This window comes from Gasterosteus aculeatus, chromosome 11 (genome assembly GCF_964276395.1).
Source record: "Gasterosteus aculeatus chromosome 11, fGasAcu3.hap1.1, whole genome shotgun sequence".
NCBI classification, from domain to species: Eukaryota; Metazoa; Chordata; class Actinopteri; order Perciformes; family Gasterosteidae; genus Gasterosteus; species Gasterosteus aculeatus.
This window is the reverse complement of record NC_135699.1, coordinates 15536157-15608245: the sequence shown is the minus strand read 5'-3', so window position 1 is coordinate 15608245 and position 72089 is coordinate 15536157. Positions and strand designations below refer to the sequence as shown.

Below are 72089 nucleotides of genomic sequence, written 5' to 3'. Positions count from 1 at the left end.
TTCTGGTATATTATTCCTCACAAGCCTTCTCCACACAGCGTGGTGACAAGAGGGGTGAAATGAATGAGCTGCACAGGATCAACTACACCAACATGCACTCCCATCATTAATACAGCAGGGACCTAACCGGGGCTCTGGGCCACTGCTGAGTGACCGCTCGCGCACACACACACACACGCACACACACACACACGCTCTAAACCACAGCAATCTAATCCTGAAAGCACACCAGGGCTTATCCAATATTGCTATGTGATAAAATCTCTGAAATCTTTCGCTCTCACGCTGAGAATAAACAATTCCAGTCCATTATTGCGGGTACAGGTGGCACTTCATTCTTGGATATATTTTTTTTTTTTCCTTCATTTTGATGCAGGAAAGCGCCAACAGCTGGAAAATGCAATATTTCCGTAAGTGATACTTCACGCTAGATGGTGAACACGATGCTCGCTGACTGGTAATGTTTCAGGGGGTTGAAAGCGGGCCAACTTAAAGGGATTTGGGAGGATGTCGGCGAGTGATGCGACAGTGAATCACTCTGTCGGGATCACTGCACAAGAGGAGCTGCAGCTTCGCCCTACGAGTGCAAGCGGAGCAGGGAAAAGCTGCGTCCGCGTGGACGAGGCGAGAAGACGTCGATCCGTCCCCGGGTCATCCCCGCGGAGCGTTTGTTTCCCGGAAGAAGGCCGAGTGTGGCGACGTCAAGGTCCTGCAGTGCAGACGAAGAACGCCCTTCTGCTTCACAATGCTGGACTTGAAAGGGAAATACGTAAACAAGCCGCGCACGGAGAGAGCGGGAACCTGATTAACGCTGGTCATTTGTTTCCATTTCCCAGGAAGTGGAGAATTGCATTGGCACAAAATAGGCCCCATTTTATGTAACGTCAAAGAACCGAAGCATGACCACGCATGCTGATTTCACTCTTCACACCACGCAGAATTTATCACAAGCAACTGAGCAAAACAAATGATTCCGTCTCACACCGTCGGCAAATTATGGACTGATCCCCGCACGGCACGTTGCGCCGTTTAAAAACAATTCCAAGGTATGGCAGCTGCGTAATAAGGCTCCCGAGGATGTTGTGGAGCACGGGCATTTATTTTCGTCTGACTTTTTGGGGAGTGGATTTCACTTCTTCTCCACCAGCTGACCCCCCGATCACCTCCCGCTTTGGTTTCCCGCCCTGAAACCTGGATCAATTAGTTTTGATTGGCCGTCCCTGAACCCCGTCGTCCACATGCAGCGGACGCAAAACATTTTGAGTTAATATTCACTCTGCTAAATGCTCCACTATGTCAACCAGCGATCGGTTCCCTTTTTTTTTTGCACGTAGTCACAAACCCAATCCAGGTATCACAATTTCAATTATTTTTGGGGGATCCCACAGTAGCTGTTAGGTGACAAGCTGAGGTTGTGCGTGCAAAGCAGAGAAGAAGAGGGGCACGAAGTTATGAGGGATTCGATGCTGATGAGAGCAGCGAGGCTCCACCAAACCGCAATAACGAGCTGGAACACCGTGAAATGCTCCAGACAGCGGAGGGTAATTGTTGACACAAAAATATTCTTGAGAGCCGCTGTAATAATAATTCATTCATCGTTGAAGTGGGTTCACTCTTTACCCTTTTTAAATAGCAAATAAATTGGAGGATCTTTTCATTTAGAATCAATCCGAGGTTCTTGTGCGGTGTGTTAAATGCATCATTCTCACAGGGAAACTCACTGGGCCTCTTTTGTTTAGTATCTGGTTTCAAAAAGGTCAAGAGCATGAACCTCTTTCGCGACCTCAAACTTCAATGTTGCAGCAGTGAGAGAAACAAATACACCACAATTCCCCTTTTTAAAGGCGCTTAGCACAGACGTAACCGCTCCGTGGTACACGGTGTTATTTGCCTACAAAAACAATCTGAAGATTCCTTTTTTTTTCTTCCTCACACAATGACCAATTCTCTGCTTGTGTTTTGTTTCTATGCCGGAATAACATTCCAACTGGATCGTGCTGCAGGCGGCGCGGCGCTGTCCGAGGAGCCCTCGCACGTCCGTCCTTCCTACAGACTGAAGTCCCACCGGGGGGGTTTGAATCCCTCTTCTTGCGCCTCGGCCAAGCAGACTTTCTGCAATACAGCAACATTTATATTTCAACGGCTGAATATGAATTATGCACAATAAGCAGTGAGAAGGAATTTAATGATGCCTCGGTGCCGCGGCCGGCCTGCACAAACGAAGAGTGATTCCCCCTGTCTGAGCTGCTGGGATGGAGGTGCTGATTTGAACAAATCTTTGACCTCATCCTTCTTGTTGCTTACGGTTTGCAGTCAACGCACAAGGTTGGGTGAGCGAGAGCGATGGCAGCCCGGGTAGCTCATCTTGTCACAATATTGATCCTCCCTGACAGCCGATGTAATGATTCTTTGTCAGCAGTGAAATGACCGGATAGGCCGAGTTTGGGTCGTATCGCCAGCGACTTTTAATGAAGACTCCTCGGGCCGCCTCCCGCCGACCTCGTCAGCCAAAAGCGCGAGCGGCCGATGGGAGTCGATGTTCCGACAGCCGGAGAGAGCGAAACGCCTCTCGCACAGGAATCGGATGCGTAATCCTCCGTCGCTCAGGATGACCTTTATTTGTCAGGCAGATAAAAAGAATAAATCAAATATTGTTCTGCAGCAGCAACAGAATAAACACACTCTTGTGTGCGGAGAACGATCCTTGTGCGTCTTCAAGAGACCAACCGCACGTCGCGTCTCTGAGCCTCGCAGACACCAGATGGACTGTTTGGGTCGCCTTCGTCAAACATCGGGTTTGGACCCCGGGACAAATTACTGGGACGAGAATGATTTACTCAAACAGAGAGGAATTATATCAGAGATGCATCTCTTTAGCAAATACATTATGGGCTTTTACCCCTTAGCCTATTTGTAGAGCGAGTATTTTTCTATTTGAGTGAACGATCATTTAAAAATCTAAGGCCCGTTTTATCAGAGAATTAATTCAGCATTTCAACAACCATTTGTACAATTTATATAGACCATTACCATTCAGAACTTATTTTGCACATTTGTATATTTATGTATTAACATATTGATCCCTTAAGTAGCAATGTGAGGCAAGAGTTTTACTAAACATGAACAATAACTATAATAGAACATGAATGTATTCTATGAATGGTTGACGCTAATTCATTTCTGGCCGAGGGCAAATAAGGTCTATAGTTTAATTCCCAAAACATCCTCCTTCAACAGGCGCTTGGATCTGTATTTTACCGCCCAAATCCTTCTCTTTTCAACCGTAATGAGAAGTACTATGTTCCCCGCTGTGATGAAGGGATGCAGATGAAATAATTGGTGCCCTCCCTGTTCGGTTAGAATGTCACGTCAACAGTTTACGCACGCTAAGAGGTCAACGTGAGATCGTTTCTGCAGTTGTTAACGTCTCATATTAACGCTGACGACTTGGACTGAGCAGCAGGAAACCAGTTTGGACGCTGCTGCCTCACTGGTTTACCCGTGGAGCCAGTTATTAATTAGGCCCTGCAGGCTGGATACATGTATAGCTGTGCATAAATGCGTCTGTTATTGATTTCATAGTGCACGTACACATGAAGGGACACACCATCGTCTTGGTGGCAGCCATTAAGTTTTGCTCTTAAACAATAAAACCAATTTGAAGGCGCCTTGTTGAAAATGTCCTTTATTTTTCAGATGCCGAAATGGTTCTGAAAGTAGTTTAGTTTTTCTCTGCGTGGCCTCGGGCTTCCGCCTGATTCAAGTCACAACAACGCGGACGCCTTTGGACACTCGCTCACGCCGCCCAGCGATAGTCGGTCCTCTTTCTCTGATTTTGCATTTCACTGAAACCACGAGGAGGAGTTACGCTCATAATCTGCAGCCTGCTGGTCTCCTCGAAGAATATTGCCTCTTCCTTCCAGATGAGTAACTCCGACTGATAGCCATCCATCTAAATTATAACTGGGAGGTGCACATTCTGCTCTCTGGTGCTACTGTGAAAACATTCTGGCGACTTTTCTGTAAATAAAATGGAAATCTACCAGCTATGGATCATAAAAACTACATTCCTCCACAGTGAAATCCCACCAGCTGTGTCTCAAGCCTTCATGGGATTCAGTTATTTCATCTTACTATCTGCTGTCAGTTTTCTATTCAATTAAATGATAAGCCCCTTTTTCCCCTATTCAAATGAAGGTAAGGAGTCCAAACAATTTTCATGAACGGGGGTTATTCTCCTACAATTTAAGGTCTTTTGTTCAAAAGTTTCTTAGTTGCTCTTCCTGTGTACGACTTATTGCCATTTCTGTTCTAAAAAAACTGTATTTTAGCAGAATCTATTACTCTGAATGTGACTCAGCATGTTTGCTGGTTCCATGAGCAGCTAACGATGTTTCCATGCGCTAACTATAGTTCTCACTGTATTATTGGTCCACACAGCTTTCCTAAGGAGTTGGACAGCTTGAGGCGAAAACCTGCCATGATTTTGAGTCCTGCATCATTTATGCATTGTCAGCATGCGTCCAGTGAAGAAACATACTGACATGTTGCAACCAGCACTGTGTCCTTCCTGTGAAAACAATTATTTTCTTTATTAAAAAGGTGCATTTCACTATTATTAGGTCTGTCCTCATCAGCTGTGTGTGAAGGCAAATTCATTCGGTAATGGGGCAAACTAATGTTGGCCTGATACAAAACCAGGTAAATGATAGAAACATGAGTGCAGATCTCGAGGGACCACATTTTAGTCTGGCCGAGGAGGAGACGCCCTTCCTGTCTCCGCTGCGACCGTCTGACCTCTTGATGAGGACTTCTGACAATGAAGCTGAGCCAAATGTTGGAACCGTTACATCAAATTGCAACTCATTGTGCTCTCTGCTTGAAGAAAATCCAAATCTTGTCAAGGATAAAAAAAGAAACATCCTGTCAGCTTGCACGACCCTCAAAGCATGTATTATTAATAATGATTATACGGTTGAAGACGCTAGTCAGGATCAAAAGGACTGCATTTTGTAATTAGAAAAAAAAATTAAATTGAAAAATAATCGCGCACACACTTTTGACACTTTTCCCCACACAAAATGTTCTCATTAGTGGCAGACAGCGGGCCCCTGACTCCCTGAAGTGTGGACGTTAGTGCCTCCGTCTTAATTCCTCCTCCTACCTGCACAAAGCACTGAACTCTCCCTCCACCCAAACATTGTGCTCTAATTCCTTTTGCAGGAAGTAGTTTCAGCGCCTTCGGCCACTCGCTCCAAACAAATAGGCTTCAGCATTTCACCTCTACGAGTGGATCGATATAATCTAACTTCAGCTACGTGGAACCTTCTGCTTCTTTACAGCGAGGCAGGAAGATGCTGCAGCTAAAAAAAGGTGAGACCCAAGGGGGGTAAAAAGCTGGTGTATTTGGTCTCCTGATTAAATACGGGTGCGTGTTCGGGGCTTGACATGAACGTATCCAACCACAGTGCCTCATCTCCGTGCCCTTTTGAAAGCTACGTGACGATGCAATTTCAAGGTGAGTGGTTTTCTGCAGAGAAAATGCTTTTTGAAAGGCTAAACACCAACAAAGACGGATTGACGCACTTTCTTTGGAAGTGGACGCGTTGTGAATGTTGGACGCGATGCGCTCCCTTGATGATCATGTGACTTTTATTTGATGGGAATGTTTGGATCAGACGAGCTGATGGACTTCTTCAAATAGTGTAATTAATGTTGGCGTAACTTTATCTGCAACTGTGCAGAAATACCAGGTTTTAAATTAAAACGCCGATCAAAAGCATGAGTTTGGTTGTGAATGTCAGCGTTATCAACGAAGCTTCTCAGACCTGTTTTCTCGCATACTGACGAGTGTCGTTGTTCTCTTTGAAGAAGGGTTCTGAATCAAGGGCTGCTGTTGGGTAATGCGCTGAGACACCGGCCTCAGAATGCAGCCCGCATTATTCGGACCTTATCGCAGACTTTTTTTTGGGGGGAGGGGAAATGAATAGAAACATTCCCAACAGAAAGCAGGAACCCGGCCTGTGTCGTCGCTTCTGATTAATGCGGCCTTTGAGAAGCCGGAAGACGTTCGGCCATCGACATGAGCTGCAGGATAAGCCCCAAATTCTGTTTTCATCTCGTCCCCAACTTTGCACAGCTTGACGCGTTCGATCAAGCGGCATGAATCCTACTTCTTTTTTGCGTCCTCTTTATTAATCATTTGCAATGGAGAAGGTCTTTCCCCTTTAATAAAACCAGCGGGGAGCTTTCAGTCAACCCTTCGTTGACTCCACGCCACCACGTCGGGCCTCGACCGTTCCAAGCACACGCGCCCTGTGCATTGTTTTTCCAGTCGTCTAGTTCCCGTAAATCTCCCTGCCCGGCGGAGGATTTACTCCTGCAGGAGGCGTCCGTGGAAAGGGACGGCCGCGGTGCAAAATCAACCCCCAGCGAGGCTCCGGTGAGAAGCACTTCAAGCTCAAACATGCCGGTTTTGGTTACGAGAACGTGTGCTTGTGTACGGACATTCGAGTTCTTTTTTTTTTTTTTTTTTAGAGGGAATTCAGTTGTCATGGAAACAATCTGGTGACTGGAAACTTAACCTCCTCCCTGGCCGTGCCATGCAGTGTGCGCGTGCGGTTGTGGTGAAAAGGACGGTGGTTCTGCACGACTCAAAAGCACCTCGAGGACGCAGAAATCCTCTGTTGGGTCACTGCAGAAACGGTGCAGAGGAAGTCGGCGGGAACAAACTTTGTTGTTGCCATGTATTTTTTTAGGGGAACGGTTTGGCCTCTCTCGCCTTTTTAAATCAGCTTTCATTATAGTTTTAATAAAGACAACAAAGCTGGGATTTTTGTATATAACAGTATGATGGATTATTCCTCACAAGTCTAAAGAGAAATACAGCTTTAATTTAATGATCACCATTTACGTGTTATTCTTCTCTTTATTCTTTATGTGGCCTCAGGCTGCAGATTTGTTAGGAAGACCTCGGCCACTCTTTCATGCATGAACCAAAATGCAGAGGAATACGACGGCCACTCAAAAGCTTCAAACTTTTAAATGATAAATTCCTGTGCGTCTAGTCGGGGGCCAGGTGCTCTACGCTACTCCCCGACTGCCTGCTGAACAGGTTGAGGATTCAGAGCATGATAATTGTCCTCAAAACACATGCATGAAGACACAGAAGCACACAAATAATCCCCCTGGTCTTCTGGGGCGAAACACACAGCGTGGGGCGAGAGATGAGGGGGTCAATAAATCGATTCATTTGAGCGTAAGAAGTCCGCCGGACGTCATGAACGACCTCCAACGTCGGCAGCCTGTTAATTGTTTTGTTTGTGTGGCTCCAATCACAGCGAGCCACACCTCTCCCAACGAGAATGAATGATTACTGGCAAAAGGTTAATATCTGCTGAAAATGAATCGACGGTGAATTAATGAGATCATTACCTGCATGGATTGGTAACGAAATGACTCTTCTTTTAAAACGGGCCTTTCTGGTGTCGCCGACAGACGCGCTGATTCAAACATGATGTCGTTTACTGGGATTAATACCGAATGGGTTATTTTTTTTTTGTACTTGAGGGTAATTAACTGTCCTCAGCAGTTCGCAATGTATTCTGTCTCGTCCCGGTCTAAGTCTCACTACTTGGAAAGGTCCGTCTCGTCCTCCGGTGTTGGTCCTGCAGAAGGAATCGGGGTTTTCTAGCAGCGACGTGTTCCTGCGGTCTTGAGCAGCTCAACTGTTAGCGGGTCCCCACAGTCATTTCAGGAGTGATTCATACACATGAAATATGCCTCCGCTGAAAGCGGCGCAGGGTTATTATTTGGCAGGGAGTCAGACAGTGCTTAGGGAAGACTCCAGAGACGCACTGATTCATCTTTCAATTCTTCATTTGAGCAGCACTTCAAAGTTAACCAGTCAAACTGAGTCTGAAAGTCCATATTAGCACCGGGCTGGAGGCAGCTCACAAAACAAGATCACAAACGCAGTAAATAAACTAAATGTTTGCAAAAGAGATGGTTAGGTAACTTCCTTTTTCATGTCAACTAATTGACTAATTAAAAAACTCCGGGAAGTTTAACTAACTGCATCTCATCCTTCAGTTTGCAATTATGTAAAACGATGATCTTAACAAACAGCTTTAAACAAAAGGTTCAAAACCAGACTTTTGTGTCAAAAGTTGGAAAAAGCGTAAAAGGTTAAATATTGATTTTATTTGTCAAGATGTCTGTTTTATGTAAATGACTTAAAGCAGCAAAGAAGACGTAGTTTCTACTGTTGTTTTAGGCGAAACATAATGTCTGGTTCATTATAACTAAATGCAATTTTTTTCTTCAGTAGTTTTGTTATATCGATCGGCTAAGCTTCCTCCAAATAACCAAATAACAAAGCAATTCTGTGATAAATGTGATATAGTCTTTGTCTGTTGAATGCGCCTATTTGTGTGTCTGCAGTTAGCGTATTGGTGCCGTGTTCGTGTGACCTTTTGTTACAGCGTTGTGTGACAATGAGGTGTTCACAGTGAACTAATAATAACCTGCAACTTTGGCGTCATATTGAGGTAATTCATCTGCAGGTAGAAAACGCTGGTTTTCACCCTGCAGTCATTCCAATTATCACCAAGCAGTGATCCGACCTGCTCAGCGTCCATTTCCACTTTTACGAACACGTGCACAAATAACTCGTTTTTTTGGACGTTTTAAAGTTCAATTGAGCAGTTGCTTGGATTCTCACCTCGAACGCGCTGCCGTCGCTCAGCAGAGGCGCAAAAGGTTTGTTAACACAGAGGCCCGGCTCGCTGCTCCAGGACCACAGTGCCTCACTTATGGGATCCAATAAATTACCAGAAGGAGAATAAAAATGGAAAGGTCACTTTTTACAACATATTTATAAGTCATATTTATATCCGTTCATGACGTTGACGGTTCTGCGTAACATACGCTTCTAATTAATAGCACACAATGCAGTCTGTAGTTGCTCATTCGCACGGGACCAATATTATCACACGACCTCTGTGTTCAAATTTGGTAGGTCATTTGCGGCGGAATTATTTCTTGTCATGGAACATGGCAGAATCTCGAGGGATTTGAATCCCAGACAGCCGCACCGATTATTACCCATTACCAGAGGTCCCAAGGTCACGAGTCCTGTGCACAAAACCTCATTAGGGGATGAAATCCCGTCCAGAAAGGGCTCAAGAACACGAAACAAACAGCTCACACTAAACTCCCTTCATGTTCTATTCTCTCCAGACTTTCGTTCTGGAGGGCCTTGAACCCAAGGTGACAGAGGACCCCTTAAGAAGAGCACTCGTGACAAGCCCTGTTTTGGCCCGCAGCCAAATCCCGCCCCCTCCCCGGCGTCTCTCCTGCAGGTTCCCCGGCCTCCTTCTGATCCTCCGTGATGGTTGATGTTCCCCGCTGGCTGCCGAGCACAGGAGACACGGAGCTCCGTCAAGGAGGATGGAACACGCTCCCCTTAAGGACCAGATCAAGGTACCTGGGGGGGGACATGGGTTGTCCTCGCGGAGTCCAGGGGGGAAACAAAAGGGAACGTGTTCTGTCATGTGAAGGAATCGAGTAGCTGAATATTTCCACGGAGGATGAGAAACTGAACCGCGTTCGGATGGTTTCAGGATGAAAACAAGGCTGTTGGTCCACGGAGACGTTGATGAGCGTCACAAAGGATTCACACGTGTCCTCTGCTGGTTATCGCGCTCACGTTTCTACTCACCTCCCACTCTAGTAAATGTTTACACGCTGTCTGAATACATCCTCTGTCTGAATTAAAAAAAAACACTGAATGTAGCGATAACAGATTGATAATAGACATTGTTGTGCAGGAAACTGAATCCATAAAACTATTGGCCCACAGTGAGACGCACTTTTGGAACAGGTCACATGACCCCCGTCGTCACTTGCTTGCCCCATGAGTCGTTCACTCTTTCCATGTGTGTGTGTGTGTGAGAGATGGAGTCGTTGTTTGTTTTTGTGACTGCTAATCAAGGAGGATTGTGGGTTAATAGCATTCAGTTGCAGCTGGATTACTGCACATTATCATAGCAAGCCTTCAGGAGCCAATGTGATTTTCTGCTGATTTCATTAAACACACATTAATTATGTATGGCTCCTTTTATTGGTCTACATTATCCACAGGTCTATCTTTTAGTGATTAGTGTTTTAATTGGTTATCACACGATAACTGTGACGCTGCGCGCTGCGAGTTTTTGTTTTGGAATCCTCGAGCGGACCCTTTGACCCCGAACGCACATCGTCTCATCAACTGTCTCCACTGCACAGGAGCGGAGGAGTCACCGTACAGAAAGAAGAACATCGTTGGTTTGCTTTGTTGTCGTTCTCCATGGATGGGTTTTTTCCATACGGGACGGACGTCGGTGTCCTGGGTGATTCCTCCGGTCTGGGATAAGAGTGGGTGGGTGCGATGGAGGCGGAGGAGAGGAGCGTTCCTGACTCCCGAAGCAGCAGCAGCAGCAACTGTCGACTTGTGGACGCAGAAACCATGTGTGGTCGAGGAGATGCTGGAGCCCTGGCGGCAGCTAAATGAAGTGAGGGGGTACGTCCGCACGGAAATTGCCGTAAGGAGAAGAAAATTCGATTCATTACGGAAGAGAAAGACGAGCGCACACTTGCTTCCCGTTTTCGGCTTATTACATTTGGTAGTAATTTGTTTCGGGTTTGATTCACAGCTGTTGGGAAACCTCGACTGTCTCCTGATGAAGTCACACGTTGCTTGTTTCTTGTTTTCCTCGTTGCTCGAATTTCAAACCTCCGCTGCAACGGCACATTATGCATCCGTCCGTATTTACATTTAAATGAGGGACACGGCGGTGAATTCAGACAGGGTTAGTTAGTGGTGAAGGTTGATTCCACAGATAGTCGGGACTCAATCAAAAAGGAATCACATCGCTCGTGTGTTCGGCTGTTTTTTAAAGTAGAGAAAAGACCGGGTGGGATTCGAATGGGGACTTAAGTTTGTTCCTGGTTTCTACGCTTCATCACCTGGTCCTCCCTGCATGTCCCTCAGTATTTAGACCGGTCCACTTTGTCCTTCTCTGTGTTCCTGCCAAGCAGCCCAGCATCGTCTACAAATAGGGATGTTCCGACAGGCAAACTGTTTTGGTTGAAACTAATTAGCGTATATTTGCTGCACTTTTTTACAGTGCTAAATAATTATAGATCATAAAACAGAAAAGTGAACACTTAAAAGCGTCTCTCACTGACGGATTACAGCGTTTCATCCCAGAATAAACACACTGTTTTGTTGTTGCTACCGTGTGCCAAATCGTCAGTAATTAAATATGATATTTTAATATTGAAATGCCGGCGCTTGAGCAGTGACCTCTTGATAAGCGAGCGATGCTCCACCGACGTTAGTCTTCTTTACTCGATGCTGATGGACCAAATAGCGCAGCGTGACCCCCACGGGGAGGAAAAGGAACACGTCGACATGCGTCGCAGCTCTCGCAGGGTGTATCACGGTGGTTCCGCTTGTACCTGAAGCAGACAAACTGTGTGTGTGTGTGTGTGTGAGCGAGAGTTTCCGTTAAGGAGCAGTTGGATCCCAGTTTTCACGTCGGAGGAGTTTCCTCACGCGTGTGATCCTGAGAATTTGCACATTCATGGACGGGGAAAAGGATTCCTCATCGGTGGAGATTCAAACTACACAGATGGACCGAGAGCGAAAGCCTCTTCTTAAAAGGGGACACGTCGGGTTTCTTTTTCCTCTGAATCGGATTGTCTGCTCGAATGAAGCTGTATTGGTTGGCCTCTGAGAACAATATGGCGGACCCTTTTTTAGTATAGATAATGAAGCCCGGGGTGGAGACGCTTGGGTTGGGGTTGCATTTAATTCACTGCTTCACTGTTTTCACAACCTTTTTACCTTTTTATTGCATGTTGTAATCTGTCGTGCAGAGAAATCACGGCAGCAAACGGCTTCCCGCCGAGGAGGAGGAGGCTGCTGCTGCAAAGAAAAGCCTCCGAGCGGAAGTTGTGAGACTAGGTGGAAGTTGTGTTCTACAAACGGCCGGTGTGGTGCTTACTTACTGATTGAATCAGTGGCTCCGTGTGAGCAGCTGCGGGCCTCCTCAGGGTGACGGACAGGTCTGTGGAGAGTGAATCAACAGAGCGATGCATCATATCTGTAGAGACCAGCGGCGTGCAGCAGACTGCATTTATTGACTTATTGGCTGTATTGATTGTCTCAATTGATGGAAAAAAGACCACAGACAGACCCAGTGCAAGTAATATAAATATTACATATATAGAAATATGGTGGGTGAGTGTTATTTTGTTGCTTGAGGGGGAAAAAGTATTTCACAGCGGAAACCCTGTCGTGTTTTGCGACACCAGAATCTGCCCAATTAGTCCCGGTGTTTGCAAGGTAACCTCTGACGAGCGCACATTTCCGCCACACATCACCTCATCCGGTTAAGCGGCCTGGCGAGCCACCCGGGCATGTATGTTGTTTTTCCTTGACAAGCAGATTCTGTCTGACATTGAATTTGTTCCAGCCGCAGCAGTTTATTTAACACGCCATTGATCTCCCGACGACAGAAGAGGGGCGTCGCAGCAGATGCGTGTTAACAAACCGCCCCCCCCACCCCCCCTTTTCGACACGTGTTACTGCGACAAGGAGGCGACTCGCGGGGCTGAGTGCCGCTGGGGGGTTCGTTGGGAATTCGGGTGCATTTCGCACGACTGGAAAATTTTGTTTTTGTCCAGACGCGGAACAGTTTGATCCGCAGCGAGCTCTTTACGTGCGGTACGTGGATGTAATCTCCCCTGCGTCGCGTCGGAGTGCGCGGCCATCGGTATGCTAATATCCAGCGATGCAGTGGAACAATCCAATTATTGAATGACGGCCGCTGTGCAGCAGCTCCCCTCATTGAATGTGTGCGCAGTTAATGAGTGCAGGGCATGAAGAACACTGACGCTGAGTAAATTAACACTTTGGTAAACTTAGACTGGAACAGGATTGTCTCCACTCAGAGTATCAAACCGAGAAGACGAGCACGTGGGAAGAGTATTCGCGTATCGCCTCGTTTTGTGTCTCTTCTAAAAGCAGCAGGTCTGAGAAGACGTCAAACAGAAAGTTCGTCGACACAGAACATCCGTTTGTAATGCCGGCGAGAGGACGCGAGGAGGCAACGGACGGAGTTCAGCCTTCGGGCTCATGAGGAAAGGACACTTATCGCATGCATTGCCTTCGTCAAACATCATCTCTTTCACATCAGCTCTATGCTTTGACAACAAAAATGAATAAATCGTCTCCTTTTCACAAATATAAATATATTTTATGTTTCAGTATTTACAACAATGATTTGCCATCATCATCAACAACATTAGTATTGAAGGGAGAGAAAAAGCATGTCGGTAAACTTGCTAATGGATACAGACACTGCAAAGACGGCCATGATTGATTGGCGTGCTCGAGCACTCGTGAAGCCGGGCGATGTAGCTTTTAATCTGCGAAGGCTGGTGGAGGTCCGCTAGTCCTGAGGGCCGCGAGATCCACTGTCCTCCTGCAGCTCCCACTCAAAGTTCTGGCCCGTCATTTGGTAGAACATCATGTTAAAGGGTTTGTAGAACTTGTGCAGCCGGCGAATCACGTCCGGGTCGATTTTGGGGTGAGTCCTCCCCTTGGACTTGCCGAGGCAGCGCGGCGTGCTGCTGTCCTCGGGCTTCTTCAGACACGGGAATCCTTTCGTTTTGTTGAAGTAAAAGTGTTTGTCCGTGACGATCCGCTTGAGCCCCAGGAAGTCCTGCACTTTGGCCATTTCGCCGGCGGGATCCACTATGAGCCTCTCGCCGCTCACAAAGTGCATTTGGGAGAGCGGGAAATACTGCATCCAGCTCTCCAGGTGCAGCGCATATATCCCTATACGCAACGCGCTCCACGAGGCGTCTATGAGGCCCAGCGTGCGGTTCTTGAAGGCCAGGACCTCGAAGGTGGAGATCTCCGGTTTCTTGGACAAAGTCTGCGTGTAATCGGAAATGGCCCTGGTGACCGGGTTACGCACCACTATGATGAGCTTGATGTCCCGGGCCATGGAGTGGATGCGCTTGGGGGCGTGGTTGGTCACAAAGTAGCTGGGCGTCTTCTCCATGGTGATCTGGCCTTCCAGCGTTGAAGGCATCAGGTCCCTGCCAACACAAACAGATGAGGGGTCAGTTTACGGTGCAAATGAAACACCCAAGGACAACCGCTCCAGCTAATCTGGTACATTTCTTAAGCAGTACATTATCAGAAATTACAAGTGGAAATAGCTGTTGTTAACAGTGGACACTGTGTTGTGAGGAGCAACACGCGGCTAATTGCATCCACGGAGTAATATGCCAGAGATAAAAGGGAACGAGAAGATGAAACGGCAGGCAGGCAAGTATGCTCATTGCTTAATTGACTCCATCTGTGTTACTCCAGGAGCTGTTTTGGAACTTTAATAATGAGTTCCCTGCATATCATTAATACCCGGCGCCCGGGGTATTGTTTTGTCATACATTGATTATGTATGCAAGGCTCGCGCTCCGAACAGGCGGTTCCTTCCCCCGCGATGGGTGAAGGCTCCGCTTCCCCTCGTCTGAGGTTGGTGGGGGTTTGGGGGGGGGGGGTCTGTTCACTGAAGTTTGCGCGGATTCATTACCACAATCAAGGGGGATAATTTGTGGTACAATAGAAAACGTCCACGGCTTGAGAGATCGCTCTGCGCGTGAGGCCGTTTGCCGCCGTCTGAGGCCGCGCTGCGACAAACGCACAGGAGGGCGTCTGGTTTTGTACACTTTCTATTTTTGTATCAATGAGAAAGCAAAGCATTCGCCTTCAGCGTCTCGCATTGTTTACACCGATGTTCATTCCAATCTGTGCTGCTAAATTAACAACATTAAATCCTTCGTGAGACGCGCTGTATGTTCCACCATTTAACAAATATGAGCTCCACAATATAATGAAGGTGAACTAAATCTAAGCACGAATACAGTTTAAATTAAGTCATCTCGGCTTGGAAATTAATTTGTGAACAGCCATCCCCAAAATACTGTTGGGTCTGGAAAAATTGATCCACAATTCCGGGATGAAACTTGTTTCTTTCTCTCTTGCTCCATAAGACGACTCGGCACCACGGACCTACAGTTGTAACGACATGGTCACATCAATCTTTTGCTGCTTGGACATTTTCTAAATGAACTGTTCTCCAGCAAAGAATCCAATTTACTCTGCAAAACATAAGAGCTGTTATGCAAGTATCGACCACACACACATGCACACACACGTGCACACACACGTGCACACATACTGGACTGAAAGTCTCACAAGTGGTCTGGTAATTGCATCTCAGTAACCGTATTGCCTTCCTGATGGGTAATTTCCCTCTGGATGGTGTTTTGTCTCTTGACAGCAGAGAACTGTGGTTACTTCTGGGCCTGTAATGGGATATTAAACATATCAACTGCACAGTGACCAGAAAGAGTATTAGTTTTCATTATATTCCATCACTTTCCACACGTCTCCCCCCCCCCCCCCCCCCCCCACACACACACTATAATGAACGGCTAAAGACTTTTGTAACCTTTCAAGGACTTCAGCTCTGCACTGAGGTACAGTAGGTGGAAGGAATCGCCTGGAACCTGTTTACTGTACGGACCTGAACTGGTTTAGGGAAGTGTATGTTCAAGGATCGAAGGCGTAAACGAAAACGGGCCGTTGTCCTCGCTAATCGTCACGCATTCCATTTATGCAACCATGGAAACTGGCAAAGACGGTTCACGCGGGTCTCAAAGCGTCACCGCGACGGAAATCAAAAATGCTGATAAACAAACTCATTTCTCTCTCCGGCCTCGCAGCGGAACCGGCGTAAACACGAGCGAACCGTAAACTCTGCTGTCTTGTCTTTGTCTCCGTATCAGCGGCGCGGGTCATTCCGGTGGGTGCAGATGACATCCGGAGCGCTGAAGAGCTGCAAACCACCTGCTGTTCGCCGCTGCAGGCTGAGCGTTTCTACTCATGTGAAACGGTTTTACTTGCATTGAAAACAGAGAGGGGTAAAGCTAAGAGCCTCTCCTGCTTGAATAGCCCCTAAGAAACGTGGAATAGTGTCCACGGTGAGTTGCATGTAACGGAATCACCTTTTTGGTTCTTTGAGAGATGCATTAATAATAAAGTCAACAAATGCACAAAGACTCTTTGATATTTTGACTGGCCTGAACAGAACGCAGTGTCGTCCTTTGGAAAACAGCTGAATGAAGTCGTACACCATTACGCAAAAGTAATTTAAGAATTTCCTTGCAACAGATCCATTAAATGTAAACTAAACAACATCTAAAGTCAAGCAAATGGCCGAATATAGAAAAAAACACCTTTTTCAAACTACATTTCTCCAGTGGTGTCGGGGTTGTATAGTTTGACTTGGGGAAGCAAATCCATTTCACACCCATTATGCATGAAATTCAGATGTGGAGGATACCCAGTTGTCTCCAAGGGCTGATTCATCATCCAGAACGTGCAGCATCCCGAATCACAGCGGATCTTTTGTGCCTTGACGCCCACCGCAACATTCAACTCCATGTTTCATGACGTTCCGGCAGACGCCCGTGCGCCGGGAATATTTTCAGGCGCGATGAGCTGAGGGATCACGCTAACTTACATTCCCGGACAACTAACGTGTCCGAGCTGTTTCTGGAGGAGCCGAGTTTGCTTCTAATAAACTCTGGCAGGGAAATAAGCCTTCCCTGCCCCCCTCCCGCCCCCCCACAGGCTCCTCATTTGGATTGATCAGGGCGCCGCTGAGGAGCATCAATCCGAGCTTCCTCCACGTCGTGTCAAATGCAATCAATTATTCTAAAAGAGTCCACTCATAATAAGCTGCTGGGTCCTCAGAGAGCACATTCTGGAGAGGTGGGAAGATTTCTGTGATCCACTGATTCATTAAAAAAAACCACACACACACATATCGAGGTGTGATTTGTAGAAAAGCGTCTCAGTATTGACAGAAAACAAGTGTTTTCTGTCGCACACCAGCGCCTGAGCTGAGCGGATAACGAAAGGCATTTGTATTCAGGTGTAACTCGAGTCCGACTTGGAACATCAATCCGGGGCGTAAAGCGGCTTTTCATCAACAACAGTCAGCCGGGACATTTGAAGTGAGTCTCACTGGTCAGTTGGCAATGAATAATCCCGTTACTTTACGCTCTGAGTGACATGTTTGTGATTACAACAGTGGAAAAAAAAAAAAAAAGACACGGTTTACTGAGAGGTGCAGGAGGAAAAAAAAAAAAAAAAAAAAAGTATAAAAATGGTCGGTCAAATGAGTCATTCTTCAGCGGCTATCGGCAAGTGGATGCGTACATGTTCGGCGTACATGAAAAGAACAAGCCTAGAGGCCGGAGCACGGAGGGTCTTAGAGGGTCTGTTGTGGAGTGGGAGGCTTTGTTTTGCTACGGTGAAGGTGCAACTTTAAGGAGGCTAAACAAATACAGAGAATGCTGCCGTTCTGGCTGAAGTAACGGTGGAGAGAGTTTGCTTTGTTTTGTTTTCCCTCAACCTGAATGTGACCTTCCGGGCTGAGAGTAGTGGAGGGATCCACTGCATGTGGTTATGCAATGTGCATGGTGCAGGTTCAACTGTGAATCAACATGAAGGTTGTCCCACATGTTGAAATGGGCATCAACCATTGAGTGAATCACAATCAAATCAAATAAATATTAACATTGTCTTGCATCTTAGTCAAGAATATCTGTAATGATGATAAAGGAAATACTACATTCGTTTCACATTCTGTTGTCAGACAGGGGACCAAGTGCTTCTGTAGACCACATGCACCACAACCTCACACCTCCTCAGTAGCCAAATACAACATTATTGAGTCCGGTGGGATTTAAGAAATCTACGTCACGTCTGTTGAGAGGCAGGAGCAAACCGTCGGACAATATCAAACACGTCACAGCCTCCCCGCTCCAAACCGGCCCACGATAGTTCTGTAGGACCCGACAGGATGGCTGAGAACACTAGTGACAGCTGGTCCTGATCAAAACCTCCTCCCTGGAGATCCCCCTAAAGGCCGTCCCGCTTCCATCAGCGGGCGAGCCAGGTCCTCTTCTCCCACATCACCGGCCCGCGTTCATCTTCACTTTGTACATGAAACCTCCTGAAAATAAAGCGCAGGGACGTTCTTTGAGCTGTGAGTGAAGCTTTTACATTACTGGCTGTGCAAAGACACCGACGTCTCCTCATACGACCAGCAGGAAATAAAGTTCTTACGTAATGGATCGTCTGTGCTGGAATTCAACAGCAGTAGTTTTAAATATACATATTTCTATTCTATCGTTCTTTCGCTGTGAATATTTTCCTTTCGGATGAGCTGACGAGAGCTCATTCGGTTTGATCACAATCGTCCTCAATATTCTGCATGTGTTATTGATGCTGCCAGTGCGACCACAAGCGGTCGCGACGCGCCGCTTCCCACAATGCAGCAGCAGCACAAACACACGAAAGAAGAGCCAGTGTCATTTATTGATTTGGTTTGGAAGATGGCCTCATGTGTATAATTGATGATGATTCTGGCTCCTTTTTTTTAAACAGAATGTTAAACTTTACAGAAAAGCACAAACTGGCCAAATGTCACACGTGAATACATCAGAGTCAAAGGCTGAAATGTTGCAGATGTGGCTCAGTTAAGCACAACCAATTAATCTGACAGTCTGAACATGATAGATGTCCACGTCAAAGAAAGATGCAGCGCTTTATGAATACGGAAGTTGACCAAAGAGGAAACTTTTTAACATGAATTTGCATCCGTGCTTATTTAGCGCGTGACATTCATGAGGTTTTAAAGCATATTTGCATCTTCATGTGAGGTGACTGGCAAAACAGCAGGTGTAAAATGAGCATTCATTCCTGGCGCTTCCCACCCTCTGCACCAAGCCTGCAGAAAAGATGACATGATTGAAGGGCATCAATTACCTCGTGGAATAAACAACTGGCTGCAGAAGATAAAAAAAAAAAAAAAAAACGTCTCTCCGTGAGAGCGGCGCCATATGGCTGAAGCCATCATCGCAAACAAATGGAACAAAGGCGGTCGTTTAAAGACGGCAAATGAAAGCGCGACTGCGTCTTGTTTACGTCCGTGGGACAGTGTGCAGAGGACGCACGATTGGACCGCCGGCTCCCAGGGTCCGCGCGTTGCCCTGACGTCATTAAAACGCGCTCCGTCCTTCCCTTCTTTTGGCAGCGCTATCTATTTAACATGAACGCTTGCAGGAAATCACAGTGACTTTTCTTTCCGTTTCATTATGGAGCCGTAGGTCAGGGTGACACCACAAAGACGGGCTGCACAAACCCCTCATCGGTGTGCAGCCACATTGGCACCTTCGCCCGGCAATAAAGACGGATCACGATTCAGAGACTTCTGCGGGGTTTCTCTTCCTTTTTATTGAAACGTAACTCATACAAATATCAGGATGAAAATCACAGCAAGGCCGTCTTGTTACATTTGGTAACGCGTGGGACGTCAACGTCGGCCTTTGTCCGCCCGGTGGACGGTCTTAGCAGCTGGCCTCACATATCTTGTACACCTCCAGCTATTTACACCTTTCTTCCAAGGGAAGAAAACGCTTCTGTTAGTTTGCAAACTACACTTTGATTAGTTTATAACTAAGAGTATCTGGCAAAAAAATATGAACCTTCTTCACTCCTCGGTGTCAAACTAACGGTCTACAGGACACGTCTTTTCAGCGCGTTGCTGGTTGCACATGGTGGTCTGCGGCCGCCCCCCACCCTCAGTCTGCTTGGGATTTTTAAGTCTCCACACTACAGGAGCATTTTCTCAGAGCGCCTAATGACGGACGCCGGAGGGTTTACATTGTAGTCACTTGAAGGCTCTGTAGGCGTCAGTCCCGCCGGGGGACTCAAAGCGTCCGTATTGGTCGCCGTGGGAACCAGGATATGGGCTAAAGCCTCCATGTTCCTCAGCAATGAACCAATTCTCGTAAACTGCACTTTGACCTTAAGAACTGAAACCACGCCGATGATTAAATCAGCTGTGTTTTGTCTTTTTGTCACGTTGTCGTGAGACTTAACCTACAATCTCGCCTTTTTTTTTTTTTTAAACCAAAACATCTTCAACAGAGTCAGTTCAGTTGAGACCCGGATGAAAAGGTTTCGCTGCATTTTGTGCTCCGGCAGAAGAGCTTGCACTCGTCGTTCTTCGCGCGCAGCAGGAACCTCACAGGGATAAATGGTGTGGGAGTCTCCTACTGCGTCTCGCATTAAGATGAGCGAGGAAATGAAGACGACAAAGACACATTTCATCCACGGGCCTGAAAAATATCCTGTAATGATGAGCCAAATAACGGCTGAGCTGACTTCAAGGCTCTTTGAATACATTAAGCGAAGAGTCCTTAAAGTCTCCAGTCTTCTCCGGGTTTTTGTGGATAAGCGTCCGACCTCGACTGCGAGGAGAAGCTCCTGTGGCCCGACGTAAGTCCCGTTACCTTCATCCTCAGCGGGGGGAGTCGAGCTCGTGTTCTGATCCGATTTGGGAGAAGCTGAAGAGGCCTGGGTTACTCCGTAATGGTCGGTTCCCCTGCGATCATCACTGCAGATCCCATAATGCTCCTTTCAAGGCCAGAAGATTTCCACACGTTCTATTATTAGGAAAACACGGCAGGTGGCGTTTGACAAACATTAACTACGCTCCAGATACATGCGTCATTTACAGATGCATATTTGGAACATCTCCCACATCCGTGTGCTTGAGTACGTGCCTTTGGATCTTTTTTTTAAAGATCTCTCGCGTGTGTTTAATCCGCACAAAGTGCATCATCAGCCGGAGCGTCCTGAATTCAGGAAGGATTCAACACATTTTCTTGCGGGTTTGGTGTTGTGATGATGTTTAAACGGTCATCAGCGCTTCGCCCTTGTATCCTCGGTGTAGGTGAGTGCACTGAGGATTACGCACACGCGCCGCCGGGTTCGTGGTAGATGAGGAATCATTCACTTTATCATCAGCGTGTTTCATCTGAACAGCTGGACCGGTCCAGAGGGAGCTCTTATTTAAACCGCGGCCACAGGCCGGGCCGCTGAAAGTAATTTACAAGTGAAAGGTTCGTGAAATACGGCTTCTGGACGGAGATTTGTGGCAATTCAAAAAGCGAAGCGCGAACAAAACGAGTCAGGCGCTAAATGTCAATTAACTAAAAAAGACATTCTTCACATGCCGGTGTGTCCCAGCTGAAAAGTCTGGTGCATCTAAAGAAGGACGAAATGATGCTTTGATTAAGCTAAATTATGTCATAAACTCAATGTGGCAAAAGAGTTTTGGTCAAAATCCTCTCAGAGCTGCGGAGGATCGAACGAGATGTCAGTTAGAAACACCAGAGATATTTTGAAAGTGCATCATTTCACGTCGCTGTGATCTAAATGTGTGTCGGGCTTAAAAGGCATTGCCTCCTGTAACATCTGGATGCATGGCAATCGACTGCTAAGAATGTTATAATCATGCAGACAAGGCCTAAGCTGCTCCATTACGGGCTAAGCTGACCTATCAGTGGGGCTTTTGCTAATCCAAATTGTGCTTTAGCTGGCAGAGATTGCTCAATTCAGGAGGTTCTGCTGGGAGGAAAAAAAGGAAACAAGCTGAAAAATAGCACACCTGCCGTGTGAGCTGCTATCATTCACGAGATATGAATCTCTTATGTGCCCAAAACGCTTGGCAATTTTTTTTTTCATTTAGAAAAGCTTATTTTCATGGTGGATTTTCTATTTGCCGAACATATAAATACCAGCAGTGACCGAAGCGTCCGTTCAGCTGACACGAGATTAACAGCCTCGGCCGTCAAACTCTTACATCACACTCAAATGTGATGAGTGACAGATTTACTTCTGCAGACGGGGGCCGGCTCAGAAACACTTGTTTTATGCACGTCTGGTTTCTCCTGCATAGTTTCACTGTGACTACGTCGTGAGGCCACATCCCCTCGGATACACTGTGGGAGGCTCATCTGCCACATCCGGTAAACGATTTGGGCGATTAAATCTTTGTAAGATTTGATCTCACAACGATTTAAATAACCAAAAACAACTTAATCGCTCCTCCTGGAGTTACCTGCTAAGGATGATTTGAGACACACAAAAAGAACCTTTCAGGAAGAAAACGTGTAAACGGCGACTATAATCCTGCCGGTGTGAAGTTCAGGCATCTGAATCGTTATCGGGAACATCTTTTTTATTATCAGAACCGCTACTTGCAACGACAATATTGGCCGATTACCCACCAAACGTCCCGAGAGCTTCATCCGGACCTCCAGCCACAAACCAACTGACAGAAAACCTTTTCAAGTTGAGCAAATGAAGTGACAAACACATCAGCTCTGTCGCAGCCCACTGAACGTCTCGCATGGTTTTCAGTGGTGAAGATGAGAGGAGGCGTGAGGCTGTAATCCTTGAATGCATCCCGGTGTCGCCCGCAGCCGCTTCTGGAGCAGCTTCTTTGTGCACGTCGACTAAACCCCAGCGCGCACACACCCGTAATCTCCCCGGCAGAGGAAGTTTGACACGAGAAGTGAGTCTGCCATAAATGCACAGCGCACAAATGCAGGATAATGTTTTGGAGATCCACAGATTAACTGGTGTAATCCGGGCTGCCGCGGGGAAAGTTTAAAGATAAATGTGGCAGATGTTAAACCTCAGGTTTTAATCCATTGTTGTGCCTACATGCTCCTTATCGGGGGGGAAAATTAAAGAACTGTCTCATGCTGCGACTTTTAACTGCAGAACATTATCATTTTCTTGCAAATTCCTGTTTACATTAGCACAAAATACCAAATGCTCCTTTTGGAAAATGTCAAAGATAAAAGAAAAGCCAGAAACCGAACCAAAATTCTGTGAATTAACTTAAGTCTCCCAAATGTTTTTTCCAACTAATTTCCTGCACTGACTGACTGCTTCAGTGTCAAACTGCAATTTGCAGTTTAATTTAAAAGATGAGAGTGTTGAACACAAAAAGATGTCTGCCGGCCTGAACTCGTAGACGGAAGTTATTCTGGTGGGAAATGTGCCGCCACTTCAGCGCCGTGTCAACCGGACAAGTGCAAAGTGAAACAAATTGTAGTGTAGATGAAGCGCGGAGTAACATTAATAAATAGTGACACGCCGTTGGTCTCATCAACTATGCTGTATTTGTTTTACAAGGGGCTGGGGGGGTGATGCGCACAATGACATGGTTTTGTCATTCGCCGCACACGCCGTCCAGGATCGGCCACATTTCTGAAATATATCCAGTGATTAACTCCTCAGCTCAAGAGGTCACACTCGAGCGCCCCGACAAACTGCTCCGGGGCGCCGTGAGGTCACAACAAGTCCGAAATATACAACAAAAAAAACCCCACTGATGGTTCGTCTAAAGCAGCGGTTGCCAAACTCAAGAATGCCGCGGCCCAATTTGAAATCTGAAAATCATTTGCGGCCCACCCAAACCTTTAATCACAACTCTGATCAAAGCATAAACTAGTGATGATTAAATGACCTTAAGAATTCAACCGATTCAAAATGTACTAACCGACAATGTATGTTTTGTATACCATTTTCTCCGGATCTCATATATATTTACTTTAATACTACAAGAGCTCGCCCCATTTGACATTTTCATATTCATTTCAAACTTTTCAAAATTGAAAATTAAAAAGATTTTATTGATTTATTGCAAAATGACCTCTCGCGGCCCACACTTTGGGAATCGCTGGTCTAAAGGCTCCAGCGATGGATGAGACACTCGACAACGGATCGTTTTAACACATGTTGGCTGTTTAAAAGCCCCGAGTAAGCCGCCCCGGGGCCACAGCACCCCGTTTGTTCACATACTAGTTCCTCCATGGAACGCATTGCTGCGTGATTGCCGCCTGTAGCCAGAGGAGGAATGGCTCTGATTTAATTTTCTGCATGGAGTAAATCTCAGACGTACCTAGTTTGAAACCTGCTAAGTTATAGCGGCGGCTGTGCTTCATTACTGCAGTAGCTCTGTGTGCGTCGGCAGCTGCGCATTTATTTTCTGCAAACCTATTGCTGACCATGAAAATCCCTTATCAATAACCAACACTTACCGCCGGTGCGCCGCCACCACAGAGATGCATAAGTTAAAGTGAATTATCCATATTCGCTGGGTAGCGTGTTTTAATTACTTTAGAACCTGCTCTGCTATCTCGAGCTGTCTGCATTTCACATCAGTATTTAATTAAGCACAGTGATCAAATGATTTGGGAGAGAGAAAAAAAAACTGCATTGCGGCTTTTTTAGTGCTTCTCCCACCGTTACTGCAAAAGAAGCTTTTGGCATTTGTTTATTTTGTCAATAAAAACCACTGTGAACCCCAATGTATCGCACATAGAATGTATTCTTCTGAAAGTCTCAGGCTCAGAGCCCTTTGTAGCTTCCACTCGCGCAGACGTGTCTTTTAATCTTGTAATACGTTCAGATATCACTCACAACAACTGTATTCTTTCATGAGTTCAGTAAAAAAAAGTTAAATGTTTTATTGTCATTATTTTAGGTGTGCTGGTTTATACATGTGGGATACAAGTGAATGACGTGACGGGACAATGGGGCCTTTCAGTTGGAAATCTATGTCAGATTTGCCCATAAAAACAGCGCAAGGTTAGTTCCTTCTGTTCAGTAAATAACACACTTTCCATCCAATGCGTTTGACCTAAATAAACATAAAAGGCAACTCAAACCGGCTCGTGTGGTTTTAAGCCGTGGAGGTGAGGCGGAAGAAGTGTGGGAAAAAAGAATATCGCTCCACCGATAAGCAGAAAGGTGTCTCAGGATTGTTTGAGAGGGCTTTCAGCAGAGCGCACGTGACGCCAGCGCCGCTGATTGCCTCAGGTGCATCCACTCTGCTGATGACCCCCCCCCCCCGCCCCGTATGCCCCGCCCACCTGCAGTACCCGCAGGGAAGGCAGCCGCCCCGACACGGTTTTCACGGACCGCCGCTCTTTTTCAATTTGGGGGAAGGAAGATGCTCTCCGTGCATGTCTACGTTCACCCGTTCACACCGATTTCTAAATGCTCACACACACACACACACACACACACACACTCTAATGGCAGAGGCTTTGGGAGCAATTTGGGGTCAGTGTCTGGCCCAAGGAGCCACGGATTAGCTGGGGATCAAGTTGACAATCTGGCTCAATCCAACACACCACGAGCAGCGGCAGTGAGTCGGACCTTCATCGGCCGATCGGTGGTGGACCTCGCTGAGGCTGATGATGCTGATTGGGAGCAGATCACAAAAACCTTCTGGGAATTCTTCCCAGAAGAGCGGAGGCCTCTTTAGTAGCAGATTAACAAATGACATCAGGGTTGTAATGTTACTTTAGCCGTTTAAAAGAGCAAGAGGCAGTGTTTTGAAATATATCCGGTGTTCTTCATTTTAGTAGATTTGGACTCACAGTTCATTCGTTTCTTTGCAGTCATCATTCACGCAACAAGAAATCAGGCTGAAACTGCAAATATCAACGGTCATCTTGAGGATATTATGAAACTAAGCGGGGTTTCGACGGGGATAATCTCAGATGAGCTGAAATGGGCACAGTGCTGCGAACGCTGTTAATGGGCGGCTTTCACGTCGGAGCGTTGCGGTTAAAAGCCCCCCTGAAAGAAGCCCCCCCCCCCCCCCTTTGAATAATCCTCTGCTTGGTTCTTCTCATGATCACATTTCAAAACATACGTTTTCAAGTCAACTGCCACGACTAATCTCTACAAACGAGATGAACGCGGTGTGCGATGCAAAAAAACAAACAATGTGTCGTTGTGTTTGCAGCTTGCTCGGGGGAGGCGGGGGAGCCCCAGAAAGGATCAGGACACGAGCAAGAATATTATCACAAAGTACACCTGATGATTGCCTCATCGACCATCACCTCAGCGAGAGAGGAGGCTATTAAAAGGTTCTTCATTCTCCCTCTGCGTCTTCATTATTTCTCAGCGCAAAAAATGGACGCTGACACCTCAAACAGAGCGGCCGAGGAGATGAGCCTCATATGCATTCCCCCAGACCCCCCTCCCCCAGATGTGTGAACAAAAGTGATGTTTTCACACACTGATATATTTACTTTCCTGCCTAGTGCAAAGAAAACGCCCTAAATACACATTTAGTTGATTTTGTGTGTTTGTGTTGGCTACCAAATTTAGATGTGATCATAATTAAACACAACATTACTATATTATATTTACTTTATTACAACACTAAAAGAAAGGATCTGAATGTCAGTAACCGATTCCAGCAGCTTCATGGTGATGGTGACTGCGTTCCTGAAGTCTTCATTTCAGTAGCAGTTACATTCAGTATTTATCCATTTTATTTTATATGAACTTAATAAAAAAAACAAAAGAAAATGAGGACATTTGAGAGCCAAAAACCTTTTGACCCTCATGTGTCAGTGAATATTAAGATTTCGGTCTGGACGTGTATCATTTAATAATTGAGACAACAAATATCAGAAATGTTGTAAAGCCCGCAGCCCAAACGTAATTATTTCATGGGAAAATCTATTCAATCTTAACATTATTCACCCGGGGAGTGTGGACATCATTTTTTCTTTCCCTGGAAAAACAACAGAGCGGCAACAAGAGTCTCCAAACAGCTGCTGGAGAGACATTAGTGGGACGGCTGGATCAAGCCTGAGAAACACGACGTATGCTCCGTGATAAAGACGTGGTTCGGGTCCCATTTGGACAGCTCTGCGTCCGTGACGACTTAATGCGCAGCCTGTGACAAGCAGAACCATCTCATGGCCGCGTTGTCACACGTTCCCAATGCAGCCTGTAATTATTCATGTTGCTTAAGTGCTCCAAAGCTGAGAAAGTGTCCGGTTTGACTTATTTACCGAGACAAGCAGCCAGCTGGAGGGAGATCGGGCTTGTTTTTTTTCCTCCTCAGTTCAGCAGGAATCATTGTACATTTTGAAAGCTAAAGAACTGTGGCGAAGCCAAGAGGTCTTTGAAGGCACGGGGAAAAACAATTGGTGGTTTCTCACGATCTCTAATGGCTTGCAGGTAATTAACATGTGTCCTTTTCTATACCTTCCTAAAGGTTTGACGTCCCTGACATGCCGGTAATCAAACCAGACACTTATTAAGTTGTCTGGAGCAGCATTCAGCAACACCGTGCACCCATGGCATTTCCTTTATTCTCACAGCAGATGTTCCGTGCGATCTGACGCGGCACCACAGGCGAGTAAAGCGCGGCTGGTAACGCGCTGAATACCACGTGTCTGCAAATAGCAGATACAACCCGGACAACGCTTCTCAAGAGGTATTGTGAAAACAACAAATAGGCCGTTTTTATGCACTGATTTTTTTGCTAAATTGATGGGTAACCGTCTTAAATTTAAGAAAAAGCACCCGCCTTTTTATAATTAGATGTTTGAAGTTTGAATCAAGTTCTCTCGCAGAGGGAGCTGTTTGGTGAAGTTTCGTTGAAATTAACGGGAACTAAAGCAGGAGTCCAAATAGGCTCCATAGACCCAACTGCCCCACAGACTCATCAGCTGATTTAGCATTCTCTGGTTATTCCTTATTCTAATGACATAGAGTTTTAAAAACAACTTCTTCTCAATTTTACTGTAACGAAACACCACTTGAATGTTAATGAAGTCGTTCCAGCGACCTCCGAATCCGATTTAAATTCGATACATCTCTTGCCAAGACTCGCTCAGCGGTTGGCACGGACGTAGCACCAAGCTAGCCCTCACTGTTTCTGTTTCAATCAACGTGAGCTGTCCTAAATATCCTGAACACCGGCCTTCTTTAGTAAGGGGGGTGTAGGAGGGGTGGGGGGGGGGGGGGGGGGGGCAACGGGGTAATTAACAGCTGAGGCGATCCAGGACCGTTTAGCCCGTGTCGTCTCCGGTTTAATGAACCGCAGAGAAACGTTTTTTTTTTTTTCCACAATGAATTGTGGGAAACTGCGGGTCCGCTGCGCACTTAACATTCGGGCGGCGATGGAAGGAGGAGGAGGAGGAACGATGAAGAGCATCTGGTTCCTTCCGAGTCCCGCAGTCATTAGAACTGGATCAACAAAGTGAGGATTTCTACAGGGAATAGGTCTCCTTCACATGAAGAGATGCTCTTAAATAGCCTTCTCCTTCTGCATAGCAATGTGCACAAGCGGGAGTATTTTTAAATCTGTCAAGACGCGGCGGAAGAAAAGACAGACAGGCGCTCGGGCTTTTGTCTTGAAGCCACGTTACGGCGCCTCGTCTTCCTCTTCCCAACCACGGTCCTGCGCTCTCCTCCTCGCACTTGCATGAACTGCTTGTTGTACTTTAACATTAGAATAAATCTTGTCTAAGCGGCTGTCGTTCCTCCGGCTGTCAGAGGCTGTTACCCCGCCGTGTTGTGATACCCGTCCTCACGTACGGCCGCCTCGTGAGATTTCAGGGAAAAGTCGTTTAAATGTCATTTTTTTTAAAACACAGCGACGGATCGCGGGCGTGGAAACCTCTACCGCAGCCAATTAAAGATGAACGTGACGCGGGCTGATGGGCGGACGGGAGGTTATCGGGTCGCTCGTGTTTCGTAGCAATTAGCCGGCCGCGGTTCCCGTGAAGGGGGAGCCGCGCGGCACCGGCACATGACATCACTTAGCCGCCGTCGAGGCCTCTGACCTTTTCCGCTGCCGCGAAGACTGTCGGGTTTTCTGATATCACAGAGAGGGCAGACACCCCCCTGACCCCCCACACGGGGCCACATTTCACTGCTCGTTGTTGATGCCTTTTCTTGTTCACAACAAAGCGCCTTTTATTGGCTTGAAAAATAAGAAAATGCCTCCTGTGACCTTTTCAATGTTCCACCTTTGCCGTTGAAGTTGGACCTGTGGTTCCAGTTATTCGCCTCCCTGATCGTCCGGGATCATGATCAAATATTCAGCGCACAACACCAGCTGAAACGGTGGTTGATTCGTATCAATAGTCTTTCCCTATAAGGCGACTTGGTTTCAGCGGAACCCGGTGATCGGGGATTAACATGCGAGCGCGCTCGGTTTCGCCGTGTTCCTGTTCGTTTCCGCCGCACTCGATTAACCTTTTGCTCGGGTTTCAAAATGTGATGCTAACATCGCTAATGCAGACGCGGGCGACGCCGACTGAAATTTGTACAATTTGTACAGAGCGGCGAGGGCGCCGTGGCGTGAACCCTCTGTTCCTGTTCTGAAGGAACCGATGAGTGATCACATATTTACATTTCTGTAACCTTATCACATCCGCGGCGAGGAGCCTGTTTCAGCAGGAAGGACTAATTGAAGGCGTCCGAGATGGAGGTAAAAAATGTTGAAAGATGTTGAAAGATTTAAAACCATTTGATAATGAACAGCAAATGCACGATGAGTAAGGGAATATTAAAATAAAGTGTTCTCATTGAGCGCGGGGACACGTTGGACACATAGTGCTTTATGTCCTCAGCCTCCCCGGCCAGTATTGTTGAAAGTGATGCACGCGTTTGTCGAAATATTTTATTCCCCATCGTCTTTGCATCAGCTCCTGCTAAGCCGTCAGTCTCTTGAAGGCTTTGTCATAAAACCTGACGTCCCCAGTGCAAAATCAGACTTTATGTACTGAAGTAGCTGCAACTAAACAAAGGATGCGACATTAATCTCCAGCCTGTAGCACTGAGAGCATCAGATACTGAATTATTGACAGTCTTTTGTCACTTTTGTGAGGCACTCGTCTGCAGTTTAACAGGTAAATCTGTCAACGATATTATGGCTTAGATTTCCTCAGGTGGAAGCAATAAACAAACCAGGAAAAACAAACACTTGAACCTGAATGATCAGACGCCGTGCGACGCCGTGCGCTCGCCAGGACGGCCCTCCGGAGGAAAAGACAACAACAGCATCATCAAATATGTATTTGTTTGTCTTCTCTTCTGAAAACGGCGTATTTGATCGAGGTAACAGAATCGCAATTTAGACACAAAGACGATTCGAGCGAAAAACAATGGGGGCCGCCGAGAGGACGTGACCGCAGTGAACAACAGGCTAAACTTTGCAATGAGTTCCCAGCAGTGTGACGGGGTTTGTCTACAGCAGTGACACTTGTGAATCCTTTTCATGTTTCCTCCTGACATCCGATGTTCATCAAGTCTGCTACTTAAAACCCTCTTCCAGTCCTTGAGCTGCTCTCCGTTGGACGCGCGCCTTTTGTCTCCCGCTTCCCGCTAATTGCCGTAAGAGAATTATCCAGCGCAGCGACGACAGCGACGTGATGTGTTTTGGATTGATTTTTTTTTTTTCACTTACTGTGATGGAAAAGATGGCGGATTTCACATCGAGGTGCCTTTGTGCCTCTCTGCAGTTTGCAGCGGGAGACCGGCGAGGTCAAAGGTCAGCGACATCAATATGGATTTATCTTCTATCAGTTATTGCTACAGTCTTCTTTATGAGATGTGAGCGTCTGTGTTGCAGCCAAATACACAATGACACACCACCTAAAGCTTTAAATTAATTTAAAAAAAAAACTCCTTTTCATTTATGGACATCAACTTTGAAGATCTTTTCTGCATTTCCTAATGTCCAATGGAAGAGCGGACCTGTGTTGAAGTTTACTTTGAAATCTTTCCTGGAGCGTTTGGCCGCATTCGCTCCTTTTGTCCGTCGTCTACACGTCAAAGACACTTACCAACCCGTATCAATCCATCTGGGAAAGGAGACGCAAAATGAAATGTGCCGGATAATGACAGCCATGACAGGCCCGATAAAAAGGCACACACACACACACACACACACACACACACACACAGGATGATGTGCAGTTATTAAGATATATATATATATATATATATATATATATATATATATATATATATATATATATATATATATATGAAGACATCCTGTGTGTTGAAACCTGTTCTAACCTCATATCTAGTTGGACCTGGGTGAGGGATAAATTTGCTCCTGAAGTGGGTGGTTACCATGGTGACGCTAAGAACACTAAGGACAATACCAAGGCCATCTGTTTATTGGAGTAAAAAAAAAAAAAACAGAAAAAGAGGTGAATAGAAAGCGACAAAACCCGAAACTCATTTGAGCAGAAATTGTCGGCAGATGTGAGGTTCAAACATGGGACAGAAAAAAGTATTTGTTCAAATATAATGAATATTTAAGTTTGAATAATTCTAATGAATTATTCATTAGCTGTATATTCATTATACAGTACGATTATTCCTTATGCTTTAAGTAAATTAATAAATATAAAGAAGAAAACATTGAGTCCACCTATTTACACGATAATGAAACAAGTATTCTACCTCAGTGTACGACCACGAGACTCTTACTACTTATACTGCAAAAATATGAAACGCAAATTGAGCTGAAGCTCAGTGAAATGAGGGAACGTTTCAGCTGCTTCGTGAGGTCGTGACCCACTGCACATTCAACACGGATCAATGCAACGGAACACAATATAGCAGCCTGAACGAGGGGGTTTCTGTCAGTGAGAAATGCAGGTCAATATGATGCATTATGTTGTTATTAGTATTTAGGACCACAAACAAAATATTGATTGATTAGAGTGAAGCTTTAGAACATTACTGAACGCGTAGCCTCAAGCTAATTTGCAGTGCCTCTTTATTGCCCTTAATTGCTCTGTGCGGCCTAAATGCTAACACCATAAATGTTTCAGCCACCGCTAATGAGCGACAGCGTGGACGTGGCGTTTTATGGGTTGTTGAATCGTGCACCTTCATGAGTTCATTTACTAATGTGCTCTGAAGGGTAATGTACATGAAGCGGTTGGTGGGGATTTACATTTCCTCAGGGCATCATTTTTCATTTCAATGGCGAAGAGGGAGAAAAGCGCTTATTTTCTCAAGTTGAATTTTTGTATCTTCCTTTTAAAAGAAATGAGCGTGTCACGGAGCCATGAAATGATTGACAACATATATATTTTTTTCTTCTTTCAGTCCACCACTAAACGTGTTTGGGAGTGGCGATTTAAGGGCTCTGAATATCAACCAGTACAAAAATGTAAAATCTAGAAATTGTAGAGCAGCGCTGAGCGGCGCGCTAATCCTTTAAAACCCAACAAATTCAGGGAATTTGGGGAAACTAATGGCGCGCTCGACCGCTCCGATGACGTCTAAATTGTTGTTTCTCGCCACCTGCGTGGAAGTACTGATTTTTTTTTTTCCATGTTGGGCAGGATTGTTTCATGCAGGAATGGGGCAGACTTTAATCGTTATTAAAAAGGAACGACGGCTAAAAAGCGACCGGCTAATTGAACGCGCCCCAAAGCAAATGAGGCGTGACTAAATGCATCTTTGGAAATATGAAGACGGGTTCGGTTCTGGGAAACAAAAAGCCTTCTCCGCCGATGACACTGAACCAGGCGGCAGCCACGGCTTCCTGCCAGATATGCATAATCAGCAATCTGCGGAAAACCAAACAGCCATGTGATTCCTTAATGTGCTGCGACAATGATGGAACCCTAAATGGTTTTCTCCGCTGCGCAAATGAGCTCGAGCACTGGCGGCGAGAGATGAAAGTGGTATTGCTAATTTACAGCGCCGTGTCTCGAATGCACTTTTCCCTTCAGATATCAGAAATACTGCTCTCGTTTGTTCCAGAAATGTTACTTCTTCTTCGTGACAATGAAAGACGGTAAAAATAGACGGCGATCAAAGGCTCGCCTGGGACCCGCCAGGGGAAAAACAACCCACCGGCAGCCCGGAGGAACCGCGTCCTCTGCTCGCAGTCCGTCTAAGAGCAGGAGTGGAGGCGCTCGCCTCCTCTGAGAGCCAGGTGCTGAAAATCACCTGAGGTCACGACCCCCCCCCCCGTTCCCCCCCTCCCCCCACGCGGGCTCCCGTGGCCTCTGCGGGCGCCATCGATGCTTAAAAGCTTCATGAGCAGGGAAGAGACTGAGGGGGTTTGTCATATGAAACTAAAAGCTACAAGAGGAAAAAAAGAAACTGTTATAGGAGCTGGTGAATACAAACTGGAAAGAGAAGAGAGTGATTGTTTTTCGTTCACTTTCTCAACCTAAACCCTTAAAGCCGCGTCGGTTCATGTGTGTTGGAAGCTTCCTCAACATTCTCTGATATCATCTTTTCATCCCGACGGCCATCGCTAAACGCTGCGAGAGGAGATCTGGTATCTGGAGGGGCTTCATGCGGTCCTGCTGCAGCCGACTCCCCGTCTTTCTCCCCACATAAAAAAAAAAAAACCCTTTTGGACCTGATGCTGCTACCTGCTTTTATTTGAAGAGTTGGCAAGACTGCGCTGGTTTTTCCAGTTAGATACTTGGAATACTGCTTACTCTCGCTGGTTTCCCCCAATATTGCCAACCCCAGCTTTTAAGCAGGTGACCCATTTTGGACAGTTTGTGTAACGCTGATCCAACAAATACGTTAAAAACCCCTCAAAGGACACAAGTAGGAGCGGAAAACAAAACGCGTCTCAATGATACAAAGTGTCCTCCGACGCCGCTTCATACGCAGCAGGTTTAATTACTGTATATGAAGAAAGAGTCTACAGGATGAAGCCGGGCTCTGGCACCGGGGGGCCCGGACGCACACTCGACTAGTACGCGGTGATGTGTGTGTGTGTGTGTGTTTGTGTGTGTGCGCTTCATTCAGGAAATCCCTTTTAGCGTGAACTCCAGGAGGTTGCGGTGTAAATTACAGCAACCGCGGAGTCGGCGGGGCGAGGACGCCATTACCAGGAAATGTTGCGAGTCGTTCCGGAGTGCGAGGGCAAGACAGACGGCGTAGACAGTAAAGTGCTTCGCATTTTGGAGAAAGCAGCAGAGACGGAAAGGTGGACTTTGTGTCCCCTCACGTGAAAGTGTCAAGGAAACACTTTTGATCCCTTTGCTTTGGTCCGCCGCGGCGCTTCAGTGACGGCGGCGTCGAGCTTTTGAAAAGTCTTTAAGGGTGAATCGACCCTCCTCGGAGCTCTTGACTTAAGAGGGCTGATTAATCCAAAATTTCAAAAAAGAAAAAGCATATTTCTTTGCCAGCGTTCTTTTAAAAAAAAGAAGCACGGACGTTCAATAGCACGCTGTCAGAACGCCGCCGGGGGCCGGGGGGGGCGGGGGGGTGGCATTTTGCATCTCAAAGCAAATGTCTCTCTGCCGGGTGGGACGGGACGCCGGCCCTCGCTGCGTTTTTATGCACGTTTCAAATTGTGAGCGTGAGTGCAGGAGTCTGAGGAGGGAGATACGGACGGTCGGGACTCATTTCATCGCAGCTCGCCAGGCCGATGACAACACCCCCCACCCCTCCCCTCCCTAAGCCGAACCGCATCGCGGCAGCTTCCAGATGCTTTTGATGGCACTCGTCATTTGGGGAAAAACGTGTCCAGTGGGAGTAACGTACACAGAGAGGTGGACGAAAATGGACAAGCGGCGAATAGAACTGAGCGAGCAAACAATCTTAGCCCTGAAAGCAAACGGCCCCATCAAATGGATGTCCTTAAAACGCCCAAACAGGATGTAGCACAGTGGTTTTACTTGAGTACGGGGGCCTATAACCGCTGACGGCTTTTATTTATTTAGTGCGCCGTTTTAGTTGTTTCAAGACATTTTTACAGGAGGACTCTGGATGGCTGAAAATGTACCTTGAATGGGCCGAGGACTTAAAGGGAAACAGGCGCGCTGCCTCGTGCCTTTTGTAAGCAATAAGCCCGGGGCAAAGGTCGCTAAAAGCTGCGGTCTCGCTCAGTGCGCCGGTGTGCTTAATGGCATGGAAAAGTCTTCGGGTCAGTGCTGGTCTTTCTTTATGTTTGTGTTGGTAATGACGGAGAATCTGTGCCCACATGCGACGTAATTATTGAGGTCACAGGATTTAAGTGCTTTTTTTTTTTACGTCTGAGGATACGGTTAAATGAAATTAAATTACGGGAATAATGTATGATACATGCATTTTCATTGGTTCTAAAATTCTTGCACCAATGAAATATTGCCACTAAACATGTTTTGAATTTCCTTTAAACATAATATTCAAATTTGATGAAGCATAAATTTATTATTGCATATTCCAAAAATGTAAATGATCAAGTTTTTTTGGAATAGTTTTCTATCCATCTATTGATTTAAAAAAAAAAATCAATTAGGGTTAAGTGTCATCCAACTAAATTAATAAATTAAATCCGTGGCTGCTTTGAGTGACAGCTAACGGCCGTTAAATAGCTAGCTTGAGAAGCTAATGAGCAAATAACAACGACGCCATTGTGTACACGGTTCGTAGTTCAGACACCGTAGTTCCACACTTTCCATTACGCCGGTTCCTTCAGTGGCAGTAAAAGTAAAATAGATTGAGATAAACGGGTATTTAATTATTGTGGTTGCATAGAGGAAGCAGGGTCCAAACTCCAGAGTTAGCTTCGCCGTGCTATTTGATCTGTGACTGTAGGGCGAGGAGGAGGAGGAGTCCATTTTTCTCCTTGATCGATGTTACTTGTCCTCTTTTTTTTTTTTTCTTTCTTTCTGCAGTGTTTTGTGCTCTCTGTTCTTGACCGCTCGCAGTGAGTCTCACTCGAGAAGGTGTCAGCAGAAGGTTACGCCGAGCTCTTTAACATCCCCTCTGTTCCTCAGACCCTCTTTGTCTCTCATCGAGTGCCCGAGCAGACACGAAGAAGCACTCTGAAAGCTCATCGCCGGCCACCGGGTACCGCCGAGCACCCCGAGCCCCCCCGAGCACGCTGCACGACCCAAAGAAATACAATATACGTACATTTAAAACACACGTTTCCTCCAAAACAGTTCTTTCACTGCAGTAAACAACATCCGGAAAAAAACAAAAAAAAACAGACTAAACTCTGATTCTCAGAAGACCGAAACTAAATATGTCCCAGGAGAGGAGCAAAGAAGAAGAGTGCTTATTTGATTTACCGCAGAGACTTGCCAAGGAGCAAACTTGAAAGACACAAGTTTACTAGAGTGAAGCGAGGCTTCCCCCGGCGCGCAGTAAATTATCGTTTTCACTTTGAAAGTTGGAAGCAGAGCCGGAGCTACGAAAACAGCCCTCGGGAGGAGAGGAGATGGACATCTGTGAGGAGTAATGGTTTTCTCTCACAAAGAAGCGCTGTTCGTGTTCTTCAGCGCGGCGCCACCATCACAGCTCTGCTGGTTGACCTTTTTACCGCGGGACTGACTCGCTGTTACTTTTCAAATCGATGCGACGCTGCAGCCGAATCGTCTTGTCAACGTTTTTAACTGTATTGTACGGAGGACGGCTGCTTTACGGGCTGCATGTTAGCCAGCTTACGAGCCCCATCAGTGCGTCCAGCAGGTCCGTCATCCAGAAACTCCCTAAGTAAGGGGTCTGCAGCTAAAGTGTCCAATTTTCCTGGAGGGTATTTAAACTGCCTGGTTTCTAAATACAGGAGACAGGGAGGGACGTCGGAGGACGATCTGATCATGAATGCGCTCCGCAAACGTCTCGTCGTAAAAGTAAGTTCCGTATCTTTCCTTCCGTAGCCGACGAAGAGGCGGAAAAAGCGACAAATTAAGATCCTTCTCTCTGCTCGTGACATGTGACAGGGGGGACGTGGCAAACGTTGCACACTTCCCACGGACTGTGGTTCCCAAAAGCCTCGCCAAAAGAAAGAGGTATTTAAAAGAAGGGAAACCAGCCGAGCAAATCTTCGTCCCTTGAGACATCAGTGGACATTGTGGACGGATGAGGGAGAGAAGACTGTTTTAAAGACTAATTCCAACGGAATCAATTTCAGCCGCCAATCTAGTCGCCTCGTTCTTAAATCGATTTACATATTTCAGAGGGATTTAAAATCAGAACAACAGTAAGCTTAAACCTCCTTGATGCTCATTTTTCACCTGCAGACCAAACGTTTACCAGGAACGCATCAATGTGTCTTCATTCATGAAGGACATTAATGTTCATATGGTCTTTTTCACTGGCAGGATAAAAATAAGTAAAGTGATTTTTGGTTTTAGGTAAATTATGTTTAGTTGGTCATTAGGATCTTCTTTTTATCCGATTTTTTTCATGAAAAAGGGAAATATAATTGTTAAAAATTCAATCTGTGGTTCCCAAGCCTTTTTAATTTGTTAATAATAAAGCTGTTTTGTGGAACTGCAATTTGCATTTTTCCAATACGTGCACTTATGGAAGACAAAATAAAGTACTTTACAAAACCACTTAGTTTGGCTTATGTAACTCGACTGGTGACTGGCTGGTGTGTCTGGGCTTTTCTTCCACATCTGATCTGTTCCAGCATTTCTAATGATTCACACTGTGTCTCTTCTATGCCTTACCGCTCACTTGATCTAATGAGCAAAATGTGCAAATATTCGTTCTAATGATGCAGGACAAATATTCACTAAATGTAAATACGCTTCCACAAAAACTCCCTGCACGGGTTGTAGAATAATCCAGCAGACACAGACGTTGAACAGAGAACTCCGTTATGAAAGTAGCCCATCTTCTGCGTGGTGGCCCCTTGGCGGCGTCCATCCCGCTCGAAAGGAGCCTTCTCGTGCACCGCCATGAGGAACCACATCCAACCACGAGGAACCACATCCAGCCACGAGGAACCACATCCAACCACGAGGAACCACATCCAACCACAAGGAACCAGTTCCAGCCACGAGGAACCACATCCAGCCACGAGGAACCACATCCAGCCACGAGGAACCACATCCAGCCACGAGGAACCACATCCAGCCACGAGGAACCACATCCAACCACGAGGAACCACATCCAACCACGAGGAACCACATCCAGCCACGAGGAACCACATCCAGCCACGAGGAACCACTTCCAGCCATGAGGAACCACATCCAACCACGAGGAACCACATCCAGCCACGAGGAACCACATCCAACCACGAGGAACCACATCCAGCCACGAGGAACCACATCCAACCACGAGACACAGGATTTCTGCTCCAACTGATCTAAATGATCTCCGCTTTCCTTTTTTCACCACACAGCAGATGCCCAAAACTATTATCTGAATTAGGCTAAATGCCCATGTTTGGCCCCTTTCCCTGCGCATTGTACGCGCGTGAAACGTATCTGGCGGGTAAATCACGATCCATTTGAGGGCAAAATGCATACGAGGGCCGTCTGACAGGGATGAAAAAGAAACATGGTAATTGAACACATAATAATGGAAAGTAATACACACAAGCCACAATGGTTGTTGTACAGATATGACCGTCTTGCCGGACAACGTTCACATTTTATTTTCTTTTTCATTAGTCACCTCTACGTGCTGTATTTCATTTTACCCAAAGAAATCGTCTTGATGTCACGACTGCACGTTGTGTGAGGCTGAAACGCGTCACCGAATACCAACTTGTTTGTCTTCCACAACGAAAGGAGAACAAAAGACACAAAGCTAGTGGTCTCCGATACTGGATATTACACTCTATGCCCACAGAATAGCTAATGAACCTCACCGGGCTCCACGCTGACGCTTATCAGCCAGATTTCTCTCCCCCGGCCTTTGTGTGTAATTATTGATTGTCCCGAGGAAGGCGGGTGTACAGAGCCCAGCAAACAGCAGGTAATTAGTACTTTTTACACCTTTTGGAAGGGTAATGTCCTGTGTTTGTATGCATGGGAGCAGAATGTGAGCTTCTCCTCACACAGTGAGATAACTGGGAGTAGACTCATGAGCTGCTACCTGAAGCTGCATTTTATCTTCCCTCTTTAACACGATAACACTTAGAAATCACGATTGGAAAATACTTGCGTTTTCAATTAAGGCCATTAAGGTAAATAATCTGCCAAGAATCACAGTTTTCCACGATAACGGCAGCCGGAGCGGTGAAGAAAAATCCCCTTTTGTGAGCCTCGTTATGTCTGAATGCCCGAAAGCAAAATCCTGTAACGCGATATTCCAATATGTCAACATTATTCTCATTACTGTGATTTATTTGAAGCCGGAGAAGAAAATATAAAGTGTGAATCCTTTTTGTCTCCCAGAGGATAAACGGCACCAAGTGAGTATAATCTAGAAAAGGTAGGCTTTCATATTCATGTGGCGTCCCAGCTGGAGGACCCAGGGGTGGTGAGAGCGTCGCGGGAAAGGCCTCGGGCACCCGCGTGCGTGTGCGCGTGCGCGCGTGCGGGGGCGCATGGAAAGGGTATAAAAAAAAAAAAAGAAAACTCTTGTGCTTCACGTCGCCTCAGATTCATAACTAAGGCCGACGTGGATGTGCAGACGGGGCGGATAACCATCCATCTTGTTGCGCTCCTCGTATCTTATCCTCGCAGACTTCACGCTGTGCTCCTGGTTTACATTTTCCACGTGCAGAAGGATCGAGCCGCGTTGTTGGGAGAATTGTCCACCTGGCGTGCCCTTTTTTTCTTGGAGGCAGCCGAATAGCGTCTGTTTTTCATGTCTATTAGACTTAATTGGGCAGCTCGGCGCTGATTACCAAACACATTGCATTGCACATTGACGAGGAAGTATTACTCGCGTTTCCGTCATCGGAAGCCGCCTCTTATGAACTGGAAACGGGTTTTCTGTTTTCAACACATCTCCGGCGCGGAGTGAAATGATTTGTGCGGCTCGGCGAAGCGGCGCCTGTGACCCCGCGTTGGGGCTTCAGGCATACAACGGACTGGCTTTAGAAACGCAGCGCACCATTACGGGACATTTGTTGTGGATCAGTCACTCCAAAAATGTCAACGCGGTTACAGGCTGCCACTTTTCTTCTCCTCGCAGTCGCGGGAGCGAGGCGACTCAGGGTCGCTATTAGAAAGCCCCTGCAGCGCTACATGTGCATGCATCATTCATGGGCTGGCAACAACACACACACACACACACACAATATGACTCCAGGAAAACAGGAACATCACAATAGTTTGTGAAAGGATGACCGTGTGTTTGGGACTTCAGACTCTATTACTTTCCTGACAAATGGTGTTATCCTGACATCATTGTGAAGACGCACACAGGCCGAACCTCTGATGGTTGTAATTCTTTCAACTTTTACAGGACTCTCTAAATGCCGTGTGATAAGCACAGGTGGGCTGTTTTTTGTAGATGTTAACTAATGTTTAGGAATGCAAAGCAATGATAAGAAAGGGGACAGAATTAAAACGTGTGTAAATTAAGAGACTGCGCTTGTTAATTGTGAAGAAACAGACTGAACAAGAAGAACTACTGAGAAGATATTCCAATGCTTGAATGTGTACTTTCAGATTAAAAACAATTTCCTGAATGTGGTCCAACTTGGCAGAGACACAAAGTCCAAAAAATCCTGAATAAAACCCCAGTTTTTACTGCCAGTGTTTACTTTAACAGCTGCATCCACGAGGTGCTTCATGTGTGTTTGTTCAGTGCCAACACGTTCAGGAGGAGACTCGGATGGGTTTAGTTTCATGGACTTGCTGTTGGGCGGGTTCATGACTGACACCACCTGCAACGCCATATGCTGCACCCGTCCGCCCGCTAGAATAAATCAAGTGCAATGATCTCCATATAAAAATTCAGCATGAGCGCACAACCTTCGCTTGCACAACTTTGCCGTGTAAAAATGTCAATGGCGAGATAAGTCCGAGTCACCGCTTCGTGGTACGCACACGACCGGCCCCGTTGGACATTTCGTTGTCCTCTTTTCAACTCAACGTTGCCTCTGTGGAGTCGGTTCTTCGGACAAACCGACCAAGCCGAGGCCTCATTTTGTGAACTGCGACCTTCCAAAACCGGTTTCCCTTGCAGTCGGCTGACAGCGCTGTGGTGTAAAAAGCCTCGGAGCGAACCGTTAAATCTTTCAGCGATATTTGCAAATCCTCAGAGCGGAAACACACGAACCCACTCTGCTCGGTGTACCTGATGCATTATTTAATTACCTCCTAATGACACTAAACGCTCAGAAAATTGAATAAACCTCAAGGAGGCAACTAATTAAAAAAAAAAACCTTTCCATTTATGCACACGTGTGGAGCCGGTGCAAAATCACCCCCCCGGCCCGCTCCCTGATGGACGGACGCCCTCCTCTTGGCTCGGCTGTCACTCCCCGGCACCTGGGCGACCTGATTGATTACAGCCGCTGCCAGTCTTCTGAAGAACTGCCGATACCCGACGTCAGGCCGAAATAAAGGCATCCGGCAGGTATCCATCGCCAGGCAAAGGGCTCTCTTGCGACCGCTGGACGCCTGAAATTGAATACGCCGCAGGCGGCTCCTGCAGTTTGGGCCTCATTTTAAAAAGGAAGATTAAAGCGCTCAACAGGCTGGATGCCGCTTTCGGCGAGGTTTGAAGAAAGCACGATAAGCTGGACAGCGGATGATGAGGAGGCATCCAGAGTACGTAACAAAGAAAAAGAAAAGCATCCATTTGGCCCGTAAAAGGTGTGATGATTACGCCAGATTCTCCCCTCTTCTAATCCACTGGAGCTGTTTCCTCCGACGGGATACAGAGTCCAATACGTCACTAATGGAACCCAGGAAGGTATTCCTGTTTCCTTAAGACACTTTATGAGTGTTAAATGAAAGCTAAAAAAGAACAAATGTGAGGATTAATGATCACATCAAGGTGAGACAGTAACAGCTGGATAGTCACACGTGTGCGTTAGTTTTGGCGTTAGTTTAAACACTTACCTGCGCGTGAGCGGCGCTGAAATCACCGCGGGGCAGAACCGCTCTTAAAACACATTCTATTTTAAAAAGGCAGAAGCAAACAGAACGATGGAAAATGAGGTTCGTAATGCACGAATCATATTTTAAAGTGGCATTACACTGCTGGTAACATTGTAAATAGCGAATCTGCTAAATGGCCATTTGCACTTAGTTCTCGTGACGTTTTTGAGGCAAAAAGCCTTTTCTTTGATTTCTGCACTATACTGTAATTAGAAAAGGTTCACAAATGAGGGCTTTGATGAAGACACATACTTACTGTATGTATTTCAGAAAGCGTGTCTCATTGATACGTGTAAGTAATCAACATTTTACGTTGCGTTTCATGATATCTGCTAAATGTTCACCTCAATCGCTGAAAGGAGGCCAAGGTTTTTTTTTGGGGGGGGGAGAGGGCGGAGAGCAGCTCTCTGGTCAGTTCCTCCAGAGCAGTAACTTATCAGCCAGCCATCGACCCCGAGCCCTGCGGCTCTCATTAGTGCGGCGGGGGTGGGGGGTCCCCCCTGGAGTCTGCAACTGGTGGGCGGCCAGGTTCAGTGTGCATCTCTGCGAGCTCTCTGGTGGGCTCCCGGGCCAGATTCTGCCTCACCAAAAAAAAAAAAAAAAATTCCACCTTTCTCTCGCTCAGTAAACTGTGTCCTTGTTACCGTGGATATCGGGGAGAGAGCTGAGTGATGTCAGCTCGTTACATGCGTGCACGCCTTTAAGAATGGACTGTTTTGTCAGGTTGGGAAAAAGGTCTCCAGTAGGTTCAGGCGGTTTTAGAACAAAAAAAATCCACATGGACTTTTTTTAAAGATATCTATGAATTGTTACGGACGCAGGACGAATCCACCGAACCCTTTTTAAAGTACTCGGGGCCGGAATCAACGACAGCAGCAGCTTTCCTCAGGATGAAATCCTGTAGACTCCTTGAGAGGCCTCTAATGTCACACTGTTTTGTTGAATTTAAATGAATTTTAAATCCTGTTTGGGTTTTTAGAATTGCATCACAGCGTTACAAAGTAATAGTTCATGTCAACAGCTGTCCAATAGCAAGCAAACAAATGACATCATTGGTTATACACCAGATGACTATCTTCAGCATTAAAACACAGTTATTGCCATACAATTTTTAAGAATAAAAGAAGGCACATACATCGAGTGAGCCCTTCACATTTCAGCTGATAGTTTTTTTTCCTTCCGGGAAGGTTTATTTTCAGACCCTCGCATCCCTCTTGCCAGTGGCACCTGAGTTTTAAACGCCGACACCGCCGTCAGCACACGACGCGACAGGAAGCTTCTCCCCGCAGCTTCCTCAAATAACTCTGATGTTAATACGATTACTGCGTGTGACCGAAAATACGTAAAGACATTTGCAGAGAAAGAAGATCGCAGTGTGTGTGGGACGTGTGGCTAATTTCATTCTTCGGTACGGGGCGGGTGTGAGCGCTGAGGAATCGCCTTCACCCACATGCTGCATTGTCCAGATTAAGCTGGTTGGAAAGAAGAGCCCGTGGTATTTAATCAGCTTCCCCAGACCATTACCCCAGTATGGGGGGGTGCAAACACCCATTATTGTCCTTTCTCTAATTCTATGCAATCTCTTATTAAACCAGCATGACAAGAGCAGACGTGTGGGCAGTTGTGTGTGCACGTGTGTGTGTGTGTGTGCACCAGTGGAGTGTACTTGTGCAAAGCTTCGAGCACTGACGGCGTCCGCAGAGAGAAGGTAAATAAAGGAATGTCTCAACCTCTAACAAGGATTTTAATTGGCTATTCAAAGATATAATTACACAGACTTTGAGTAACAATTACGCCAAATATATGACCTTCGGTGGCGCTAACAGTGACGGCAGCTCTATAGCCGTGGTGTCCTTAGAAATCAATTATTCATTAATTAAATTATACTCCAGTTAAAATGATAAGAGAGAGAGCGAGGGGGAAGATGGAGGGAACCGGATCGCTCACCTCTTGGATTTCAAGTTGCTACACGACCAAACCGTCCTCCCTGCTACACCGGTGGACCCACAGAAGAGCGAGAGAGGTGTCCCCTCGGAGACGTTGATCAATAACTATAAAAGTATAACTGCTGAAATATAAATAAGTCGAGTTGTAAGTGACAAAATGAATGAAACTTCTATCACGATGTGACCGAGCTGATGCGTGTTTGTTTTTAAACCTTCTCTAATGAATCTGAAAGCAGATGTTAATCTAGGCATGACATGATTGGATTTACATCAATTAGAATGGTGATGATGATTAGCTGGAAGTTAATCATATTTTTAACCCAAATCCTTCAGCTCCTCTTTCGCTGCGTTCAAAACAAACACACACACACACGTCTCCGGATGCCGTCGAGAGGATCAGCCGGTGGAAAAGGGACCCGAGGAGGGTGGTGGGTGTGGGGGGGCGCGGCCCGCGGACTCAGCACCTTCCTCCTGCATTGGGGTCGATGCTGTTGTGCCTTTTTGACATCAGGGCAGATGTTGCAGGGGTTACGGTGGACGCTCGATGGAAAAGATGGCGACGGATACAGGAGACACAAACCTGGTTAAGCAAATCCAACCGACGCTAAACTACTTTCACTGGGGACCATTTTCGCCGCTTGTCAGAAGCCTTTGACGTGCAACAGAAAACGTCACGTTCTGCCAATTCAGGGAAATTCAATCGGTTATCTCGTTTGGCTTCGTGTAGTTTGAGAGGAGAGCGCCGCGGGCACGAGTCCTGAGGAAAGGAGTCCGCTCGAGTGTGTGTGTGTGTGTGTGTTTGTGTGTGTGTTTCCAGTTCCCTCCTCTCAGAGGCAGCGGGTTGTTGGTCACACGCCTGAAAAAGGATCAGCGGTGAACACAAGCTCAGGAGATTTTATTTCGTTTTTTGACGACACAATATCCCGCTCGTGAATTTTGAAGCTTTTAAAAAAAACACGGCGGTTTCTAACAAATTGCTAAATGGGAAGAAACGCCAACACTTACTACGAATGCGTGCTGTTGAATTTGCTTAAAACACGGGTTCAGGGGTCATTTAGTAATGAAGTATAATCTCTACATATGGTAAAATCGGCTTTTTGTTGCGGTAACCATAGCGATACCAACTCCCGGTTTGGCCTGCAAACACGCGACAGCCCGGCGACACTTCATAAATGGTGTGGTTATCTCGCCCGTGAGGTCTGAGCCGCTGCAGCTGCGTTTGCAGATGAACACTCGCCGCAGACTTCTGTGTTGAGACACGACGTGTCTTTGTTCCCCCCACGAGACGAGAGGATCTTAAAGGCGCGTCACGCTTTCGTCTCACAGCGGCCGACTTCGCGGGCCGCTCTCCACCAACGCCACCGCAATCTGATGGTGTGGATTCATCCCCAAGTCCGAGGCAACCGAAGATATCATTACGGCGGAGGCAGAACAAAAGGACATGGTGCCCAAGAGCATTTCTTCCCTCCACGAAAAAGTATATATATATTTTTTTTATACATCCATTATCTTTCTGATTCAAAGCCCTCAGAGGGGAAGAGGAATAAGATTTACTTTGTGCAGTGCGATGTAGGCCGTCAGACTCAAAGCAAGGGTCAAGTCCCTCAGGACAGACTACATTCGGCTCTTATGTAAAATATTAATCCCATTTTTGATGACTTACTTCTCTGGGAGTTCTTTTTTTTAAAATTCTAAATAAAGCAAAATATTCCCTTATTTATTTGTCGAGCTGGTTTGTGATGGTTGCTGGGTGTAATTATAAAAACGCTTGATTAAACCATACAAAAAAAACATTGTTTAGTAATACTTCATTTTGCTGTTGTACTGATTTTAAGCTAAACACGTTCCGCATTTTAAGTGCAGCCATATTTAGCCGCCATCAGAGAGCGGGCAAATTACACGACGGTTCTTCAGCTGAGCGGCGAGACTCATTACTTTCCCTGATTCAAGGGTAGTTCTTCGGGCTAATCTGTTGTCTGGTGTCGAGAGCTGCTTTTTGATCGGCTCCACGGCGACGCAAAAGAGTCTGTTCACTGTTGAGACATTGTGTTTCACGCGCTGATCGTTTCAAAAAAGGCAGCGCTTTGCTCCAGTGGAGTTCCAACGCTGCCGAGTCAAAGCAATCGCAGTGATCTACGCTTTCATGAACTAGATAAAAAAAAACACACACACACACACTTTGTTACCAGTGTTGTTATTGTGTTCGTGAAGATAAAACGGTCGTCACAGATGTGATTGCAGTCTAACTTTAACAGGAGAGGGGGGGAGGGAGGGTCCACTTGACAGGCGGCGGGGGGGGGGTCCGCAGAGGGCGTCGCCCCGGACAGGCGTCACTTCAGCCTCCAGCCGACGAGGACAACGGAGAAGGTGGATATTAACATATTGTCTCATTTCCATTCTAGCGGTTTGCACCAGAACGTGGCCCAAGCGCCAAGGTCACCGCTACATTAACTGGGATCCTGCACAGAGTCTGATTCTCAGAGCACAATATGAGACATATGGCACATTCACACCGAGAAGGCAGCATCAACAATGTTGTTGTTTTCTGTGTGCAGGCTCCTTGTGATCCCAAATCCAAGTTTTTTTTATTTTTTATTATGTAACAGGCCCCATTTACCTGAGCTTTTGCACTGCAAATAAAAAGGAATCCAAATCAACCAGTCAGGTTGTTTGGAACGTTCATGGGGGAAAAAAAGAAGACAAAGTGACACTTTGCTGGAGGTGGGATCACGTGCTGCTGTACGCGTAGTCAGCCGAGGGACTGTGACACATTAAAAGAACAGAAAGCAATAACTGTACTAGACACACGGAGTTTTGGGCTTCGCTCCACGGCGCCAGGGGCCGATCCGTCCCCTTCACAGCCGCGCTCGACAGCCGGGGGATCGCAGGTAACATACGCGCGGGCCGGATGCTAACCGAGGCACGCTGATTACATCATATTCTGAGGGGAGTTGGGAACCACTGAATATCAAACGCTCCGTGATTTCCACATTACTGGGCATCCGACTAGCTTATTTAATTAATTAGTCACATGGTGTATAAATAGGGCTTGGAACACACAGGGGCGACGCTCAAAAAAGGTTGATTCGGCGTTTAAACAGACCGGACGTGTGATCACAACTTATCGTGACATGTCGGTAAATGAGACCAAAACAGATGATTTTCAGCATTTTCTGTCAAGCTTTAATTGAGAATGGTGCGATGAGCTAAAATAAACAGAACGAGAATGTTTTACTATCCCTGTTGGTCTCCTTCTTATCGATAAACCCTCTTAACACCAGAGCTTTCAGTAGCACGTTGCTACACGCGTCCCTGAAGTTTACCTCGAATGTTCCTGAAAGGCCTCCTTTGGTTTCTGTAATTGAACGAAGGTTGGAAGGTTTCATTTAGATGACGCTGAAATTAAAAAGGTGTAGCAGGTGACAGGATATCTAATAAATGTAATTCAAAAGATAACGTGCGCACGTGCGTGAGAAAACAAGTGCAAGGAATGTGATCCCTATTTACCGCGTGCAATTACCCCTTTCCAAGCTCATCGCATTTGTTCCAAACATTCTGTGAAATCTCACCTGCGTCGAAACCGCCTCCAACCGCCCCGCTGTCAGTTTGAGGGACGGCCGGCCGCGGTCGCGGGGGCGGCGAGGAACGGCGCTGCGCAGCTGAAGTTATGTTCAACGTAAGGAGAAGTGACAGAAATGCTAATCAAGTATCAAAACTGACACCACATTCCCATCGATGCACATCGGACCATCAATGATTTATCGTGTGCGAGCGAGGGAGCGTGTCACCGCGCTGAGTGCTCATGGGTAAACACCGCTCCCGCCATGGCGCACCACTTAGCAGCAGCCGCCGCCGCCGCTGTCCCCCTCCTCCTCCCGCCCTCAAGAATGAACGGCACTCTGCGCGAGGGTCCCCGACGGTGGACGGTGAGACACGCAACACATCCAAGCAAGTCACTTCAGTGTGTACTGAAGGGCTTTCATAGGAGCAGGAGGGCAGGTGCGCGTCCCCCCACTTCAAACGGGCCCTTAAAATAAGTCACACACCCCCCCCCCCCCCCCACTCCGTTTGCTGCCTGTCCCGAGATCAGAGGGGGGCTGCAGCGGACCCCAATTACCAGACCGCCGTTCACCTCCTCGCTCGCCGCTGCTTTAATTTCAGTCAGGACGTTGCTGCCGGAGCCTCGCGGGAGAACGGGGTCAGAGGTTAAAGACTCCGCCGGGCAGCTGAGCTTTGGCGAAGGAGTCACAGAAGAGTCCCGTTACTGGGTGTCTGCCCGTCGGTTGCGTCCTCCACTTTGGCGTTTCCCAATTAATTGTGGGTTTCTTTGTGAGTGGATTACTGGGACGGGGCCCCGGTTTTGACGGATAAACAACGCTCCAGTGCATAATTTACTTGAGCACGAAAGTGGAAAGGCGAGATCCATTCACTCTCCCGGTCGTATTCTTAGCAGCTACTTAAGCTGACAGCAGGGTTGTAATGAGATTATTGTGATTGAACAACAGAAAAAAAAAAATGCAACTGAAACGTCTGCAACGTCACCTACGGGTAATTGGGATTTACAAATGTGACGTTGTGTAACCGCGGCTGCTTCTGCCTATGCAATAGAAGTTATCACATATAGTGATAAATATTGAAACGGGTGCTTTCTGCATGATTTATGCACTTTAACATCTGAGAGAACGCCCGCCCGCTGTCTTGTGAATCAAGACGACGTCCACGCGCCTCGTTGTGACGCCGTCGCGGGTTTGTTCATTTTTAATGGCAAGGGAAGAAAAGATGGAACCGCCAATGCTGTCGATTATTCAGTCGGGTCGACCAACGTGCAGAGAGCACGGACTTCCTGTCTTATTGATTTGGATATTTCGGATTAAGTTACTCAAGTTACTTTGTTGGTTTTTAATCACCCTCAACAAGATTCCTTCTCATTTCTGTAATTAATGCAGTCTTTGATTACTCCAGAAGAGAAGAGGTTGAAATTAACATTCTACCTCCAGGCAAAAACAAAAAAAAAAACGATTCATGCAACGGCATAAATATGTATGATGAAATATCTCCAACCACGAGGATCGGTGTCCTACGTTTCTTTGCCTCGACTGATTATTTCTACTCGTGGGGAGCAGTCATGTGAATATGGCGCCCGCCCTCGTCGGGCAGTATGAGCTGCTGTTGCATGAAAGAAGAGCCTGGAGCAACGTGTGCTTTCATGTGAAAAGTGATGGCAGGATGCTGTGGGACATTAATGGTTCATAAACAATATGGATGACTGTGCGAGCAAAGAACTGGTGTTCTGTGCATGTGCTTTTTTTATCTTTATGCATTTTTTATGTTTTTTTCCCCTCTTCAGTCTCAGTCAGATGGCAGAGAGGTTAACATCCCCGATGCATGTGAAGTAACCCTCCCATCTAACGCGCGTGCGCCCACGCACGCTAACTTCAGTTATTTCAGAAAACAGTGGGACGCGGTTTCTTTAGCATCTGCGCTACGATCAACCCCAGCGTTAGCAGCAACAGGAGGAGATATTCGGCCCAATTGGCACTTATGAGACAGTCGCGGCTTGCTGGGTGACGTTGAGCATTCAGGGCCAAATCAGGATGAACACACACGCTGACAAGAACGATAACGTCTTCTGCCTGACCACATCCGCATCATCGAATAGTAAAACCCAATCTGATCAGTATGAGTAGGAAACAGGCAGCTGCAAAGGAAAATTCATTTCATCCCTTGTTTCATTTGATCAAGTTAGTTCACGTTACCTCATGCAGATCACATTGGCCATTCCTCTGGATATTTTGATATCGGCTAACACAAAAAGCTTTTTTTTTTTGTGAGCGAGTGTACGTTAGAAGGTGGTGTGAATAATCCACAAATCATTTGAGGCCCTCTGATGGTTTCTAATGAAATGTAAATGTAAGCATCCCACAGGAAGTGCTGCCTTTTTAATTAAATTTGATATGGACCACACGTTTTGGCTTGGAATTGAGGTGTAAACAGACGAGTGTTTGGCAATTTACCTCCTGTATGCAATAAAGATGACCCTGTAACACTCACAAATAGCTGCAATATGCAAGTGAGGAAATTCGCAGTGTGCCCTGATTTATGTGCGGTTGTTAATGAGGCGCTGTTGAAGGAAGTGGTCTGCGGCTGCCAGCGCAATATCTGACCTCTGAGAGTGCATTAAATCAAGGCATTAGGGAATGCTGTAATAAAAGAGGACAGCTAAGGCACTGAACCTGCTCCAAAACAAACAAGCCACAACACCAGCAAAGAGGAGACGGAAATCACATACAGAGAATTCTCTCATTCAGAGGAAGCCAACAGCCATCATGCAACCAGATATGGAGCCAACGTGCAGCCATCATGCAGCCATCATGCAGCCAACGTGCAGCCATCATGCAGCCATCATGCAGCCAACGTGCAGCCATCATGCAGCCAGATATGGAGCCAACGTGCAGCCATCATGCAGCCAACATGCAACCAGATATGGAGCCAACGTGCAGCCAAACCGTCATGTACGACGGCAGCAGCCCAAATCCCCTTCAGTCAGTTGTTTTCTCTTGGTTGAGATTAAACAGGCGGAAGTAGATTTTAAGGACTTTCGTTGGACCTTTCTCAGTGCATCAATAGTAATGATTCTAAAGCCTGCATGTGGGCACTGTGACTGTATCTCAATCTGGAGGTGTTTGGTGACTCGCGAGGCTGCAAAAGAAACCTGATTGTAGAAGATGACGCCTTGCTAGAATACTTCAGCACATGTGGTAAACATGAGTGGAACAAAAAGTTGAACTGTTTCTTATTAAACATTGAATATGGAAACCAGTCATTGTTTAGAGCGCCTTGATTAGGCTGTATTCATTTTGAAGCAGAGCGAGCAATTCTTCAGAGGTAAGATAGACAACAAGCCTAGTTAACGATAACAAGAAAGAAAGCTCTTAAGGATCTCCCAGGTTGTTCAGGGGAATATTCTAATGATAGATCTCCGCAACGGCGACCATCTGCCCCGAGACTTCTGTGGCCAAGGCGGCGAGTAACCTTCCTCACTTCCCCAGAGCCGCCGCCGTGTGCAAACAACGGTGTTTGGATGCGGCTTCGGCAAAGCCGAGGGGCCCCTTGACTCCTCCCCACACCGACGTGCTGTTTGCACAAGCCTCTACGCCTGTGTGGACTGATAGACTGTGCCAGCGCTCAATAACACTCATGTATATATGCTCGGATTTACGGGCTTATGAGCTTCCGGAGTGGATGGACCCGATACGAGAATAGCTTTGCATTCTTTCTTTGTCAACAATTCCCCAATTCTGTAGTTTTTTTTTTTTTGTTTCAATCTATTTTGCAGGAAAATGTTGACGCTTTATGTTGAAAACTCTAAGAACAAATGCTTCCTATTTCCTAAACTCCTTCCAGTCACAGTATTCTTCCACATACGTTCGTGGCGAGGGATCATTTCCTGTTTTACATGTCCACGGCGTCAAGACCTGACACTTTTTTTGTAAACGCTTCAAAACCTTGGGAGTCTGCGCGATTACATTCATTTTCACTGCATGATTTCTGTTCCTTCTTTCAGAAATTGACAGATCGTGCAGTGGGCATTGTTGTGCCTTTCAGATTTTGTGCTTTCACAAGTCAAGAAAAATTACTCTGGAAAGGAAAAGCGATGAAGTTATAGAGAAAGGGAGCCAGGTCGAGCTCTGTGGGTTAGCACTTATCCGAGGCGGGGGGGCACGGCCTCTGGTGTTGGAATAATTTGCCCGTGCACCTTGACGTTCCCCTGTGAATGTAACAGCTGCAAGCCTCCCAAAATTGACACTTTATTGACATTATTCTGGCCTGACAAAAAAAAACATGACTGAATGAATGCGTTTTTTTAAAGAAACCATTTGCTAAATTGTTGGAGAGCGGTTCGAGAAGACGTTTTTTGGAAGTCGATGAGGGTTTTAAGGTGATTCTCAATTCAAGCCTTCTGGCCCTAAAGGCCTGCTGGTTTGCAGTTGGCGCGTGTAATCAGGAAGTAGTTTAAACCTGGATGCCAAGTGAAGGCAATTACCTGCAATCAACTACCTCGCTGGAGATACGCGGCGTTTTGTCTGCACCTGAGTAGCGGATGGTAGTGAAATAGATCAGTGGTGTTATGAGGTGTTAGAGGGGTTTATGATGCTTTGTCTTCATATTGAGTATTTTTGTGGAATATGGAAAAAGTAGGATAGTGGAATCTGTGAAAAACGCCCTGAAAAACAATTCAATTGTGGGTCTAACAAGCGTGGTTATGCCCTACTTGAGGAATGTGTAGCAGCCATCGTGCCATTTTGTGACAATGCATCTGTTCAGATGAGACAATAGAGACCAGGACCATGAAATAACATGAAGAAACATATGCACATTACAACCGAGGCAAATTAGACTGTATATTATTAAACTCAAGGTGTGAAATTCCTTCCTCTGGCATTGCTCCGTTGCTTAACTAATTATCATGGCACATTAATTTTCTAAACCCCGAAGCCTTTGTTGAGTTTACCCAATGTGCACAGCGTACGTGTTTATTCCTGTGAAAACGAGGTGTATTACAAAACAAATTTAAGAGAAAGCATTTCGCTCTGAGCCGCGACAACGGACCCGGCAGCTTCATTTATACTCTGCAGATTGCATCAGAAATTTGGAAAATCTTAATTGGAGACAATGTGTTAAGAGGGAGATATGGTCTGACATGTGGCCGACATAAAAGCGTTACGGGCAAATTAATTATTGCGGTATGCGTGAGAGTGAAAACAGCCGCCGTCAGCTCCTGGAGACACACAATAGATGCCGAAGATAGCAGGGAATGCTGAATACATACATCGGTGGGTCTCTCGACACATTTTAATCAAAAGATTCTGGTGTGCCCCCCCCCCTGTCCTAACAGTGGACATGTGGACAAAACCTCTCATTTATTAGAGATTCTGGGGGGCACAGCCGCGGCGAGGCGCTGATTAGAAGCCTTGTACCAAATAAGCTCGACAGCTCCATTTCACCACAAACCTAATATTCATTTAGTTCTGCAGATTAAAAACATTCAGCTATCTGTGCGCTAAAATCCAGCCTGACATGGGAGCGTATTCCGCCCTTTCCAGAAAGCGGGTTAATCGCTCTTTCTTTCATGAAGAAAACCTCAATCTCCCAGTGACCAGCAAGTCTCGTATGATGCGGCGGCTGAAGCCGTGAATTGAATTAAATAAACCCGTTAGTTACAGCGCCCGTACCTTCTCACCTCGGCCCCAGATGCACTTTCATGGTGAGTTGGTGCATCGTGGAGAACCAGAGGACGCAGCTTAAGCCCGCGATGGCAAAGTGACCTTGAATCAAAAAGACGGACGAGGCGTCCTCGTTCGTTACTCGAATCAACTAAGACGGCCCCGTCTGCTGCACGCCGACGCCTCGGCCTCTCCTGCAGGTGCTTTAAAGTAAAGGACGCTCATTCAAAAATCAATCCATACTTAGGATTCTGCCTCCTCCCGTCTCGCAGACATGAAACAAACCAAAGGTCGTTTGGAGCAGAGAGCAACTATTTTTCCACGGGCGCACTTAAAATGCACGGAATGTAAAAGCGAGCAGAGTTCAAACGCCTCGTGAAGAAGTCAGGGATCCTGATCCTGCAACAGTCTCGAAGCAATCGGCGTTATTTAAGCAGTTTAGACAGGCTTTTTATATCTATAATGATGCTTTTTAAACTGTGCCAATCTGCCCGGCCGCTTGTTTTCAGCATTGTGACAGAATTTAATTTTAAAATCTAGTCTTTCATCCTGCTCGAACACTGAGGAGACAAATATACTGGAACAGAAACCGCGTCTGATTCCAGCAAATATTAAAACAAATGCTTGCTTTGGCAGATGTGTTTTGTGAATGCTGTTGTTGCAACAACAGAATGAAAAGAGGACGTGGAGGCAAACTAAAGTCCCACCATTAGCCCCGGGGCAGCGGCAACTCTTTATCACGTGCACTATTTCATCTCAAAGCGTTACTATTGTTTTCTCTTTGACTGGATCACAATCGGTTGCCGGCGTCATTGTGGTTTATGTCGTGCATCACGCGCGGCAGACAGTGCATCACGCGCGTGGGAGGACCCGCGAGGGAAGAGTCGGCTTCCCGCTTGATTGCCGGTAGCGATCGCATTAGAAAGGCCGAGCACGTCAACCCGCGCGCTAAACCTCTAATGCCAATAATCCAAACCATCCAAGAGCAACAATCGCTTCCAGACACAGCCATTAGCGATTAGCATAATCCCTAATAGCTTCCCTTTGCATTTCACCGTCTTAATCCAGGTCTCGCGACGCCACGCCGCGCGGTTGACGCCTTCCGCGCGTAGCCGGCGGAGCAGATGTCGGCAATACGCTTCGCCGGCAGAGTCCACGCGACGTGGGGATTTCTCGCCGTCCCCCCCCGTCCTGCGTCTCTGCGGCGCGTCTTAAAAAAAAAGAAGAAAAAAAAAACGCCGTGCTAAAATTGTTTAAACGGAATACCCCGCGGCGATCCGTGGGCAAGAATGTGGCACGAATAAGTAAACAACGTAAAGCGACGAGAGGCTTCAAAAAGGCGACGGGGACAATCACAGCAAACAAGATCCTGGAAGCCAACGGATGTGTTTGCCTTTGTTTGTGACAGTGACTCAGGGGTGTAAACAGAGGAATTAGCTCGCACCTCCGGAGCCTCGACACGTCACACAGACGTAATTGAATTAAGTCTGTCGGGTGGACGCCGCGGACAGAAACGAGACGCAGCCGGGCCCCCCCTGGAAGACGCCCCTCTGCAAAAGGCCCCCTGACTTTTCATCTCATCAGCGAAAGAAAGGGCAATTGCCCCCGAAAGATGAGCTGAAATGGCCTCTGCGGTCAGCAGGCTGCGTCGGGGGCTAATTTCTGTGCTTCCTCGTGGCAGACGAGGCTCGCTGGATGGAGCCGCGTATTTCCACGGCGTAATGGTTCATAAGATAGTGCGGCCTATTCTAGCGGGAGAAGCCATCCCTCAGCATAGCACACCTATCAGCTCGTGGACACACACGTTGGGTGGGAAAAAAAAAAAACATTCCCGGGCCGTGTCCGTATCTCGCCTGCGTGACCGTTTCCCCGTCAAGGTTTTATCCTTTTTGACTGGGGGAAAATAAATAAATAAATGCATCAGCTCGTGTCGTGAGACCACATTCCTGGCAGCCGGCGAGGAGCAGGAGCGGCGCGAGCGCTCCGGGAGACGTGGAAGGAAAATTGGAATCTTGACAATCGTGATTGACGCGCGCATTTGTCCCGAGGTAGTCTTATTTGCCGAGATTTAAAAGACGTCTGTAAACCCACATCCCGCCGAACGGGGGGGGATTGTTCCTCCAGACGCGGCAATTCTGTCGCATGCAAATAATCATTCGGGGGGGATGAATCCCTTTGAGCATGAGATGACTCTCGGCTAAGCTTATACTTTATTTTGGGTTTGAAATAAATAATTTAACAAGCCGTGTCTTTCATTTTTAGACAATCTGTCCATGGTTGCGGGAACAAAAACACAAGTCCTCCCTTCCGTCGCCGCGAGGACGCAGGAGAAGGCCGCTCCGAATTGTATCCTCCCCTTCTGATGGACACCAGAATGAAGTGGATACGAGGCGTCACGGTGAACCGTAACCCAGAGCCACTTGGCAGCAATGACAGGAGGAAAATACTGTGAATTAAATTCAAACCATCAGTAAAATAGACTTCCATTTGAAAGCATCGGAGTGTAGCTCCGGCAGGGCGGGGGGAAGAGAGGGAGGAGGAATGCACATGAATTCTGAGCAGGACCGAAGGCGCAGGGAAATCGGGTGTACCCATTAACTTCTCGAGAGGTGGTTTTTTTTGTGCAGAAAGGAGGAAGCCGTATGACTTCGGTCGTAATCCCCCATGATACGATTTCAGATCCTTTCACAATACGATCAAACCCATCTAGTGTGGAATGGAGAAAAAAAGAGGGGGGTTGTCTATTTAACCAAAACAAAACCAGCGAAAGGAAACGCCTCCTGAAAGGTCATTCAGCGCCGCGCTTTGTGTAGCGTCGCCGTGTCAGGATGTTAAAGGATGCGGAAGCATGTGAAACCCGGAGGACGGACGTAATGGCTGCACTGATGCACTACGACTGCAAAAAGGGAGGTTTCCTCCTGACATCATCCTAAGTAATGTAAAACCTATTGATGCTGATAGCTTGTATATTATCTGCAGATGATGGTAAAACAAAGATGATTCCGGGCCGAGCCCGTGTTTGGTCAATTCTGATGTCTAGGTGCAAAACGGACAAACACACCTTCAGAGGCCAGGAGGGTAATGTCCATCATACCAGTTCATACAAGGGTATTAATAACGTCCAGCGATATGATTTAAACTGAGACAAACAAAATATTACTGTGCATGTGAAGATAATGTTGAAACTAAATAACATGAGAAATGACAAATAAAACACGTTGGTTTCCACTGAACAAATGATGACGGGCAACATTCATGCCGTTAACTCGCGTTACCCGACACTGTCACGCGTGCACTTTTCCACCCGAGAGCCTATGAACAATGTGACTGAAATGACATTTGAGCGTCAAAAATCTGCAGGTTTTATCAGTGCGATTGCACATTCACTTAGCAGCCCTCCACCATTACCCTTCACAATCAGCTGCCTGTTGGATAATCACGGAGGAGTGCCCGCGCTATTAACAATAACAAATCACTTCTCCCCTCGGGGAGGGATGACTTCATGATACTGTTGATTCAACAGGGTGGACAGAAGTAACTCTGATTTATATGCCACCGCGTGTGAGGCGCGGGAGGAGAAAGAAGAAGGCCCCCCCCCCCCCCCCCCGTCCCCCGTCCCGGGGGGGGGGGGGGCGTGACGGGGGCGATTGTCCCGCGCTGTGCTGCTCCTGAAGAGATCTCTCCCAACAAGACAGTAAACACGGTTTAGATGCCGCGGTGACTTGAACCTCAGAGCGCCGCGATGCCAGCCGGTCTAATCAGGTGGAGTATAGGGATGGGGGGGGGGGAGGGGGTCGGTGGGGGGCAAATGAGAACGACTGCACTGGAGCCGTCCGCTCTCTCGACAGCGCAGGGGTTGTGCTGCTAATTAAAAAGTTTAATTCCGGCAGCACTCTGGAGGTGCGTCCTTGTGAGTCTTGGCGCCGTCTTATCGGGAGTCGGCAGTTTCTGCCGTGTTGTCGGGGGGGAAGCGCGGAGGCCCCGGCCGGAGGGGAGGGGGGGTGGGGGTGGGGGGCGCATGGTCCGACCTATACCTTGGATTCACAGAGGGGGCCCAGTCAGGTGACAAGAGTCGGAGGCTAAGCTGCCCCCCCCCTCCCGGAGCGGCTAAGAGAGGCCAAGCAAAGGGATAAAACGCTGGGTTTAGACTTCCCGCCGCACGTCTCCGTCGCACGCCGCCTGTCGCCGGGTCCTTTCTCACGTCCGGAGGTTGCGGGTACACAAAAGGAACACGCTGTTCCCTGTTCCTTCAGAGTCCCACAGCAGCCGAATCAGACGCGGGATGAACTCACAACACCTCCACAAAAAGAATGGATTTAAAAAAAAGGGTCTCTTTTTCTTTTGGGTTGAGGTGAGGTGGGAATGCACCCTATTGTTAGACATCGCCGGAGGTAAAAGTGGCGTGAATCTATTGATTAGAGCACATTACAAGTAGCAGGATGACAAAGGGACGTTGAGATGGCATCGCTAATCCTCTGACATAGCATCACGGACAGATGAATAAAGAAAAAGTGAGCAACAAGAGCAAAATAGTTCCAAAAGTACGCCGAAATGAAACCAATATCTACCGCGGCTGGAGAGGAACGCCGCTCTCCGGATTTACAGGCAGGGGGTTTTATTACGGAGGAGGTTAAAGTGTCACTTTAATACCACGGAGATATTCGAGCTCGCGAACCTCGGCTCTGATTCGCAGTCGTGTGACTTATCTGACATTTGCGACCGAGGATCGTCGCTGTGTCGCGTTGACCCGATGTATCTCGAGTCGACGCGACCAGTTCTCCTCGCAGCTGCGGCGCCATGACGGCCTTCAAACTACTGCCAACAACCTGCTGTTGTTTGGTCACTTTCTTGGGAAAACAAGTGCCGACCGCGGGGTTCTGCTGCGTTTGACGAAGGACGAGTTCCCCTCACAAATTGGGTGAGCTGGGAGATGAGTCCTTTCGCAGTGGGCGGACGGCGGCCAGGCGGCGGTGTGGCTCTGCGTCACGGCAGGTGGCATCTGTGGAGCGTCAGCAGCCGGCTGACGGGACGGTAACTTAATTAGGGCGCTATTTGTGGTTTGAAACGCGGGACCTACACTCCTTTTACACACGGGGACACGTGTCTGGTTTTGTAGTCTTTTTTTTTAACTGAATCCTGTTGTGTCTCAAAGTGAGACACTTTACGAGAGAAGTTTGATTCATGGCTTTTGGACAATTATTGGAAAATGTTGGGTGTGTATCCCCATCATCATGACACAAATATGTGATATAAAGTGGACCCAAGAAGTTTCTACAAGTTAATTTTTCTTATCGGCAACTTATTATTCTGCAACTATATTGTTGCTTTTGCATAAGAGTTCTCTAGTTGAGATTCTCGAGAAAAAGTTATTTGACATTTAATATCTGTTTCACAGGCGTATTTTATTTGTGATCAATTGCACAGAGCATTTTGAGATCTTTGTACTGATTTGTTCATATCAGTTCAACTTTTGCACCTGTGGTAGTAATAGATACCAATGAAGCGTAAAATTTAGATCTACTTCTGCATTAACACCAATCGTAGCTTTTGGTCATAAATTGTACAACATTACATATTTACACGGTAATTCCATTATCAAACAGCATACTTCTCGACACAAAAGTGCTCGTGGCCGGGTTCTTTGAGGATGAAGAGAAGCCATCGGTAATCCTTGTGAGGAGGACTGATGTAACTGCTCGCACTTGCTGACTGTCAGGTTCACATATCAATGCAGAGCGGGATTCCGCTGAGCCTCAGCAGATGAGAAGGCTCGTTCCTCCGGCTGAATCGTTTCAACCGGTCAAACACTCCTCAACAGAAAGGAATATAAATCAGACAACTGGACACATTTCAAAAAAGGTTTTATTTTGAACCGCGCCGTAGTGCCGTTCTTAATCCGCCAGTTAAAGGAGCGACGGGTAACACTGACAGATAGCAATTAAAATGGGTATTGCAGACGCCCCCCCGTCCCCCGTCTTGTTGCCAGGTTGAGGACACTGATGGACAAAGGCAACACGTGCACACGAAGGGTTTTTGGGTCAAATAACAAAGAAAAGCAGTGGTTTAGATGGACATAATGTTTAAGTTATTACAAGTCATATGCTAACTGAAACCGCGTCAGGGAGATTTTACACTCGCTGAAAGACAACTTCATTTGGTGTTATTCAGGCTTGAAGGCTAATATGAGCTATATACTGTATTTCAATAAAATGTCTTCCTAGCAATCACACGAAATTTGAAGAGAATCACCGATCGAGTCTCAAAACGCAAGAAACTCTTCTGACAAGAGCATTGTTTGGATGGAAATCAATGACTTTACTCATGTACTTGATTTGCACGTCCGTAATCTTTCAGCATTACGCTATTGAGTAATTAGCGTTACGATTTTTGATTTTTTTTTCTTCGATTGTTCAGATTTCATATGCCCAAAAATTAAAAATGATATTCTGCACAAACTTTAATGAATTTGCTAATTTACCCAGTTGATTTCTCATTATCATGTTATGAATTAATACAGAAAAACATCTTACATACTTAAAACTGCTTAAATAGTTTTAATTGTAATTGATCAATCCGTGTTAATCTACCTGTCACAGATAATGGTAAACTTAATTTAGTTGGTTCTGGCTTCTTGCTCTAGCAGTTGGTGTTTTTCAAATACATTTTTCCAGCATTAATATAAACACTATTGGTTTGGCATTTTATAAAATTGCTTAAAATACCAAGCAGTCAAGCTCACGTTAAGCCGGTCCCCATCTAGTGCGGATTCCTGCTCATGGATCTTCATATAAGATGGATAATCAATACCGTTATTCTATTCTATTTATGAGGGGCAATATCCTTCCACTGAAGCCCGTGAATGCTGGCAGGGAGCTTCAGTGCAGTTCGCCATATTGTCCATCGAGCATAGAATGTTTGATATTCCAGAATGGGCGTTTTTCACCCAGTTGGGGCTTCCTCAAGAGGACAAATAAGTTAAATCCTCGCGGTGGTGGCTCGTTCTCTTTATTCGGAAATAGAAGCGCCAATTTGCTGATGAAAGTCCTGTGTGTACCGTAATGATGTCACTACATTGCTAATTGCTTGTTCAAGTAAGCCCAAAACACACCAGAGAAACTGTCTGAGAGCGATAAAAACAGGAGAGCAGCACAAATCACCACGCTGTGCTCGTCTCATACTAAACTGCTAATTTAAAATCCTGATGTGAATGTTAGCTACGTGCTGGATCGGTGCAGTCCGTGTTCCTACAGACGGCTGGAATCTTCTTTGTGTCTCATCCAGGAGATATCACCTTAAGCAATACTAAACAGATTGAAATCAATGCTGAGTTTACTTGAGTTACTTTGGCGCGTGTTGCTACAACACAAAACAAAATGAGTAATGTGAACTTTAAAATCAAGAATGTGCTTTTTCTTCAGAGACACTGTACGCACATGAAGGGTCTTTGTTGCCTCTATAAGGCTCTCAACATGGCGACGGTCCGATGCTAACGGTAATGACTGCGTTAGCAGAGCTAACGATGCAGTTTTTCCCCAAATTGATATAGTGCAATTATTGGGGGGTTCATTATTTATGTCAAACACTTACAGCCTTTAAACGTGATGCTACTGCCTGTATTTGCTGCAGCGAGGGCCTGGTGGCCCAACACAGGGGCTGAGGAACAAGAGGGCGGCAGCACTGCTGCCTACATAAAGGAGCTCGTAATTCCGTTTTCTATGACTATCACTGACTCACGACTCTCAGGCATTGCCAACGTAATCGCAACAATTCTTTGTCAAAGTGAACCAAGAGGTGGCAGCTGAATCTTCAGGATTGAGCTGAAAGCTGATATTAAAGCATCTCACAGCCTCAAAGTGGACCCTTAACCACAACCTGCAGTCGACCATACAATACCTCCAGTGGGAAAACGCTCCAGTTCTCACTGAATGTATCCACAGTGGGTGTTTTCACTTCATGTCTTCGAGGTCCTTCGATTCACACCACAAAAACTCAGTGGAGCTTTTTTTTTTTTTCCTGAGAGCAAAGTCAGAGAGCAACCGCAAAGTAACACACACAAAGAATAACAACACAAAATACCTCCTAAACCTGAAGATGTGAGAGGATAAGTATCACCAGCAGTAAGACACAGACATCCTTGTGTTCGCTGTGCTGAGAAGCAGTCCAAGGAGCATTTGAGTGCATGTAAGCACCCTTAAGATGCCTTTGGGTTGCATTTCCCCGTAGTCCATCACACCAGTTATAATGTAGAGCAGGTGTTACTGCGACACGTCCGAATTTATGAATCACATTCTACCAGATTACTGGTCTCGTTCAACTACACCAATGTCAAACGGCTGCAAGCATCTGTAAGTGATCATAATTCCACTTCCATTAAGTCCACATTAGCCCCGAGCAGACAGAGAAGAGAGATGCAGTATAATGCATCATTTAGAGGCAAACAAACAAACGTGGTCTGAATGAACGTCGATACCGTTGTTTGTTTGGCTCAAATCATTTAAACATCGGCCGTCGATGTTTTTCTCTCCTCCGTGAACGCGTCATTTTGAGGTAACAAACGGCAGATATAAAACAAAAACTGCTTTAGGAGTTTATTTTGCTCAGGGGCCCTTAAACACACAAGCAGACTTATTATTATTCATGTAAGCATGTCATCCTCCTGTCTAATGAGCCTTTCACCGCGAGTGTAATGAAACAGCTTGCGTTAACACAGGCGAAATGATCAGCCGAGAGCTCCCGTGTCTACGCAGCAAGATGAAAGCAGATGCTCCGTAAACCCAAACACCAGCGTAACAGAAACAGAGGGGACTTTGAGTCATCGTCCTTCTCGTCAGCTCATTGACTCCATTAGAGGAATCTTGAAATGCCCTTGGTCAAACGTCGTGAGAACAGCGCCTAACTGCCATGACCAACTGGCCATGAACGAACCCTGGAATTGATTTGTTTTTCTCAATGATGAACAGGTTCTTCTCTGACTAATAGACCTGGACTGAATGTCAACGATCACACATGCGCCTGGAAAGAGGTGATAAGCTAAGGACTCAAGCTCCTTTTCGAGCAATTGTCTTCAAAGTTCAAAAAGGTTGTTCAGATAATACAGCATTTAAATGATTATTAGCTGTTTAGAAATGTTCTGATGGAAATAAAATAAATAATAATACTGGCTGACTTGTGAGTTTAAAGCATTTAAAAACTGTTATATAGTAACATGTGATTGACTGTGGATAACAGTGTAAGGAATTCTAAACCTGAAGGAATATTAATAAGACAATTTCTAAAATGTGATAAAATATTTTAAATGAACGATTCCCTGTGTGTATTTCATGTCTTTTCTAAATATGAATCTACAATCTCAAACAGGGTGTGATTTGGGTTGAAAGAAACAACAGTTTAAAGGTTAGACGAAAACAAACTTGTTGTGTCCAATAGTGTGTAAATGCTTTCAACGTTTCAAGCTTACATGATAGACACCTGATCAGTAAGGCTTAAGGATGTGTTATGGGTGTAAAACACACCCTTTGAGGTACAATCTAAATACATAATGCTCTCAGATTCTTAACACAAGATTATAGCCAATGTCAGAATATTGAAAAGTTTCCAATTTCAGAACTTTTAAAAGCTGTTCTTCAAGCGTTCATTCAGTTTAAATAAAAGATGAAGGGGTAAACTAGCAGACCTAGTTTAATGCATTGAACAAAGGGGTTCAGTTTATTTCAATCAGAACCTAAAAAAGCTTTGTAATAAAATCGTAAGGCTAAAAGTACATTGACTCATTATGTCTGTTGAGAACAGGAATACATCACGGTGATTGATTGCCCACCAATCTGAGCAAATTGACTTTTTTTTCCTTTTACCACCAAGCAAAATTCCCTTTATAAATAAATCACACAGGCATCAGCTTCTTAGTGAATGCAGTTTGTCATAAACCGAGTAGTAAAAACAAAATTCCCCCCCAAAAAACCCTGCGGCTAAATAAGACTGAACTCACCGGTACCAGTCCAGACCCTTCTCGTAGTTCCTGTCAAAGAAATGTGGCTCGTTTCCAACGGCTCTGACGTCCGGGTGCACCCTGAGAGCCTCCAGCAGGGCTCGGGTGCCCCCCTTCTTCACCCCGATGATGATGGCTTGGGGAAGTTTCTTCTCTCCGTAATCCGTGGTGCAGTTCACCCGCAGGTCGCTGTCCGTGGTGCTGAAATCCCGGCGCTCCTTCCCCGGCGCGCCGGTGCGATACGCCGCCGCCGCCGTGGCGGCCGATTTGGTCGGAGACGCCTGGGTCCTAATCCACTCCACGGTCCTCTCCTCGGCCTCGGCATGGTCCTCCCCGGCGGGTCCTCCCGCCCCGGTGGTTTCCGTGAATCCCTGGGAAGAGGAGTAAAGTTTCTCCCTCAGTGTCACCAAAGTTGTCTCCTCCGTCACCAGCCTCCCCTGATACGCGTAGTTCTCTTGCAGAGGGAACTGCAGCGAGTTGTAGCAGCTCATCAAGCTGTAGAACAAGTAGGTGACAGAGAGGGAGAGGGTGAACATGAATAAGATTTTCCGGGGCACTTTAGAGGTGAAAACCGAAGTGCTGGACCAAAATGCCATCTCTGATAGCAGTGATCCTCTCAAAGTGGCCAGACATGTTTCCACCCCGAGTCTTGCATGGAGCAAAATCAACAGCAATAATCAGTCACTATCAGCGCTGCTCCAGCTACGAAAAGCCAGAAGCTGGAACAAACCAACCCAATCCAACCAAACCGCATATTTGTTTAAGGATTGCGGGGGAACCGAGCGTTGAGATTCCGGAAGAATAACGCGTCCTTTTTTCTTTGAGGATCGATTTCTTATTCCAAGGCTGACAGACAATGTCACAGTTTATTGGACTGAACTTGCAGATTTGAGAGGCTGGAGATCTGGCGCCCTTCCAAAAGAGCACCCTGCCTTCATCTGGACAGAAAATGATGGACCGAACCCTGGCATTTCCCAAACAAAGGGAGGGAAGAAAACGAAGAGAAATAACAGCAGAGTGTTTTTAAAGTCGTCCCTTTTTTCTCCTCAGCCCGAAGTCCAGCCCAGTCTGCGATCCAAGAGTACATTCACATCCATCCAGGCGAGCTTAAATCCACTGCGTCTCTCGAACGAGGGGATGATCATTTCTACATCCTCTGACTTTGTGCAGCAGAAAGTCCGCAGCCTTTGCACAAAAGCCTCCACTCATCGCTGCGCACCAGGCTGCCGCTCGCCGTCCTCGCGCCTCCTCAGATTGGTGGAATCCGGCGATGTGCGCGTCGGCCGAGTGAGCTCATCTGAGCTGGAGCGCCGTAGAGCCACACGGCACAACTAGTGTGTACACCCGCTTTTTCCCTCTCTGCGTGCACAAGTAGGGATAGAAAACGTCAGATTCAGTCATCAGAAGTTGTTGCGTGGAAATCTGCGGCCCCTCATTCGTGCCGCTGCGCGCAGAGATCGGGACCGCAGTGCTGGGATGTACGAGGGTTTATTACGTTGTGAAACGTTTCGTAAAGTTCACTATAAAACTCCATCTCAGGATGTTTTGTTAGAGATTATATTTTACAGAAAGCTCATGTCTGCACCCTGCTGGTTTTCTACGGAGCGATGCATATTTTAAGTGTATTCAACATATCAACATAAAAGCAGCTCAAATCAAACAATGATGATTACTGTGTTTTTTAGTGAAAGTGATTATTAATGTGTGCGTGTCATCCTCTTACATTTGCATAAATATGACGTACGGTATTACATTACAGGTTATTTAGCTGACCTTACATTGCATTTTGAACCCATGGCTTTTTACATTTTTGCCTGGGGAGCAATTAGGGGTTGTTGTCTTGGTCAGGGACACTTCAATAAGGGACAAGGAGCAGCCAGGGCTCGAACCACCAACCTTTCGGTTCCCAGCGCACCCTCTCTACCCTTGCCACATCGACCCAGAAGATGTTTTAAAGAGGGGGCACCCAGATTAGAACTAGGGACCTCTTGATCTGCAGTCAAATGCTCTACCACTGAGCTATACCCCCAAATCTACAGGGCGCAATACTTGTTCTGCGCTATGATGAGGCCTGGATATGTGCAGACTATAATTACAGGTGAGGATATTCAGTACACCTTAACGTGTACACTTTGTTGCCAAAATATGAGGACTTAAACTCTGCATGCCACTGAAATGTCTCTGTGTATTAGAGAAAGTCATTCATCACATACCTCAGAATCACCAGCAGAGCCGGCGTCACTCTCAGCAGCAGCAGTCGGCCTCTGATCGTTTGCACAGCTCTCGAAACAGCACGCCAAGTTCAGAGGTATAATAATGTGTTAATCGCCCAAATTGATTATGCAGCATTACAGGACGACTCTTTAGAAATCACCACCAATCCACCCTCCAATGGGAGCGACCAGGACACAGAAAACACATCTTCTCATCTCAAGATTTTTATAAGCCAATGGAGATGTAGCAGGTTCTACCAATAGAGCTTGCAGACCACAACTTTGCTAAGTTGATTTACTCAAATTGCTCCGGCATTGATTTCTGATGCCAAAGAAAAACAGGCGCAAACCAAACGGCGAAGAACCACAACCAGCGACTGACTGGTGGACGTGGAGGACGACTTAGAGACACACATTCCCTTCAGGAGTTGGTAGGGACCAAAAGTAGAGCGTGAGTAGAACATCAGACACTCATCAAGTGGCCCGGCCAAATCCAATGTAATGAACATTTTGCTCCGTTACTGCGGATGTGTAAATAAGAAACTCACAAACTTCAAAAGGTAAAAAGGCCTTTGACTTTGTAACTTTTAATATAGAATAAACTACAAAACCACAAAACATAACGTGTTTAGTAGTTTAAAATTTTACATCCCAATCGACCAGTACGTGAGCCCTGCAGGTGAATGGGTGAGGGGGAGGAAAGCACGGACAAGTGTTGGGAGCACAATGGCGGTCGCGTGTTTTGCAGTCAAGATGGCGTAGGAGAGCTCGATGGGTTCGAAGAAATCGCCGCGTTTCGCAAATCGCCACTCGGAGAAGCGGAAAAACCTCCTTAACGGCAATTCGCCCTGTTTATAAATTATCACTGTTTTCAGACTTTCCGACATGTCTAAGAGTCACCCTGCCGGAGGTCTCTGAGCATGCTCAGACACTCCGGCGGTGGCAGCAGGACGTGTCGGCGTTAACAACTCGAGTGAAGTGTCATTAAGATGGCCGCCGCTACTCAGTGCTGATGATGAATTATTGTCAGAGCACAAGAGGAAAATATATTGACCCGTTTTATCTTCCCTTTGTCGTGCCTGTTATCTGAGCCATTCATAAATCGCTCAGACATCGTCGGTCCCGGTGGAAGCTCAGTGCTCAGATTGTGTCTATTTGCATTTACAAACAAGCACTCACTCGGGGAAAATTGAGTTTATTGAAGTTGAGTTTAAGACCTGGCAGCTGCTTTTGTGAAGACGAGGATTTACTGGTGGTGCCAAAGGCCAATATCAAATGAACGATTGATACTTAATGCGGGCAACGGGCTATTCGTGAAGATAAAAGGTATTTTAACATTGTCTCATTGATCGAGGAAGCGTTCCTCACAAGGAGGCTGCGCGCCACCGCGAGACCTACGGCACGCATTATCATTCGCCTCGTGTCTAGATTGTATTCAGATATGAATTATCCGTATTACATTTATACCTGGTATTAAAAATGTCTCTTAGCTACAGAGTGTCTGCAGCTGAACTGCAATAATGATTTTCAATCTCTACGATAGTTAAGCCAGAATTACTCGTCTAATTCATTATAAATATCATCTCAACGGCTTTATAGCAAGCTGCAGTACTGAGTCTAATTTATTCTGCTGCAGTATAATATTTCTGTTTTAAAAACACTACGACACTTTTAGTCCACAGTACTCAATGGAATAACAGGTGTATGGAAAATAAAACCAGTTCAAACTGGCCCCAGGTGAGTGGTGGCCGCAGCATTGTTCTTTTTGGGGAGGGAGCCCGGATTCCACCCCCCACCACCCCCCCCCCATCACCTTCAGTATGTGATTCATCATCACAAGGAGCATTCTGTCTGGAGACAAATACAGTAAAATCTATTAAAATAATTCATGCCCATGTTCTGAAAACGCACTAAACACGAGCAGCAGCAAACCTCTGACACTGTATTTGGATAGTTTTAAATCGAATGACCTGAACTCTGAGTCTGTCTGGTGGACCTGAGATGAACAGGCCACTTTGGGGGGATTTTGGCGGCTGCCACAGGGCTCAGTGTAATTTAAGACGGAGCCGTCGGGCTCGTAATACGCCCTGTCGTTCCACTGGGACGGAGAGGGTTTATCAGGCCACAATTAGCCAAAGGAGGAGACCGTCTCTCCATCAGTTAAAACCTACCGGGGTCTCGAAAAGAAACCTCCTGAACTGTAATGAAATCAACACACTCATGGTGGATTTTAATTGTACCCACCTGGTAATTTATTGCACAATAGTAACTTCTGAAATAGCCGTATATGCAGTAATGTATGAAAATGACAGGCAGACATGCTTGTCCCTGAGCTCTCTATGCTGCAAAGTGCTGGCTCGGGCTCAGCAGAGTTTACAGCCTCGGTGTCTACATTTAATGAAGAAAACAATCAGGAAAAGGCCGCGAGTGATGCTTGAAGGCTTTTCCTCATGAATGTCTTTGAAGAATTTGACTGCAGGAAGATTGTAGAAAAGATGGTTCTTACACATTGCTCTGTGGTTAGATTTATTCTTAAAGGTTTTATAGGTGTACTTATTCATTTTACACAACAACATTGTGGAACACATCATTTCAAACTACTAAAATATTACATTTCTATAGAAAAGCATATGGGAATACCACATTTACATTTAGACACCCAATGAGGGATGTAAGAATCCAATTCTTTATTTCCGGCCCTGGAAAATGTATTTGGATCACTATCAAATAAATCTCTGCAAAAAGCCTTTGTTTCCCGTTAGCATACCAAACATCATCAGAAACCTGGTAAATACACATGTGGAGGCTCGGCAACAAGACAAGACTAGCATTCGACGTATCCAGGGACCCGAAGCCCGCGGCCAAGTGTGTACTGTAAACAAAACCTGGGATGCATGTACACAAACACAATGTGCAAACATATGTGCCCCCCTGCAGGCTTGCACCTCGGGTACGTACTGCACATTCTGACTGGGAGGGTGGGAAAACAATACAAGACAGGATTTGTGGAATTAAAGACATATGCCTTAAATCTCACATGTTAAAATTCAGTTTTAGTTTAGTGCGGACTAACTGGCTACAAAGCTGTTTGTTTCTGCACTGGAACAATCCTGTTCATCTTTTATTGTGATGCGATGAAACAGTCTCTTACTTCTGTGGCACTTTTTAAACGTTGGCAGGAAATTGGATAGCTCCAAAATGCAATATTGAAACTTTGCAAAAAAGACTTTCACGCATCCGAGACACATCTAATTGAATGAATGTCAAAAAAGAATCAGTGTGCAGAGATGTGGATGTTTAGGACGGCTGTTCTGAGCTGCAGCGTGACGTTGAAGGCCAAACAGGGACAAAGAAAGGCATTCAAAGTAAAGACAAATGATGTCTAATTCTGGGAGCTGACAGTTATTGAATTAGTCAGCCACCGGGGTCGTGTCTGCACAATGTCACGTGATCCATCTCGCACTGTGGAGACCGTTTGGAAATGAAGGAGTGCGTTTGTACGTCTGCTCTTGCTGACAAACACTCGTACCCTGATGTATCTTCTGATCCTCCAGTTAATTAATTAGCGATGTACTTAGTTACTTAAGTTAAAATATCTGATTCATCAGGTGTTCCAAACATTGCGACATCTGAAGGAGGACAGCTCTGCTGGCGTATGAATTGGGACACAGCTTGCATGTCTTGTGTCTTCTGTGGAGGAGGTAGTTATGGAATTTTCCTGTAGATTCTTGCTGAGGAAGAAATTGCCTATTAATGACAACCACGCAGACATTTCCTGTATCATCTAAAGCTTTTGTTTTTTGAGCACCCCACCTTGGATGTGGCAAAATGCTCTAGCGATGATATGGATGATTCGGAAAAAATACAACATGAATGTAAATATCTAAATAGGTTTTTGTCAGGTGTTAATGATCATAACGCTCAAATACTCAAAAGCATGTGAATGACCATCATTCATGTGTTCTGCAGATGAATTGAAAGGAGTGAATCATTATTGAAATTACATAATGTCTAGTGAGTCTATACTCATAAATTATAAATCTGTTTTATTAAAGCAATATATTTCTCTGCAGGCATTTAATCCACTTCAAAAAGCCAATACTTTGTGTATTATAATTGACATTACGATTGTAAACGCAGATTACCGTTTCGGCTCTACTTGTGGTGTTTCTAGCGGTCGTCGCACTGCAAAGTCAGTACAACCGGTCTATTAGTTTGTCCTCCTCAGTTGGGCCAGTGACTAACGGCTGCTGCTTAGAGGGGCAATCCTGTGTTCTTCTTCCAGCGGCCGGGGTGCCGATGCTGAGGTGAAGTGATAGATACTATCCTTCTCTTGATCAATAGTTCTGCTTCCCCGCCATGTTGACCAGGCTGCCACAGAGCGGACTAATTAGATGATAAAAAGTGATGGATGTGCATCAAATCCGGCCAGCTCTAAAGAGAACTCCTTTGGGCTTCGTCCCCTTTCCAGGTGACCTTTTTCATTGTAGGTGGATGCACTTGTATCAATGTGTTAAATGCTTGTGACGTAGCCATTGACCTGTGTTGCATTGATGCATTAGAGAACATACAAACAAACTATGTGTTATGTATGTATGTATGTATATATATACACACACACACACACACACACACACACACACACACACACACACATACATACTAGGGCTGTCAGCATTGATGCATTAATCTATGCGATTAATGTGGCCTAGATTAATGCAACAAAAAATGTTAACGTAGTTAACGGTCGTTTGTTTACTTCCGGTTTACTTCTGATCCTGGAAACGCGGAAATGGAACGGCCGCTAGCTGCAGTCAGTTACAGACTGGATGAGATGGAGGTAAGACATACAACAGAGAACTTTGCAGGGGAATTACTGCACGTGTCAAACAGAAGGGGGGTGAGTGTCAAACGGACCACTCAAAGCACTGCTATGTTAAGCTAGCTGCTAGGCTACTTCCATCTCAACATCTAATGTTACCCTGTGCAGCACACAGTCTGCAGAGGACCACCACTGTGTCCCTAAAAGACAGTGGTTTGAAAACGTCCTGGCTAAATGTGGGGAGATTGTTGGCACTTCAAACACAGCCGTTAAATTATAAAGAGTTGAGTGGACGAGGACAGCAAGAGTCGCTAGTTCAACATGTTCCACCAGGCGGAATTCTGTATGTAGTTTTTAGTTTAGTAACATTTAAACAACAGTGTCTAAAGTACACACTTTCTAAACAAACAAGATTAACATTCATTAATTGCCAATATCAAGATTAATGAATTTCAAAATGTGCGATTAATTAGTTAGATTAAAACAATAAAAATAATATTGACAGCCCTAACAAATAAATATATATATATATATATATATATATATAAAGATGGAGAGAGAGAGAGAGAGAGAAAAAAATAGATAGAAAACATTTTTTCTAACAAAGGGACTATAAGTCACTTTCCAAATCCCACCAATATGTATGCAACAAAGAATTAATACTTATTGACCCTCACTTCAAAACACAAGATAATGAGATTTTACAAATTTTCTCCCGGATGAGTCACAGTGGCTTTGCTGCGAGAAAAGGGACAAATCACCCCGACTGGGGATTGTTGTGCAAGGAAATCCAATAACCTCCACGAACGGGTCGTATGTTCAATGGCGTCCTGCGAGGACGCCAAGACCAGTGGCCCATTACTGGAGGGAAAATGAAGAAGGTGTAAATCAAGGCGGCTCGGGGTTCTCGTGGATTGGGTATTCCCAACACGATCAGTTAGAGGCCACTTGAATGCCCTTCCACAGTCACTGCACAACATTTGAATTTCCTATTTAACCATTAAGTTATGCTGCATTTAGAATATTGCAGGCAGATTAAGGGTTGTTCAAAAAATGATGTCTCTAAGAAATAAAAAATAATATCTGTTGCAGAAAAAAGGCCTTTCTTTTTTTGCAAACAGCACAAAATGACCAGGAGTCCGTTTTGGAGGAAAAATTAATTTCAAGACTCTCTCACAATATCCTCCTCTCATCTGCTGCCCTCACTTCCTCAGCAGCGCGTTGACAATAACTTAAAGGCTTTTATTTCAAGCCAAATGGGAAAAAACAAAACAATTTACTTCTCACAATATTGTACTTTGCATCATTAAAAAATGAAATGTAACCGACTTTTTTCCCCTTGAATGTGGAAAAACCAACTGTTCCCAATAAGACTGGGATGTCACTTTTTAAAAGGATTTCGTGTCTCTTTGTATCATCTAATCAAACAGTTTGCAGAGGGTTGCGTCTTTTTTTCCCCCTTTTCCTCATTTTGTTTACTCAAGTATTTTGATCCCATTCTCTCTTCCACTCGTCCCCCCATTGTGTCGGTGCGCTATCTTTAGGGTGTCGATGTGAGACTGATGCAACACTGCTGCGTCGTTCTTTCTGTAAACACGCCGGAGCGCAGCCAAATAATGGGGCGCAATTAGAGCCGCGGTAAAATGGTTCTGTTGGAGGCATCATCGCGGAAAAAATAAATAAATAATAAGTTTAACGTTCCTCTGATGACCTATGAGTGGAAAATGCCTCGAATTTATGACACCCATTTGCCAATTTTGTCCACGAGTGTTGATTTAAAGTGAGGGACCCTCGGACTCGGAGCGAGCTTCCGGCGGACCGCAGGCCGTCTCCTGAGTCGTTGTCTCCGGGTTGGCGAGACGTCCCCCGGCGGCTCCCAGGTGTGGCTCCCTCAGCATAATTAAGGTGGGATCTGCCAGGGCTTCTGGGCCGGGGTCATTCATCAACTGGATCACCCGAGAGATTAATATGCACTTGCCGCAGCGCTCCAATGGATTGCTGCCACTTGCTGAGATCATTAGCGCTGGCCTCCGTATGACTGCAGAGGTGTGGATGGGGAGATTTGCAGCTTTGCATACCAAATGAATAGTCCATCATTGCCTAATTAAGGGATTATTGGAGACACTTGTGTCCAGTCCTGCGGACAGTAAACCATAACTGAAGGGCAAGCTAGACAGATTAGCTCCACCTGCTTAGTAGCAAAGTGCAAAGTAATGAAACTGCTGGCAAAAGGAGAGCGGGAGTGAGCCATTACACAACATGTCCGCCCCAACAAGACACAGGTACACTGTT

At 46.1% G+C, this 72089-nt stretch overlaps 1 protein-coding gene and 1 non-coding gene across 2 annotated transcripts; both read right to left on the bottom strand.

Moving 5' to 3' along the window:
- Positions 1-13282: 13282 nt before the first annotated feature.
- hs3st4 (heparan sulfate (glucosamine) 3-O-sulfotransferase 4) lies at positions 13283-64303 on the bottom strand. Its single transcript, XM_040191845.2, has 2 exons — positions 62763-64303; positions 13283-14154 (listed from the first exon to the last, which is right to left on the bottom strand). The coding sequence occupies exons 1-2, from the start codon at positions 63356-63358 to the stop codon at positions 13500-13502; spliced, it is 1251 nt and encodes a 416-aa protein (XP_040047779.2). The 5' UTR covers positions 63359-64303; the 3' UTR covers positions 13283-13499.
- Positions 64304-64719: 416 nt separating this feature from the next.
- Positions 64720-64791, bottom strand: trnac-gca (transfer RNA cysteine (anticodon GCA)). The gene has a single exon. It is a non-coding gene; the product is annotated as a tRNA-Cys (tRNA).
- Between the last annotated feature and the right edge of the window lie 7298 nt (positions 64792-72089).

What these genes read in the sequence shown, in the direction of transcription:
- hs3st4 (XM_040191845.2), bottom strand. Translation starts at nt 63,358, where the DNA reads ATGGCATTTTGGTCCAGCACTTCGGTTTTCACCTCTAAAGTGCCCCGG. An exon ending in AAGGGTCTGGACTGGTACCG is followed by an intron (nt 14,155 to 62,762) that starts GTGAGTTCAGTC and finishes TTGTGTTGGCAG; the next exon opens with GGACCTGATGCCTTCAACGC.